Genomic DNA, 70,690 nt, shown 5'->3' with positions numbered 1-70,690 from the left:
TGCTAGGCACCACAGTTTCTCCAAAGCAGCAGCATCTTCTCTGAAGCCATTCTTGTTGTTGAAAACATTTCTGTGCATTTCTTCACAGGAAAGAGTGCTTTAAAGACTCACTGGCAGTTTGCCTGGATTGTTCAAAGAATTACCATACACATACCTGCAGGCAGGTTTCTGTCTAGTTTATTTCTTCACAACAATGATTTCCAAAAGCTTTCATATGAGAATTCTCCCGGGAATCTTACAGAAGCCGGACAGACGTCTCTCGGCTGTGGAGCCAAGCCCTGGGCTGGAAGGGGCCGTCTGTGGACCCGGGAGCACATCTCCTCAGTATCTCGGATCCTGCTTACAGGATCTTTAAAAACCAGGCTGGACGGGACGGCCGTCTGCCACAGGGGACATGCAGGGAGCCCACTGCCTGCTCACGGCTCTCACACACTCACTCCTGGGCCACTCATTGTCTTCTTGCTCCACCAGGGTTATTACTGGGCCTTAGACTGGCACTCCGAGCCACTGCCCCGGTGCCCTTATTTTATTTTATTTGAAATAAGAGAACATGAAAAGGAAGTGGAAGGTAGAAAAGGAGAGGGACACCTGCACTGCCCCGACCAGCAGGGCGGTGAACAGGGGCTAGGAACCCAATGAGACCTGAAATGATAGGGACAAGAGACACGAAGAATGACAGCAAGACAAGTTTCTGATCAAGCTGTAAATTTTTATTGTGAACACAGGCATTATAAGGCTTTGGGGAAGGAGAGGGAATGCTGGAGGAAGGGGGAAGGGAGCAAGCTTCAAAGCGGATTGTTCCTTGCAACAAATGGTGGAAACCAAGCTGTGTGTTGACTCACTTGTGTTGACTCACTTGATTACTGATAAATGGTTTACCTAAGGGGAAATGGCCTGCCCAGGGGGGAATTAACACTTGTCTTGAGGGGTTCCGCTGTCTCAAAGCTTATCATCTATAAAGCAGAGAAATGGCTCCTGGCACTGCACGCCAGCTGCACCTCTTGTGGGGCTTCCCCCATGCTGATGGGACCGGGGGACTCTGGGATGGGGGGACGAGGAGCCCTTGCCGAAAGCCCAGTGGACACAGAGAGGGCGACCACACAGACTGTGGCCCTGTCAGGACCCATCCTTCTGTTCCTCAGCACTGTCAGGACAGTGAGAAAAGCAGCAATGACTGAGTGCCCGCTGTGTGGATGGGGGTACATGTGTGTGGACCAGAGCTGTAGTGCGACCCTGCCTGCTGGGGGTGGGGCGCTTAGGGCTCAGAATCCTCCCTGCAGAGTGAAGGGGGTCCGGTGGTGTGAGTGGACAGGTCTGGGGACCTGATGGGGCTGAGTGACTTTTACCATGGGACAGAGTGTGGGCAGGGGACTGGAGGGTCTGCAGGGCAGTGGATGCTCCCTGGGCCTGTCAGCTGGGCAGGAGGCTGGAGGGTCTGCAGGGCAGTGGGTGTTTTCTGGGCCTGTCAGCATGGGCCTTGTCCCCCATGGCCTGTGCCTGGGGCCATCCCCCTCTCTGTCAGCCTTGCTGGGAGGCCCTCATTGGGAGGCAGGTCCAGGCCCACCTCTGTGACCCTCAGGCAGCCTGACTAGGCCCAAGTGTGATGACACAGTTTACCGGTGACCATGGATGAAAGTCCCAACACAGTACTGACATCAGCCTTGGCAAAGAGTGTGCAGTGGTCTGCGCAGGTGCATGGGGGCTGTGGGCGGATCCAGGCTGTGCTGGGGTACAAAGGAAAGGACAGCCAGTGGGAAGGAACTGGGTCTCTCTGGCTGCTGCTGCTTCTCCTGGTCAGAAGCATCTTGGTGGAGGTGCACCAGGTTACGCCATAGCTGCTTCTCCTGAGAACTGAACACTGTGACTCTGTAGCCGGTAAACCTGTAGACCCCTCTGCAGCCATGAGCAACTTTACCAGAGCTGATAACTGTTTATCTTGTGGGACTAAACTTTGATAACTATACTCAGACTTTATGGACCTAGCGTACGCTTAGCCACTGATGATAATTGCCTATTTTGCCTTTTACCCATTTCACCCTAATAAAACCTTGTACTGTTTAAACCAGTTCCCAGATCCCACTGTGAAAACTCCCACTGTGAAAACTTTCACACACCACAGCAGCCACCAAAAAAAACCTCTTATTAAGTTAAATAACACCCAAGCCCCGTGGGGGCCTCAGGTCTGGACAGAACCTGGCTGAGCTCAGAGCTGGGTGGCCCGTGGGGATGTGCTCACTGGGGCAGCTGGGCCCCGGGGTGCGTCTCCAGGCAAGGCTGCACCTGGATGGGGCTCAGGGTCCAGGAGGGTGCAGGGGTCTCTCATGAGGAAGAGATCCATGAGGATGGATTTACAGGGAAAAGCCAGCAACTCACACAGGTAGCATCTGAGAACCAGGCTCACCTGGGGGGCAGAGAACCAGGCTCACCTGGGGACAGAGAATCAGGTTCACCTGGGGGAGGGAGAACCAGGGTCGCCTGGGGACAGAGAACCAGGGTCACCTGGGGACAGAGAACCAGGCTCACCTGGGGACAGAGAACCAGGGTCACCTGGGGACAGAGAACCAGGGTCACCTGGGGGCAGAGAATCAGGCTCACCTAGGGACAGAGAACCAGGTTCACCTGAGGGCAGAGAACCAGGGTCACCTGGGGACAGAGAATCAGGCTCACCTGGTGGGCAGAGAACCAGGCTCACTTGGGGGAGGGAGAACCAGGCTCACCTGGGGGAGGGAGAGGAGAGGAGAGGAGAGGAGAGGAGAGGAGGGGAGAGGGTAGGAGAGGGGAGGAGAGGGGAGGAGAGGGGAGGAGAGGGGAGCGTGAGGGACTGTGGTCCTTGTGGAGGGAGCAAGGGGCTCAGGAGGCGCCATGAGAGGCATGGGCCGGCACCGGCTTGGTGTCATGTGAGCCCGGGTGGCGTGAGCAGTGTTCTCTGCTGTGTGGTGCCTGAAAGCTGGTCGTGCGGGCCTGAGCAGAGTCCACTCTTGAAGGACTCAGCAGACGCTCAGGGGCCTGGCAGTCGGCTGCAGTGTGACGGATGCAGGGGTCCCAGAGCTCAGGCAGGGCCCCCGAGGAATCACAGAGTGAAACAGACAGGGGTTGGAGAGAAGTGGGAGGAGGAGAGGCCAGGGCCCGGCCCACAAGCCTCTGATGGTGCTTCCCGGCACAGAGAGCAGAACGTTGGTTACTGGAATCAGGCCTCAGCCCGTGTAGACCCGAGGCATCTGCTTGGTGTCCTGTGGCCCTTTGTTTGACTCACCCGCGTAGAAATGACCATGATGACTCGATTCAAGGGAGATATTCCAACCTGCCAAACACTGTGCTCTCTTGCATGGAGATATTTTTCAATGGCCAGTGCTTGAGAAGCGCTGACTTTGGATCCGTACTCTTGTGGGAAAGCGTTTCTTCTCAGGAACAGCGTCACTGACGAGCCATCTACCTTGTGTCTGTGGAGTTTTATTCCAGCACTTGTGCAAGTGATTCAGATACTTGAGGACACAGCCTCTGAGCGCCAGAGCTCCTGTTCACTTTTTTTTTAATTTTTTAAATTCATTTATTGGGGAATTAGTGTTTTACAGTCGACAGTGAATACAATAGTTTGTACATGCATAACATTTCAGTTTTCCACATAATAATAACCCCCACTAGGTCCTCTGTCATCCTTCTTGGACCTGTATTCTCCCCACCCATCCACCCCAGAGTCTTTTACTTTGGTGAAATATGCCAATTCCGGTTCAAATTCTACTTGTTTTTTCTTTTCTGATCTTGTTTTTCAACTTCTGTTTGAGAGTGAGATCATCCCATATTCATCCTTCTGTTTCTGACTTATTTCACTTAACATGAATTTTTCATCCTACTCACTTTATAAAGGGGTTTGAGTTACTGAGAATCAAGAGAAAAATGATTTTTGAAAGGTTATTAGGATCTCACTATAATTATTGTCTGCTCCGTGAGCCATTGCTATAGAACGTCTGGCTTGGGTACAATCATACCTGTGTATTATTTATTTCGGTACTCTCTAAATAGACGTTTAATGCATTTATGTGAAAGTGTAGGAATCATAGCGGTGCATGAGATGGAGATCCTTTCACCTGGATCTTAGCCAGGTTTATGAGGACTCAGAAACCGACCTTTTCATCTCCTTGAGTCACGTCACCGAGCTTCTTGATGGAGACGTGGAGCCTCCAGCCCTCTGTCAGGACCCAGTGCTCCCCAGACCCCGTGTCCAGCTCTTGTAGGGGTGTCCTGCCCCCAGGGGAGGGAGCTTGTCCTAGAGAGAGCCAGAGCCCTGGCCTTGGGCCAGGGTCAGTGCCAGCACCCAGGGCTCTAGCCCGGCAGCCTGGCTCTCCCGGTGGCTGAGGAGGTAGCCACCCCCGCCCCAGGCTCCGTCTCTCAGAACCCTCCTCCCCAGAAGCCCAGGTGCTGGCTCTGTCCATCACCCTTTGTCCCCACTTTTTGTCTGAGCACCCGTTTGTTTGTGGTTCTCCTGCTGTGCTGAGGCAGCCAGAATGTCGTCAGTTGCTGCACCTGCCAGAGCAGACACAGGTGAGACACGGCCAAGCCTGTGGACTCAGCTGGGAGGGAGCCACCTGCTTCCTGCGTCCACGTGGTCTTTGTTCACAACCGCCACATGATTCTACCTTTTTGCAGACTGGCATTTTTACTCAAACACATCTGCACCCAATTTTCTGCTTCAAGTGTGTTTGACATGCGGCACAAATGTAAGGGCTCAGGGACACCTGGGCTCCTGTCCCCCGATCCCCCACAGAGGAGGCAGCGGTGGGGCTGGGCTGAGCGTCCAGCCCGGTCAGCACTGCTGTGGCCAGGGTGTCGCGCTGGGGGCGTCAGTGAGGCATGGCCTCTGCGGACAGGGACAGGGTTTGACCTCTGCTCACATGCCCTGCTCGGGGTCCTCAGCTGGACTCGAGGTGTCTGCAAGGTGGTCCTGACCCCCACACAGAAAGCTGGGATGCCCAGGAGTCAGAGCTGTATGAAGACCCACCTGGTGGCAGTGCTGAAGGGGTGGGCCATGGTTCCTCTCTGTTTTTATTGCCAGCAGGGTTACCACTGGGGTTTGCTGCCGCAGGGCAGGTCTGCCTTCCTGGTGGCACATTTCCTTTCCTAAAATTATTATGTTTTATTTCATGGGATAGAATTGGGGGGTGATAAGGAGAGAGAGAGAGAGAGAATCCTGCAGCCCTGTTCCACAGCTCATGAAGCTTGCCCCATGTGGGGGGAGGCAGGGGCTTGAACCCAAGTCCTTGCATGTGGAAACATGCACACAGCCCCAGGTCCTTGCTTTCTGAGAGAGTGATGGTGAAGAATGGACTCATACTGCAAGCCACATTCAGCAGAGCTCCAAAGGTAAAGCAAACACTAATGATCAGGTGAAAGGTGAACATCAGATGAAGCAGGGTCTGAACAGGAGGGTCTCCCTAGAGCTGGTGGGAGTAGACATCAGAGGTCACAAGAGCCAGTGAGGAGGCTTTTGTAACAGCAGCAGAAACAGCACTTGAAGGAGCCAAGGCCTCCTAGACTCCCTCAGAGAGAGAGCATGCCTGAGGAGGGCTTGACAAAATACTTCTCCGGTTTTTCAAAGTGCTTTAAGCCTAAATTTGGGTGGGCCACAGCTACCCAGAAATACTGTGAGAGAATAGAGAGAGAACTGAGGAGACAGCGTAATGGTTATGCAAGAGACTAATTTTTTTTTTTTAAAAAGGACTGTCTTCCAATAAAACAGCAGCAAAGCAAGGCACAGGGCCAGGAGAGTCCTGCTGCCGGCGAGAAGCCTGCCTTCACCTCACTCAGCTCAGCCTCACCTGGCCCCCAGGCTCCAGTCAGCCCTCACCAACCTCAACCACCAGCTTTCTCTCAGCCCATGGTCTCCCCTAAGGCTGAAGCCTCTTCCCAGCCCACCAGACCCCCTCAGCCCTCAGCATCTCCTCAGCAGTCACCCTACTCTTAGCCATCAGCCTCTCCTCAGCCATCAGCCTCTCCTGAGCAACCAGCCTCCCCTCAGATACCAGCCTTTCTGGGCCCAGAGGCTCCTCTGAGCTCAGAATCGAGCCTCCTGCACATCGGCCATCTGCTGGCGTCTGGGCGGCGGGGAGCAGGGCCCTCGCACACGTCAGCACCCAGATTCCCGCTGGCCGCGCAGCAGGCTGGGTGCTTAGCCGGGCAGAGACCCAGCAGGTCCGTGCGCCCAGGCCTGGGACACAGCACCCTCGCTGCCGGCCGAATGGGCAGAGCAGTTTTGCCTCTGTGATTGTGATTCTGGTCGGCGAGGCTTCGCCCGGGGTGGCTGCTTCAGGGAGAGAGGCCACAGTCCGAGGCGCCCTGCAGGCTGCTGCCCGCCCACCACCCACCACCGCCACCCGCCACCCGCGGCTGCCCTGCTGTCCTCAGGCCTGTGAGACTGTTCCCTCCGGGAACAGTGGGCAAGCCAGGAGGCCTCGGGGCCCGTCCCCTCCCTGGGGTCGCTTGGGCTGCTCCGTGCAGCTGGGGGTCTCGGGGGGCAGGCACAGGGCCCGGGCCTTCTCTCCACTCTGGAGGACGGGAGGCAGCGGTGTGCACAGGGCGCCTGGGACTCTGGGGCCTTTCAGGCGGAGAAGCTCGGGCGGGGCAGCCAGACCAGGAGCGTCCTGACTGGACACTGCCAGGCGCTGTCCTGGGGAGAAGCCGCCGTCACTGCGTGTGCATGTCAAGCTCCCTGTGGGATCTGTGCGACGTGCTGGCCACACGTCCCAGGCCACGACCGGCAGGACTGGGGCACAGGACGCCCGTCTCTGCTGCCTGGAGGAGGTGGGGAGGGGAGGCCCCTCCTGACCTCAGGGTGGGCGTCTGCCCCTCTCTGACCTGCAGGCTGCTCAGAGCCGCTTCTCAGAGCCGCTTAGTCCTTCTCTCTTGGCTGCTGTGTCTGAGCTCACCACTCAGCTTCCTGGGGGTCTCTGGCTGCTGCACTTCTCAGAAGGAATCTGACTTCTAGATGTGGCCAGTCTTATTGTGAATCGGGATCTGGAGACATACTCATCAGTTTTAAAAACCTCACAAAAGGCCATGCCCTTGTAGGGCCCGGGTGAGAATGCACCGGCTGAGTGCACAAGTTACAGCACGCAAGGACCTGGGTTCAAGCCCCCAGCCCCCCCCCCCGAGGGTGAGAGGCTTCACGAGTGGAGGGGGGCTGCCAGTGTCTCTGTGTCTCGCTGTCTTTCTGCCTCACCTCTCACCTTCTCTGTCTCTATCAATAAAGAATAAATGGCGGGTTAAATGCAGGTGGCGCAAAGAGCAAGGACCAAGATAAGGATGCCGGTTTGGACCCCCGGCTCCCCACCTGCAGGAGGGTGGCTTCACAGGCGGTTGTCGGGAAATTGTGAGGATGTGGTTGAGCTTGGCAGGGCTTGACCTGAAGGGCACATCCATCCTGTCAGTCTTTCTCTACTGAGAGGTCGAGCGAGGAGGGACATGCGACCCCCCAAGGTTTGCCTCGTCTTAGCAGACTCCCTGCCTCACAATGCACCCTGCACTCCTGATACTATGGCCTGCTCCCTTATCATCTGCATAATCACTGTTTTGCCTGGAAGGTCTCCTCCCTAATTCCCCGCAGGGTGGTATTAATCCTACCAGTTAAACCCCTAGCAACAGTTGCTATGGAAGTCCCCACCTTTCCCAGCCCCTTTTTACCTTTCTCCACCCCTTTCCTGACCATGTTGGTATTGTCAAGCCACTTCCATTTCCAACTTGCCTCTTCCGTCCAGGAGGCCGATGCTGGTCATTGTGGTTTGAGCCTCATGGCTTAACCAGGTGTGCTACTGCCCGACTCTGGGGTGCTCGGATGAATAAAGATTTGAATGGCTTTGCCGCCACGAGCTTGGTCCCTGTGTCATCTCTCTCTAGCACTGCTAGCCTGACAGGTGGTGAAGCAGGTCTGCAGGTGTCTGTCTTTCTCTTTCTCTCTCTGTCTTCCCCTCCTCTCTCCATTTCTCTCTGTCCTATCCAACAATAATGACATCAATAACAACAACAATAACTACAGCAATAAAACAACAAGGGCAACAAAAGGGGATAAATAAATATTAAAAAGAAGAATAAATAAAATAGTGGGCCAGGTGTTGATGTATCCAGTTAAGCACACACAGCACTAAGCACAAGGACACGTGCTAGGATAGGATTTTGAGCCCCTGGCTCCCCTCCTGCAGGGGAAAGCAGTGAAGCAGGTCTGCAGGTGTCTCTCTGTCCCTCTCCACCTCTCTCTCCCCCTCCTCTCTCAATTTCTCTCTGTCCTGTCCAATAAGAATGGAAAACAAGGCTGCCAGGAGCAGTGGACTCATAGTGCTGACACTGAGCCCCATCGAGAATCCTGAAGGAAATAAAGAAAAAGAATAAAGTATTTTTAAAAGAAACCACATCCTTTTAAGAATAAGCTTGTTGCTAAGCTCTGTGGGTCTCCCTGTAGGGCAGTGGGCCAGGACCAGGGTCTGAAGAGCCAGCCAGCCATGATGGAAGAGGCCCGGGCCAGCAGACTTGCCACACACCACCGGGCAGCTGAGTGGCCGTGCTTTGGCAGCTTTTCCTTTAGAGGTGAATCCTGGAGTTTGAAGTTGGCAGGGGTCCATCAGTAGCAGAAGGGCCTGGCACTCAGCCCTCCGTAAGACCACCAGGACCTGCTCTCCTTCAGTCAAGGCTCTCGAGGGGCCTGTTTCCCAGAGGCCCTGCAGTGGGCCACACCTGTGTGCTGGGCACAGCTGAGTGCCCAGGCTGCCCAGGACCGTGACAATTTTAGCCATCACAGCTGGGTGTTTATGACAGTAAGTGTTTATCAGCAAGGGCAGAGCTTCAACACATACAGACCTTCTCTTCTGTAATTAGGACGTGCAAACCAGTGACCCTTTGACTGCACATAACTGGCAAAGTCATGAACAGTAAAAGCAGGTAGGTTTACCTCAGTGTTTTTGTAGTGTGTGTGTGTGTGTGTGTGTGTGTGTGTGTGTGTGTGTGTGTGTGTTTAAGCTCCATGGAAATGCCAGGGAGACAGGCAGAGAGAGAGGCAGTGTTGCTGGGTGAGAAGCGTATCCTTGCTGGCCTGGATCTCCTGTCTGACCCCAGGACCACCTGCTCAGAGCAGGCCTCTGGTCTCCCTCTCTTCAGTGAAGCTCATTGCCGGGCTAGCGTGGGGCTGCCTCTTCCTGGGTGCGTATTCTCTGGGTTGGAGAGAACTCAACCAGAGCCAGCCTGGGCTGCTACTCACTCAGCGACGCGAGGGAGATGACTCAGGAACAGAGCTCATGGTGGCAAGGCAATACAATATCTTTATTGATCAGAGAGCCAAGACTTTTAAAGGTCAGACCCAGAAGTGTCAAGTCCGAAACAGAAATGGCTAGGAAAGGGGTGGAGAATGGCAAAAGGGGGCTGGGAAGGTAGAAACTTCCTTAGCAACTGTTGTGAGGGTTTTAACTGGTGGGATTAATGTTACCCTGCAGGCAGGGAGGGTCTCAAGGTAGAAAGAAGACAGATCAAAGGGATGGAATGGGTGGGGATCTCTCAGGCAAAACAATGATTATGTAGATAGATCATAGTATCAGGAATTCAGGGTGCAGCAGGGGGAGCTGGCTTCATGTTTTACAGAATGTCAGGCTCCTGCAGACAGAAAAATGCAGGGTGCTTTGTGAGGCTCCTCACAATTTCCTGAGAGCTCATGTCATGAAATCCATAGAATATGTTTTTGAAAGGTAAGGTAATGTTGAGAAAGAGGGGAGGGACAGCAGCATTTCCATGCCACCTGAAGTGCTTCCCTGGGTGATGGGAACTTGCCTGGGGTCCTGCTGCAAGGAGATGGGTACACTCTACCAGCTCAGCTATCTCCCAGCCCTAACACGCTTGATGACGGTCAAATAAATAGTGACGGCAGTGGCGCAGCAGGTTAAGTCTACAAGGGGCCATGCAGACCCGGGTTCAAGTCCCCAGTCCTCACCTGCAGGGGGCAGCTACACAAGTGCTGCAGCTCTTCTCTCTCCCCTTCTCTTTGTCTCTCTGTCTCTATCATAAACAACAACAAAAGGTAATGTAACCTGAAACCACCTTGTCACATGTCAGAAACATGAAATGTTTGTTGAGGTAAATGTGGGTTTACTAATTTTGTTCAATTGGTTTTCTCGAAAAATAAGTTGTCAGCCATACTGAAAAGATGGTGTTAAGAAAGGCTTGGGGGGCAGGCTGGGCGGTGGAGCTCAAGGGCCTGTGCAAGGACCCAGCTTCCAGCCCCGGCTCCCCACCCGGAGGAGGGAAGCTTCACAAGCAGTGGAACAGTCTGCAGGTGTCTCTCTGTTTCCCCTCCTTTCTCAATTTCTGTCTGTTCTACCCAATAAGTGGCCACCAAGAGCAGAGGATTCATCGTGGTGGCACCAAACCCTAGTGATAAATCAGGAGGAGGAGGAAGAGGAAGAGGAGGAAGAGGAGGAGGAGGAAGAGGAGGAGGAGGAAGAGGAGGAGGAGGAGGAAGAGGAGGAGGAGGAGGAAGAGGATGAGGAGGAGGAGGAAGAGGAAGAGGAGGAGGAGGAGGAGGAAGAGGAGGAGGAGGAAGAGGAGGAGAAAGAGGAAGAGGAGCAAGAGGAGGAGGAAGAGGGGGAGGAGGAAGAGGAGGAGGAAGAGGAGGAGAGTAGGGATGAGGAGATGAGGAGGAGGAGGAAGAGGAGGAGCAGGCGGAAGAGGAGGAGGAGGAGAAAAGGGAGGAGGAGATGAGGAGGAGGAAGAGGATGAGGAGGAAGAGGAAGAGGAGGAGGAGGAAGAGAAGGAGGAGAAGAGGAGGAGGAGGAAGAGGAGGAGGAGGAAGAGAAGGAGGAGAAGAGGAGGAGGAGGAAGAGGAGGAGGAGAAGGAGGAGGAAGAAGAGGAGGAGGAGGAGGAGCAGGGGGAAGAGGAGGAAGAGCTTTGTAAGGCTGGCTGGTGTGTCTGGAAATTTCTGAGAAGCATTCTGAAGAACAGAGCTTCAAGGTCCCCACTGTGAAGATGTGGAGGACAGAATGCAGGGGTGAGACAGAAACACAAGGGGTGAACAGAGAAGGGGGTAGGGATGGAAGCAGGAAGGAGAGGGACGGGCCCTTCCCGGGCTGGGTCCTGCTCAGGGTGGGCTTCTTGGAGGTGAGGGGCAGGTCCGTGCCGCTGGCCTGACTCAGGCTCACGGGGCTTGTGGCCTAATCTCCACGACGGGCTGTGTCCCCTTGTGTCCCCTTGTATCCCCTTGTGTTCCCTTTGGGAGCGAGTTCTCAGACTCTTAGTCTGTGGTCACTAGTGTGGAAACAGGTTTTTAAATCTTTTCATTTGTGGTTTGAGAATGATAAACAAGATCGTAAGATTAGAGGGTATGATTCCACACAGTTCCCACCCCCAGAGCTCCGTATCCCACCTCCTCGCAGGCCCCAGAACCTCTCAGATGTGGACGTGGCTGGAAGCCCCAGAACACAGGTGAACAGGGTCAGAGCTCACGCTCTGGAAACACACTGGACTCAAGACCCGCGGACGGTGTGCTTCTGTCTCCACGTTCAGTCTCAGTAAGTTTGCTTCTTCTTTAGTTATCTTTATTTACTGGGTAGAGACAGAAAATCGAGAAGGAGAGAAGGGGAGACGGAGAAGGAGAGAGACCCCTGCGTCACTGCTTCACCACTTACAAAGCTTTCCTGCTGCAGGTGGGCGCCGAGGGCTTGAACCCGCATCCTTGTGCATTGTGACATGTGTGCTCAAATAGCTGCACCACCGTAGGGCCCCGTTTGTTTGTTTTTTTCTTGTTTTTAAGGAATGTACCCTGGGCCACCGAGCAAGTCAGGAATCGAGTCAAAACACAGCCTGAGGCTGGCTTCTGACCCTGTTCACCTGTAACACTGACAGAAGCCAGGACTCCCACCTTCTGCTCCCCATAGAGAATTTGGGTCCAGGCTCCCAGAGGAGCTGCCAGTAACTGAGGTGTGAGCACCCTGAGGTGCTCCCAGGGCCCCTGCCCAGGACAGTGCACCCAGACCCCCACCCCCCACCAGCTGCTCCTCTGCTCAGAGCCTCCGCACTTAACCATGACTGTGCACATCACAGCTAATGGGACCGGCTGTATGGCTTAATGAGAGTCTGGATTCACGCCCAGAATCTGTCAGCGACTGGCGTCTGATCTTTGTCCTGCACCGTGTCACAGCTGCGTGGCCTCCTGGATGCCACCCTGGCCTTGGGGACCGTAACGATGGCCACAGGGTGTGGGACCGTGCCCGCCCTCGTGGACTGCCTTGACACTGAGCCACTGCACCCCAGCCTGGCCGCCCACCCCAGGACCCTGCCTCCTGTGTCCGTCCCCTTTGGGGCTCACTCGTTCCGTGCCCCAGCCAGCGAGCTCAGGAAGGCTGGGGGCCTCAGCTGATTAGAGATGCTGCCCGGCTCCCACTGCAGTTAAAGTGTCCATGAGTCATGGTTCCTTTTTGCTGGGAATCTTCAAAGCGTGAGTCTTACCGATGATGCCGTGGACTCAAGGCACTGGCCAAAATAATCATTGTGATTCATGTCATGTCGCCAGGGAAGAATGATTATTTCCTTTCCCTCTCTGTCTCCAGAATGAGGGCAGGCAGATAAAAACATGTGACTTCTTTGAGAGACTTCTGGTACGACGGGGCAGAAGAACGCTCATCTGACTCTTCACTTGCAGCTCAGCTTGGAATAATAACGGTCCTTCAGGAATTGACAGGGAAGTGGTCCGCTTTGGTCCACACTCACAGGGGAGAGAGCGTGGGAGGGACCACCCCACGCTCCTGTACTTACGCTGATCTACTGGCTTATAACTGGACTAGTTCATTATCTAAAAATCATATAATTAAGACTTTTTCAATATTTTTATTTATTTGTTATTGGATAGAGGCAGAGAGAAACTAAGGGGGGAGAAAGAGGGAGAAAGAGAAGCAGAGAGACACCTGCAGCCCTGCTTCACCACTGATGAAGCTCTCCCCTGCAGGCGGGGACCAGGGGCTCAGACAGTCCACGTGCACTGTACTGTGAGTGCTTAACCAGGTGCACCACCGCCTGGTCACGTATAATTAAGTCCTATAGCAACAAGGGATGATCAAAACTACTCCAGGAAAGGACCAGCTGGAAACACTTCCCCAGACACTGTCAGAGAAGTGGGGACCGGTGTTGGTGCACCCGGCTAAGTGCACAGAGTATTAGGTGCAAGAACTCATGCAAGGAACCGGGTTCGAGCCCCCGCCTACCCACCTGCAGATGTTTCATGAGTAGTGAGGCAGGTCTTTCTCTCTCCTTCTCTATCTTCCCCTTCTCTCTCAATTTCTGGAAAAGAATGGTCACTAGAAGCAGTGGATTCATAGTGCCTACATCAAGCCCCAGAAATAACCCTGGAGGCAAAAAATAAGGAGGCGGAGGATGAAGAGGAGGAGAGAAAGAAGGAGAAGGAGGAGGAGGAGGAGAAGACAATGAAGCAGGGATACAGCCCTGCTTGTAGGCTTTGGGGTGCCTGGGCGGGTTCAGGACTGGGCTCCATCCAGTGCTTACTGGTGCCTGGCAGCTGGGGCCCTCTGGGGACCCTCTCATCGCCTTCAGACGGAGACTCTCACCAAATGGGACCTCTGACTTCAAATCATCAAGTGGTTTGCTGGGGGACTCCATTTTATTTATGTTGTGTGTTTCATTAAAAATACTGGTTTTCGGGATTCTGGTGGTAGTGCAGCAGGTTAAGCGCAGATGCAGATGGCGCAAAGCTCAAGGACCGGCATAAGGTTCCCGGATCAAGCCCCCCGCTCCCCACCTGCAGGGGAGTCGCTTCACAGGCGGTGAAGCAGGTCTGCAGGTGTCTGTCTTTCTCTCCCCCTCTCTGTCTTCCCCTCCTCTCTCCATCTCTCTCTGTCCTATCCAACAATGACATAAGTAGCAATAATAATAACTACAACAATAAAAAAAACGAGGGCAACAAAAGGGAAAGTAAATGAATATTAAAAAAATTTTAAAAGATACTGGTTTTCTCTGCTAGGCCCAACAGTCACCCGTGACTTTCCACACAAGTCATTAGTGCTGATGCCACAGTGAGTCGCTTCAATAAACACATGTGACATTTCCTTCCCGCGGCCCTGCAGTTAGGTGCCGCTTTCTTCACTGACCCTTCATTCTTGCTGCAGTGAACAGTGGCGCTCTGCTTAGCCATTGAAAATGCTAAGTCACAAGGCAAGAACATTCATGAAGTCTTTGTGCATTCTGGCCAGAATAGATCTCAACAGAGTCAAGCTGAATCTGTCTGTGATTCATTTGGGTGACATTCATGGCAGCAAGGATCTCACTGTTTTTTTAACAGATTAACGCAGAACCAGAAGGAAGTCCGTCTTTCCTTTGGCAATCAACAATACCACATCTGCACTCACTTAAACCCTAGCCTTACTGGAATATTATCTTTATTTTATTTTGCTTAATTAGTCAACCCGTCTCTCCTGTTTGGCACCACACTGTTTTAATTACAGTGGTTTCAAGACCTGTTAATGCCAAAGAAATGACTTCGTGTATTAAAATCGCATTTTAATTTCTTTCTTGTTCCCATCCAAATCCAGAGGGTTTGAGGGCCCAGCACCGACCCAGCACTGTCTCTTATGGGAGAAATGGTCCCTCCCATCAACAGAGGCCACAGACCCCTTGGGAAGCGAGGACTCAGGGACCTGGGCTAAGCCGTCTTGCCATCTGTCTCTGCGAGAGCAGACAATAAGCCGCGGGGTGAGATGCGGTGAGACACAGATGCAGACCTAGTTCCTACACACACACACACACACACACACACACACACACTGTGGGCAGCACTGAGGCCCAGGGGCCAGGGCCCGGGGGGGGGCGACTGTTCTTGGCCTCCCCCGACTCTCACCCTGCCCCTCAGCTGTGCCTCGGGAGGTGGGGATGTCAGTCAGCCCTGTGCCGTTTTCTGACACAAGCTCACAGAAACAGTGGCACGATGGTTTCGGCTTCTCTGCTTGTGACAGACAAAGACGACATGGGTCAGAGGAGAACAGCTGGCCTTTGTGGCATTAGGGGTTAGGGTCAAGGTGCCAACAACACCAAGGACTCACTTCAGACAGGGTTGAAGGTGACGAGCTCATTAGGAGAAAGTTAGGGAACCCTCTGGAAAAGATGGGCAGGCACTCTGCTCTCTGCTCTTACAACACACACACAGTGTATAAATCATTTCACAGCAGAGCCATTTAAAGGATTCTGGTGTGGGGGTGGGTGGGGACGCACCTGGTTGAGCGCTCATGTCACAGTGCACAAGGTTCAAGCCCCTGGCCCCCACCTGCAGGGGAAAAGCTCTCTGAATGGTGAAACAGGGCTGCAGGTGTCTGTCTCTCTCCCCTACTGTCCCTCCCTTCTCAATTTCTCTGTCTGTCTCTATCCAATAATACATAAATTAAAAGTTAAAGTAAACTGCTGCTCTTGGGGGCCAGACAGTGGTCCGCTGGGCTAAACACACATGTTGCTATGTGCAAGGACCAGGGTTTGAACCAGAGACAAAGATTACACTGATTCATCACTGCAAAGCTTCTGTTACTTTAACATCATTTTTTCTTCCAGGGTCATCACTGGGACTCAGTGCCAGCACTACGAATCCACTGCTCCTGGTGGCCATTTTCCCTGTTTTATGGGATAGGACAGAGTGAAATTGAGAGATGCTGGGCTTGTGTCGCGGGAGAGACCAGGAACTCCTGGCGGTGTGGTGATACAATTCTTTATTCACATGGAAACACCCCAGAGTCGGGTGTGAGCACAGCGGGTTAGGCCACATGGCCGCCTCCCGCTCTGTGCACCAGTCCTTCTCCAGGTCAGGACGCGGGGGAGGGAGAGAGCGAAACCAGGAGCAGAAGTGGGTTTTAAGGGTAAATCCTCAGATGCCGTCGCCCGCCATGCAGGCGCCCGTCCCGTGTCTCCTGCCGGTGTGGAGGGTGGCTTCTCAGAGGAGGTATCCAAGATGCCGATGGGATGTGCGTGGGTCCATGTACCGACTCACCTCTGAGCGTCCCATGAGTCTCGGCTGTGGGGCCCCTACCTCCAGCCGCAGAGTGCCCTCCACAGGTAGCCAAAATGTTGATTAAGTGAGCAAAATTAAAGCATAAAAATGGGCAGATAATGTTTGAGTGTTTTTAATTATCAGATTAAATTTGTCTCCAACACATTTTCTTAATGGTATGAAATCAAGAAAGTAACCTAACAATTAATCATTTGCTCTTTAAACATAGGCGTTAATCGGAAAAGTAGCAGCTGTGATAGAAGCCCAAGCCTTTTCCTCCTGCTAATGGGAAGCATTTTAATGAGACTCTAGTACACGGCACCGGTGTGGAGGCTGACGGAAGCTCCCGCGTGGCTCCCACGAGCTGGTCCCTCAGGCTGGGCTGCTGTCTGCTCCACGCAGCCTGGGAAGGGGCCTGTGCCCGTGGGGGGCAGGGTAAGCCAAGGCCACAGCAGAGCTGGGACTGCATCAGCGGCCAGGGGAGCCAAGTCGCCGGAAGCCACAGATTCTGTCCGGGGACGGTGTCTGGAGGCCACAGGGCCGGTCTTCACACTGGGGGCTGTGCTGAGTCACGATGCCCTGCTGCATTTGTTAAGGAACGCGGCCCCTTCAAGCTGCCCAGAGCTCAGTCGTCTCCTGCATGTGAGTTTGAAGCCACATCTGCGTCTTACTGACGGGATCTGACAGGCCTGGTCCCCAGTGCTGCCCCTGCACTGCAGCTCCGACGCTGCCCTGGGCGTGCGGGGTCCCCAGCCCCTTTTGCCGTGGGCCTTGCCCCCCCCACGTAGAGTCCCCACCAAGGCCAGTGCTCCTGAAAAGGCAGAAGGAAGCCAACCCCCCTCTCCATGCTCAGCTGAGGGCTTGCTGGGGACCGCTGTGGAATGATCCAGGCTGGCCATCCAGCCAGTTGTCAAGAGCCAAGAGGGAAAGGGACAGGGGGAAGGGTGGAGAGGGAAGGGGGAGGGGAGGGGGAGGGAAAGGGACAGGAGGGAGGGGGAGGGGAGGGGGAGGGGAGGGGTAAAGGAGGGAGAGGGTGAGGGGTGAGGAGGGGGAGGGGAGGAGGAGGGGTTATGGAGGGAAAGGGGGGAGGGTAGGGGAGGGGGAGAGGAGCAGAGCCCCAGCCTGCAGGAGAAGTAGTGGCAGCCACCTGCCCCGGCTGTCACTGCTGGTTTAGACCAGAGGCCCGGTGGCCGCTGGCCCCTGAGTGGCACTGGCACTGGCACTGGCACTGGCACCGGCACTGGCACTGGCACCGGCGTGGGCGACTGTTTGCAAGAGAGCCGGCGGGCACTTGCTTTGAGACAGGAGCTGCTGTGCTCCCCCCTGACTTTCATTTCATTTACTTAATGGCTATTGAGATGCCGTCTCTAAACAAATGATTTCCTTTTCTTTGTCATCTCCAACTCTTTGTTGCTGGTGTTCTGAGCCAGATTAAGTGTTTGACTCTTACGAAAGCATTCAGGGCTTGTGCCGTCCCTGCTCGCTAGAGGCTCAGCGCTGGACTGACAGGCTCAGGCACCACGGGCCTCTGCTCGGAGCCCTGGGAGGCCTGGCGGGCTGGTCCGGCCAAGTCCTTCACGGGCTGGTCTGTGGACGGGCATGGGAGCACCCTCTCACGCGCAGACTCTGGCTATCGGCCACACGGACAGCCACCCCCTCGCACGTCCGACAGACACACGTGGCAGCTGGCGGGGTGAGCTGGGGTCCCCACGAGGCTCCCGGGTGCAGGGAGCTCCAGGAATGTTCCAGAAGACCTGCAGCCATGCCATGGAGCAGACGCCCACTCGCACCCTGGGTCTAGCTGCCCTCCTCTCTCCTGACACGCGTGCCCACCAGGCAGGCCTTGCTCCAGTCTCATTGTCCCGAGCCCTGGGAAGCCTGGGAGGCCGTTCATGCCGGCACGTGGGCCCAGCCCCATGGACGTCAGGGTACCCCCTCCCCGTCCCCACCCGTGGGGCTCGGCGGCCTGGGGAGTCTTGGCTTGGCTGCAGCAGACTCCCCCACCCTGCTGGAGGGACAGGATGCTTCACAGAAACTCTCTGCTTATGAATAGTTACATAAAACTGCGTGTCTCTTAATTAAAAACTTGGTGAGATTTAAGTGCTGAGGCATTCTGGTTCCATAAAATATAAATGAGTTAGTCAGAAGCTCCGTTCATCTGCTCTGCTGTGACTGACCTAGATATTGGAAACCAAAAACGTGTCCTTCCTGGAGCCTCAGCCATGCAGCCTGAGGTGGGGATGTTCCTGTGGCATCTCTGACCGGATGTGACCACGGCCCAGCGGTCAGCAGAGGCTGGTGGTCTCGGGCCAGGGCAGGCGGGCGCCCAGGGCAGCGGTCCAGCCTGGCTGTAGGGATGGCCTGCGGGAAGCACCTCACACTGGGGCAGGGACAGGAGGTGAGGGGGAGGGTGCAGGGCCCGCAGGTGAGGGCCAGACCTGTCCTTCTGTCTGTCCACTCCCAGAGGGTCTGAGGGAGGGAGTGGGGGGTTCCAGCTCTGCCCTGCTGCTCTGGGTCAGTCTTGCCCTCTGGGCTCCATGGAGGGTGTGAGGGGCTTGTGCTGGACAACCCCCCACACACACACACTGTGGTGCGACACACGATGTTTGCGGGCAAGGGTGGAGAGGCCCAGCAGTCAGCGCCTCTGCTGACCTGGTGTGATGTCTGTCAGTTCAGAGAGCGAGCGTGAAGTGCGGCAGGAGTCTGACCAGGAGGGCCGTGGACGGGGGCCAGCAGGCGTGTGCCTCTCTGGGCTCAGCCGCTGTCCACAGACCAGGAGCCAGTGAGCAGAGTAGATTTCCCGCCATTGTATAATCTTTTTATTGCTTCTTAGTGATTTAGCATTGATTTGCAAAATCAGAGGATAACAGGAGTCTAACTTCACACCACCCACCACCCAGCTCTGTGTCCCCATTCCCTCACTGGGAACTGGTGGTTCTCCTGAGGTCACAGGTCTGGGCTGGCTATTGATTCTGTAACTGTCTATATTAATGTGCATATATTTGCCCGTTCTGTGGTTCTCGTCTCCTCCTAAGTCACACCTGCTACTTCCTAGTGTCCTTCCTTTTATTTTTTAAATTTCCTCTTCTCTCTCTGGGTCCTGATGGAGTTGGAGTTCAGAGCCCTCTGGGCATCTTCCCCTGACATTTCTCCTCCTCTGGGAGCAGGGACCCAAATTCTTTATGGGGAGCAGAAGATGAGAGTTCTGGCTTCTGTCATTGCTTCTTCGCTGGACATGGGTGTTGGCAGGTGGACCCACACCCCCAGCCTGTGTCTGTCTGTCCCTAGTGGGGCAGGGCTCTGGGGAGGGGAGGCTCCAGGACACATGGGTGAGGGCGTCTGCCCAGGGAGGTCAGGATGGCGTCATGGCGGCATCTGCAGCGTGGTGGCTGTGGCTGAGTGAGTTTCTAGAGAGATTGTGGTGGTATTGGCTGAGCTTCCAGGTGATTTGGTTGTTTTTTTTCTACTTTATCAGGAGTGTGATCTGAAGTGCCCCCCTCCTCCACAGCCAGCCCCTGGAAGTCCCCACAAGACAATCTTACAGGGTCAGGCGGACTGACATGACCTCGGGTTTTCCACAAGTCAAAGTAAATTTTCTAGAAGACATTCAGCAAAAGCAACACAGAACTCTCCCCCCAAAACTCAGCACGACTCATTCACCCCAGATCCCTGCCAGCTACTAGGACATTTAAAAAAAGAAGAAAGAAGGAACATCCACTTTTCTTATTTCACATTATTCCTGAGACTCCGGCTAATAGGAGCCAAAACACTTGGGCACTGTCATATGTGGAAAGGAGCCCCGACAGTCCAGGAAGTTTCCCCAGTGGAGACTGTTAGGATGAGCTGAAGATGTGAATGGCTCAGCCATTGTCTGTGTTCCCGCGCAAACTCACAGTCTCCCACCAGCAGCCTTGGGAAAGGCTTCGCTCGGGCATCTGGTTTATTCTCGCACTGACCGGCCAGCAGGCTGGGGATGTCCCCTGAGGCAGCGTGGACACGGCCGCCAGCTACGCAGTGGGGCGGGAGTGCGGCTGTGCTCCGGGTTCCTTCCTCCTGGCGGCACCAGCACGGCCGTGACACCTGCTCACTGTCCAGTGTCCGCCTGTCTGTGCCAGGCCCCACCTCACTGAGGGACGTTCCGGGGAAGCTGCGGTGTCTGTCTGGTCACCTCGGGAAGAAATGCTCCCCCTCAGCCGAAGGCCGGTCGGGCAGCAGGGCCGCCTGCTTGGCAGCGCCCTCCCTCGGGACTCAACCCACACGTCGGGCTGAGCCCACCTGCCCAGACCGGCCTCCTCAGTCCTCAGCGGGCGGCGTCCCCAGGGCCAAGCTTCCCGCCCTGTGAGCCGGACTCGTGTGACCCCCCCAAGGCCGACCGCCCCGTCTTTCTCAGGCTCCAGGGAGCTGTTGGGGCACCTCATGTCACTTTGCAGCCTGGCTCCCTCCACTCAGCAGCTGCCCCCTTCCTCTCTCTCTCTCTCATCGGGTAGTCGTTCCTCATTTCTTATTTCACAAGCAGAATCACCTCCAGATCCACCCATTTTGTCCCAAAAGACACAATATTGTCTTTTTGATTGGAGAGTAGTATTCCATAGAATGGAGCCTTGAATTCTGCATTTTGAACATGGAGCCTCTCTCAGCCTTTCCAAAACTATGGGTCTCCTCCCATGGAGGGAACAACACCCCTGAGACTCTGGCCAGGGCCCAGCCTCACACCAGCCACCTTATCCACCCCCCTCCCCTTGGCAGCACTGCAGTATGACCCCTGGCCAGCCCCTGCAGTGTGACCCCAGGCCAGTCCCTGCAGTGTGACCCGAGGCCATACTGTGTGACCCCTGGCCAATCCCTGCACTATGACCCCAGGCCAGCCCCTGTAGTGTGACCCCAGCCCCTGCAGTATGACCCCAGGCCAGGCCCTACTGTGTGGCCCCAGGCCAGTCCCTGCAGTGTGACCCCAGTCCCTGCAGTTCCTGTCAGGCATTAAGCCAGCTCCCCCTGCTGAACCCTGAATTTCTGAAGCTATGATCTATCTACATAATCATTGTTTTGCCTGAGAGATCCCCACCCATTCCATCCCTTTGATCTGTCTTCTTTCTACCTTGAGACCCTCCCTGCCTGCAGGGTAACATTAGTCCCACCAGTTAAAACCCTCACAACAGTTGCTAAGGAAGCTTCTACCTTCCCAGCCCCTTTTGCTTTTCTCCGCCCCTTTCCTAGCCATTTCCTTCCGACTTGCCACTTCCGGTTTTATCCTATAAAAGTGTTGTCTCTCTGATCAGTAAAGACATTGCAGTACCACTCCGCCACAAGTTCAAGACTCTCTCCCACGTCACTGAGTGAGTAGCAGCCCAGGCTGCCTCCGGTCGAATTCTCTACAACCCAGAGAGCACTCGCCCGGGAAAAGGTACCCCCACACTAGCTCAGCAGAGCCCAGCTCCTACAGTGTGACCCCAGGCCCTGCAGTGTGACCCCTAGCTCCTTCAGTGTGACCCCAGCTCCTGCAGTGTGACCCCAGTCCCTGTAGTGTGACCCCAGCTCCTGCAGTGTGATCCCAGCTCCTGCAGTGTGACCCCAGCTCCTACAGTGTAACCCCAGGCCCTGCAGTGTGGCCCCAGGCCCTGCAGTGTGACCCCAGTCCCTGCAGTGTGACCCCAGGCCCTTTAGTGTGACCCCAGGCCCTGCAGTGTGACCCCAGCTCCTACAGTGTGACCCCAGGCCCTGCAGTGTGACCCCAGCTCCTACAGTGTGACCCCAGGCCCTGTAGTGTGACCCCAGCTCCTGCAGTGTGACCCTAGCTCCTACAGTGTGACCCCAGGCCCTGCAGTGTGACCCCAGGCCCTGTAGTGTGACCCCAGTCCCTGCAGTGTGACCCTAGCCCCTTCAGTGTGACCCTAGCTCCTGCAGTGTGACCCCAGCTCCTGCAGTGTGACCCCAGGCCCTGTAGTGTGACCCCAGCTCCTACAGTGTGACCCCAGGCCGTGCAGTGTGAGCCCAGGCCCTGCAGTGTGACCCCAGTCCCTGCAGTGTGACCCCAGCTCCTGCAGTGTGACCCCAGTCCCTGCAGTGTGACCCCAGCTCCTGCAGTGTGACCCCAGGCCCTGCAGTGTGACCCCAGCTCCTGCAGTGTGACCCCTGTCCCTGCAGTGTGACCCCAGCTCCTTCAGTGTGACCCTAGCTCCTTCAGTGTGACCCCAGGCCCTGCAGTGTGACCCCAGGCCCTGCAGTGTGACCCCAGGCCCTGCAGTGTGACCCCAGGCCCTGTAGTGTGACCCCAGTCCCTGCAGTGTGACCCTAGCTCCTGCTGTGTGACACCAGCTCCTGCAGTGTGACCCCAGGCCCTGCAGTGTGACCCCAGCTCCTGCAGTGTGACCCCTGTCCCTGCAGTGTGACCCCAGTTCCTTCAGTGTGACCCTAGCTCCTGCAGTGTGACCCCAGGCCCTGCAGTGTGACCCCAGCTCCTGCAGTGTGACCCCAGGCCGTGCAGTGTGACCCCAGGCCCTGCAGTGTGACCCCAGGCCCTGCTGTGTGACCCCAGGCCCTGCAGTGTGACCCCAGCTCCTGCAGTGTGACCCCAGCTCCTGCAGTGTGACCCTAGCTCCTGCTGTGTGACCCCAGGCCCTGCAGTGTGACCCCAGCTCCTGCAGTGTGACCCCAGCTCCTGCAGTGTGACCCCAGATGAGCTCTTCCTCAGTTCATCTCTGGCGTTGCCCTGGGTCTCTGCTGCCCTGCCTTCCCCGGTGGCCTCCTCTTCCCCGAGTGGCAGCTGTGCTGGGCATGTCCTCACCTCCCTTGTGAGTCAGGAGGGAGGATGCTGGTGACCGGATCAGGCGCCCAGGGATGTCCCTCTGCAGGGGGGTGTTGGTGGGGAAGGGCCAGGGGCAGAGGTGTGCTGAGGCAGGTCCCCGTGGCCCTCGCAGGGCAGTGTGAGAAGCAGGGCTGAGTTCCGAGACTCTGCAGGCACCCTCGGCCCCTGCTTGTGCAGTGAGAGCTCCAGTTGTTTCCAGAGTGCTAAATACATAGGGAGAAGCCTTCTCACTCAGACTCTTGAGAACGCTGTTTGTGCAGGGTCTGGCCTTTAGGCGAGCTGCTTCCTGGTGAGAAAGAGCAGGAGAGGGAGGGGACGTGTCGGGCAGAAGCAGCAGGTCCCCTCCATGAGTTACCATCAGGCACTTGGCCAAAGCCCTACATAAATATGGAAGTTAATTTCATGGGAGTGCTGTGGGAAGGCCCTCCCTCGTCTTTGTTTTTTTTCTCTTATGTCCCCAGACCTGCTCACTGCGCTGCAGCTGCTGTGACCACCCCCCCCCCCCCCGTCACATTGCCCCTTGCCTTCCACAGAGGTGATCACTTCCTGAAGCGCCCCTCCTGCAGACAGGGAAGGGGCTTGAACCTGGGGCCTTGGCATGGTAAGATGCAGCTCTACCAGGTGTGGCACTGCTCAGCCTTGACCATGGGTTCTGGGCAGCTGAAGCTCAGCTGTCACCAGGCTGGCAGCTCTGGGGGCTCAGGCATGAGGATGTGTCCATGTGGGGGCCTTGTGGTGTGGTGTAGACTAGCCAGACCAGACATGTCCACGTGGGGAGTGTGGGGTGCGGGGGTGGTGGTGGTGAGATGAGACGAGACCAAACCAGACCAGAACAGACCAGACCAGACCAGACCAGGACAGACCAGACCAGACCAGGACAGATCAGATCAGATCAGACCAGACCAGACCAGAATAGACCAGAACAGAACAGATCAGACCAGGACAGATCAGATCAGATCAGACCAGACCAGACCAGAATAGACCAGAACAGAACAGATCAGACCAGGACAGATCAGATTAGACCAGACCAGACCAGACCAGAATAGACCAGAACAGAACAGAACAGATCAGAACAGAATAGACCAGACATGTCCACGTAGGGAGTGTGGGGTGCGGGGGTGGTGGTGGTGAGATGAGACGAGACCAAACCAGAACAGATCAGACCAGAACAGACCAGATCAGACCAGACCAGACCAGGACAGATCAGACCAGGACAGATCAGACCAGAATAGACCAGAACAGAACAGACCAGACCAGGACAGACCAGAACAGAACAGAACAGATCAGAACAGAACAGGACAGACATGTCCATGTGGGGAGTGTGGGGTGCAGTGGGGATTAGATGAGATGAGACGAGACCAGACCAGACAAGACCAGACCAGACATGTCCATGTGGGGAGTGTGGGGTGCGGGGGTGGGGGGGGGTTAGATGAGACCTGATCAGACCAAACCAGAATAGACCAGAACAGATCAGACCAGACCAGACATGTTCACATGGGGAGTGTGGGGTGCAGTGGGGGTTAGATGAGATGAGACCAGACCAGACCAGAACAGAGCAGACCAGAACACACCAGAACAGAACAGACCAGCCCAGACATGTCCGCATGGGGAATGTGGGGTGCAGGGGGGCGGGTAGATGAGATGAGACGAGGCAAGACCAAACCAGACCAGAACAGAACAATCAGAACAGACCAGACCAGACCAGACCAGAACACACCAGAACAGAACAGACCAGACCAGACCAGAACACAATACACCAGAACAGAACGGAACACAACACACCAGAACAGAACAGAACACAACACACCGGAACAGAATGGAACACAACACACACACCAGAACAGAACGGAACACAACACACACACCAGAACAGAACGGAACACAACACACACACCAGAACAGAACGGAACACAACACACACACCAGAACAGAACGGAACACAACACACACACCAGAACAGAACGGAACACAACACACCAGAACAGAACGGAACACAACACATCAGAACAGAACGGAACACAACACACACACCAGAACAGAACGGAACACAACACATCAGAACAGAACGGAACACAGCACACCAGAACAGAACAGAACGGAACACAACACACCAGAACAGACAGAACGGAACACAACACACCAGAACAGAACAGAACACAACACACCAGAACAGAACGGAACACAACACACCAGAACAGAACACAACACACCAGAACAGAACGGAACACAACACACCAGAACAGAACGGAACACAACACACACACTAGAACAGAACGGAACACAACACACACACCAGAACAGAACGGAACACAACACACACACCAGAACAGAACGGAACACAACACACCAGAACAGAACGGAACACAACACACCAGAACAGAACACAGCACAACACACCAGAACAGAACACAACACAACACACCAGAACAGACCAGAATAGACCAGACCAGAGAAGACCAAACCAGATCACACATGCCCATGTGGGGAGCACTGGGTGCAGGGAAAGTTAGGAGAGACCAGACCAGACCAGATCAGATCAGACCAAAACAGACGAGACCAGAATAGGCCATATCAGACCAGAATAGACATGCCCATGTGGGGAGCATGGGGTGCAAGGGGCACGCGGTTTAGATGAGACCACAAAAGACCAGATCAGATCGGACCAGACTAGAGCAGACATGCCCATGTGGGGAATGTGGGGTGCAGGGGGGGTTAGACGAGACAAGACCAGACCAAACCAGAAGAGACCAGAACAAAACAGACCAGACCAGACCAGAAAGGCAAGAACAAACCAGACCAGACTAGATCAGGCCAGAACAGAACAGGCCCGATCAGACCAGAACAGGCCAAACCAGTCCAGTCCAGACCAGACCAGACCAGACCAGACCAGACATGCCCATGTGGGCAGTGTCGTTGCGGGGGAAGTTAGATGAGACCAGACCAGACGTGCCCAGGGTGGAATGCAGCATTTTATTGCAAAAGTCCACACACGCGGCAATGGCCTTGAGAAGGTTGTGAGATGCAGGGGACAGCAGGTCCAGGCAGCAGGTACCAGCAGCACCGTCCAGGCAGCCATGATAGCTCTCACCTCCCCACCCATGGTCTCCAGGGCCCCTCTGCCCCTTGCCCGTCAGTGCCATCGGCCCAGGGCCTGCAGTGTGGCTTGGCATGGCCGGGGCTTTCCCAGACGGCCTGCTGACCAAGCCACCTGCACCCCTTAGGTCACCCAGGACAGGCCGGGAGGCTGGGAGCTGATTGCAGGATCCGCCATGGTACAGGATGGCCACAGAGTGCTGGGCTCATCCGTGCGAGCCGTCTCTGGCCTTCCTCCTCCTGGATGTTTGTGCTGTTCTCAGTGCTAGTGGCTGAGCCCCTGATCTGATGGGGGCTGGAGGCTAGTGCCTCTATGCCCGCCTCACAGTCCAGGCCTGGCCAGGGCCGTGGGCACTGCACATCTGGGTCTTTCTGTTTCTATGGTGGGAGTCTAGTGGGTGGGGGTGTGGCCAGAGCACGGGCCCTCCCTGGGCACATCCAGGAGCAGGCAGGTCAGGGGTGCGGCCTGGCTCTGTGGCCGTCATCCCAGGAGGACAGGCAGGGCCGGGCGGCCAGGCCGAGTGTGGCTCCTTCTGGGCTGTCACAGGGCAGCGGCCCCAAGTGCGGGAGGTAGGGAGGGAGGGAGGGGGAGGGAGGGGCCTGTGCCGGGCTGCAGAGCATGCATGCGCCCGGGGGCCGGCTACGAGATATCTACACGCCGCAGGGGCGCCCGCCACGGGTCTGTGCTGGGCCCGTGTCACAGGTAGAGGTAGGACACCCAGTACACGAGGTTGAAGAGGCAGAAGGCGGTGGGGAAGAAGATGCGGGCGTAGGAGTCCATCTTGGCAATGCGGATATGGATGCGGCCGTGGCGCCAGGCGCCGGTGCGGCAGTCCTCGAAGCAGCAGAAGAAGCTCGCGCAGTCCTTGCCGTCCAGACACTCGTAGCCGTACTCCTCGTCGCGCTCCTGCAGGTGGGCGGCGTTGTTCATCTGCACCGTGGCCGAGCGGGGCCGGATGTCGATGGTGGGGGCCTGGGGGGACAGACAGCGTGAGACTCCACGGGCCAGCCCCCGGCGGGCTGCTGCTGCTGGTGGGCAGGCGGGTGGGCGAGCAGCACGAGATGTGGCGGTGGAAGCGGGAGGCTGGGGACATCAAGCTGGGCTCCCTGTGGCCCCGAGCGGCTTCTGGCATGGCCGCCAGGGCGATGGAGCAGAGGGTGCAGAGCCCCAGTGGCGAGGGGGGCTCCTGGGCCATGTCGGTCTGAGGGCAAGGAGGCCCTGAGCTGGGGCGTGTCCCGTACCCTGCCCGGGGCCTGGCCAGGGCACTGCCCACCCCTCTCGCCTGGACGAGTCCCCGGCCCCCGTGGGCGGGGGGCTTCTCCCCGGGGAGCTGATTGGGGTGGGCCTGGTGGCCGGTGGACTCTCTCTGCGCTAAGGCTCAGGTGAACGGGGCACAGAAGTGTCCCCGGCCGAGGGGCACCACGGGCGTCTGCAGGCGGCGTCCCCCAGGCCGGGCCCCAGGGCCCCAGGGCCGCAGCTGTGAGTGCAAAGTCACATGCAGTGAAGCCCATTCCAAGCGTGATACCTTGAAGGGAAACATCCGGAGAAGCTTTGGGGTTGTAGACAGAAAAGAGAGTTGCAGGTTTGAATCAAAAGAAGGGGAAGGGAAAGGAAAGAAAAAGAAAAAAGACAAATAAATCTAAAGTACATTGTGAAAGCACAGTCACTGGGAGGAGCAGACGTCACACACAGCAGGGCCGCTCTGAGCTGGGGGAGGGACCCCGGTGACCACCAGGGAAAACTCCAGCCCAGTTCGCGGCCAGCACGGAGGCCGGCATGGAGGCCCTGGCCAGGCTCACCTGGGAAACGGGGAGCCAGGCATCTCCGCCCAGGCAAGCCTGCAGGGGTACACACAGGCTGGGACGCCGGGAGCCTCGGGAACAGGGTGCAGGGGACACAGGCTGGGACGCTGGGTGAGGGACAGGACGCGGAGGGCAGGGCGGCAGGCACAGGCTGAGAGGACACAGCAGGCAGAGCAGGAGGTCACTGCCGCCGGCTCAGCTGGGGACAGATGGACAGCAGCTGGGACCCCTGTGGGGTGCTGTGTCCAGGTGGGGGTCCGCCTCTGCTGAAGCCTGGGACCCACCTCTGAGCCCTGTCCTCTCCCCCGTGGGCCGGCCAGGGCACTGTCACCCATTTCTCACTATAGACTGTCGGGCGCTCCAAGAAGTCTCAGACCTTAGAGAACATTCTAGAATGGGCACAGCCAGAGGAACAGCAGGCCAGCCCTGGCATGCGGGGACTGAGCAAATGTCCCGTCACCTGGCCTGTGGGGACCCCTTACCTGTGGGGCCAGGCAGACACCCCAGTCACCCGGCCTGTGGGGACCCACTGCCTGTGGGGCCAGGAAGACACCTCCTGTCGCCTGGCCTGTGGGGATCTGTCAAACGTTCCCATCCCCTGTCCCCTGGCCTGCAAGGACCCTGGCCTGTGAGGACCCCCTAATCTCCTAGCCTGCAGGGACCCTGGCCTGTGGGTAACCCAGATTCCTGGCTTGCAAGGACCCTGGCCTGTGAGAACCCCCAGACTCCTGGCCTGCAGGGACCCCCAGACTCCTGGCCTACAGGGACCCCCAGACTCCTGGCCTGTGAGAGCCCCCTAACTCCTGGCCTGGCAGAGACCCCCCGATTCCTGGCCTGCAGGGACCCCCAGACTCCTGGCCTGCAGGGACCCCCAGACTCCTGGCCTGCAGGGACCCCCAGACTCCTGGCCTGCAGGGACCCCCAAACTCCTGGCCTGTAAGGACCCTGTGCTGTGGGATCCCCCCAGACTTCTGGCCAGGCAGGACCCCCCGACTCCTGGCCTGCAGAGACCCCCAGACTCCTGGCCTGCAGGGACCCTGGCCTGTGGGACCCCCAGACTCCTGGCCTGCAGGGACCCCGGCCTGTGGGACCCCCAGACTCCTGGCCTGCAAGGTACCCCAGACTCCTGGCTTGCAAGGTACCCCAGACTCCTGGCCTGCAGGGACCCCCAGACTCCTGGCCTGCAGGGACTCCCAGACTCCTGGCCTGCAGGGACCCCAGCCTGTGGGACCCCCAGACTCCTGGCCTACAGGGACCCCCAGACTCCTGGCCTGCAGAGACCCCCAGACTCCTGGCCTGCAGGGACCCCCAGACTCCTGGCCTGCAGGGACCCCGGCCTGTGGGACCCCCAGACTCCTGGCCTGCAAGGACCCCCAGACTCCTGGCCTGCAAGGTCCCCCCAGACTCCTGGCCTGCAAGGACCCCCAGACTCCTGGCCTGCAGGGACCCCCAGACTCCTGGCCTGCAGGGACCCCGACTCCTGGCCTGCAAGGACCCTGGCCTGTGGGATCCCCCCAGACTTCTGGCCAGGCAGGACCCCCCCGACTCCTGGCCTGCAGAGACCCCCAGACTCCTGGCCTGCAGGGACTCCCAGACTCCTGGCCTGCAGGGACCCTGGCCTGTGGGACCCCCAGACTCCTGGCCTGCAAGGACCCCCAGACTCCTGGCCTGCAGGGACCCCAGCCTGTGGGACCCCCAGACTCCTGGCCTGCAGGGACCCCCAGACTCCTGGCCTGCAGGGACCCCAGCCTGTGGGACCCCCAGACTCCTGGCCTGCAAGGTCCCCCCAGACTCCTGGCCTGCAAGGACCCCCAGACTCCTGGCCTGCAGGGACCCCCAGACTCCTGGCCTGCAGGGACCCCCAGACTCCTGGCCTGCAAGGACCCTGGCCTGTGGGATCCCCCCAGACTTCTGGCCAGGCAGGACCCCCCCGACTCCTGGCCTGCAGAGACCCCCAGACTCCTGGCCTGCAGGGACCCCCAGACTCCTGGCCTGCAGGGACCCTGGCCTGTGGGACCCCCAGACTCCTGGCCTGCAGGGACCCCCAGACTCCTGGCCTGCAGGGACCCCCAGACTCCTGGCCGGGCAGGACCACCAGACTCCTGGCCCACAGGACCCCCCCCCCGGGAGCAGACCCACCGGGTTTTTCCTCTTCTTGTCCTTGTCCTTGCTGGGCTTGCGGTTGCTCACAAAGTAATGTAGTGTGCCGTACTCAACCAGCGCCGAGAACACAAAGATGAAGCACACGGACACGAACAGGTCCATGGCTGTCACGTAGGACACCTTGGGCAGTGATTTGCGGGCGATGGTGCTGAGCGTGGTCATTGTGAGGACCGTGGTGATGCCTGTGGATGGATGGACAGACGGACTTAGCCTGGGCCGGCTCTGGGGCTGGCTCAGCTCACAGCTCGCCTACCCCAGGAGCTTCACAGCTCAGCCACCGGCCCCCACCATGCCCACCCGGGGGGATGTCCCTGCTGGCACAGACACCCTGATGTATTCTATTTACATAAGCTGGAGAAGGGGGTGTCCCAGGGCTCAGGGACAAGCAGACACCTGGCCCTGCTCTGCCTCCCTGCTGGACAGGCACCCCCTTCACACAGGTGACCCTCACCCCCGGCCTCGGGCTGGGCACACGCTCCCCACACACTGGGTGACCCCAAGACACCTGACATGGGGGTGCCCTGAGGCCCACACCCCCAGCATGGTGGCAGAGACCACACTGAGGACATGTCCTCCCTGGTTACTCACGGATGACCTCTGACCCTGGGACTCCTGGAAGGCGGGACCCCCATGCAGGCCAAGCCAACCTGAGAGGATCAGGAACGAGGGCCCAGATCTCAGAGGGGGCTGGGAGCCCTAATATGGTGTTTCAGGCCTGCGAAGGGTCCCAGGTGCCACTGGAAGTGTCCCAGCCCGAGCGGGAGGCAGGCACTGACTGCAGCACCACAAGTCCAGGGCGTAGCACCGAGCCCCCCCAACAGGCTCAGCCCACTGCGCTGCCCACCTGGGATCCAGGACACGCCCTCTGCCCCACCCGGGACCCACTCACCCAGTGAGGTGCGGGCAGGAACAGCGTCCTTGTTGATCCAGAATGACACCCAGGACAGCACCACAATGAGGGTGCAGGGGATGTAGGTCTGGATGGTGAAGTAACCCATCCTCCTGCTCAGGTCAAAGTACACAGTCATCACCACATAGTCACCTGCAAGACACGGTCATCACACAGTCACCTGCAGGACACGGTCATCACCACAGTCACCTGCTGGACACGGTCATCACCACAGTCACCTGCAGGACACGGTCATCACCACAGTCACCTGCAGGACATGGTCATCACCACACAGTCACCTGCAGGACACGGTCATCACCACAGTCACCTGCAGGACATGGTCATCACCACAGTCACCTGCAGGACATGGTCATCACAGTCACCTGCAAGACACGGTCATCACCACAGTCCCCTGCAGGACACGGTCATCATCACAGTCACCTGCAGGACATGGGCATCACCACAGTCACCTGCAGGTCACGGTCATCACCACACAGTCACCTGCAGGACATGGTCATCACACAGTCACCTGCAGGACATGGTCATCACCACAGTCACCTGCATGACACGGTCATCACCACAGTCACCTGCAGGACACAGTCATCACCACAGTCACCTGCAGGACACGGTCATCACCACAGTCACCTGCAGGACACGGTCATCACCACAGTCACCTGCAGGACACGGTCATCACCACAGTCACCTGCAGGACACGGTCATCACCACAGTCACCTGCAGGACACGGTCATCACCACAGTCACCTGCAGGACACGGTCATCACCACAGTCACCTGCAGGACATGGTCATCACCACAGTCACCTGCATGACATGGTCATCACACAGTCACCTGCAGGACATGGTCATCACACAGTCACCTGCAGGACATGGTCATCACCACAGTCACCTGCATGACACGGTCATCACACAGTCACCTGCAGAACACGGTCATCACCACAGTCACCTGCAGGACATGGTCATCACACAGTCACCTGCAGGACATGGTCATCACCACAGTCACCTGCAGGACATGGTCATCACCACAGTCACCTGTAGGACATGGTCATCACACAGTCACCTGCTGGACACAGTCATCACCACAGTCACCTGCAGGACACAGTCATCACCACAGTCACCTGCAGTACACAGTCATCACCACACAGTCACCTGCAGGACACAGTCATCACCATAGTCACCTGCAGGACACGGTCATCACCACACAGTCACCTGCAGGACACAGTCATCACCACAGTCACCTGCAGGACACGGTCATCACCACATAGTCACCTGCAGGACATGGTCATTACCACAGTCACCTGCAGGACACGGTCATCACCACAGTCACCTGCATGACATGGTCATCACACAGTCACCTGCAGGACATGGTCATCACCACAGTCCCCTGCATGACATGGTCATCACACAGTCTCCTGCAGGACACGGTCATCACCACAGTCACCTGCATGACATGGTCATCACACAGTCACCTGCAGGACACAGTCATCACCACAGTCACCTGCAGGACACGGTCATCACCACAGTCACCTGCATGACATGGTCATCACACAGTCACCTGCAGGACACGGTAATCACACAGTCACCTGCAGGACACGGTCATCACCACAGTCACCTGCAGGACACGGTCATCACCACAGTCACCTGCATGACATGGTCATCACCACAGTCACCTGCATGACATGGTCATCACACAGTCACCTGCAGGACACGGTAATCACACAGTCACCTGCAGGACAGTCATCACCACAGTCACCTGCAGGACACGGTAATCACACAGTCACCTGCAGGACACAGTCATCACCACAGTCACCTGCAGGACATAGTCATCACCACAGTCACCTGCAGGATGGGAGCAATGCTCACTTACTTCTAAAGGCCAAAGGCAGCAAGTTGTCCCTGGGGCACAGCTGCAACTGCCTCCTATTTTTGCTCCCAGGCACCCAAGCTCTACTGGCCCCTATTGTCTGGAGAAATGGTGGCGCTGAGGGATCAGGCGCCCACCAAAGACAGAGAGTGGGCTGGGTGACATGCAGTTGACAGCAGGGACCAAGCGTCACAGCCCCCATACAGACTGAGCAGGACATTGATGAGGCTGGCAAAGGGTAGTCACTTCTGCACTCCTCTCTTATAGTGCTCCCCTCACAGGTGTCCCCCTCACAGGTGTCCCCCTCACAGGTGCTCCCCTCATAGGTATCCCCCACACATGTGCTCCCCTCACAGGTGTCCCCCTCACAGGTTCCCCCCACAGGTGCCCCCCTCACAGGTGTTCCCCTCACAAGTGATCTCCTCACAGGTGATGCCCTCACAGGTGCTTCTACCTCACAGCTGCTCCCCTCACAGTTGCTCTCCTCACAGGTGTTCCCCTCACAGGTGTCCCCCTCACAGGTGTTCCCCTCACAGGTGGTCCCCTCTCAGGTGCTCCCCTCATGGGTGTCCCCTCACAGGTGTTTCCACCTCACAGGTGCCCCCTCACAGGTGTTCCCTTCAAAGGTGCGCCCTTCACAGATGCTCCCCCCTCACAGGTCCCCCCTCAGAGGTGCTTCTACCTCACAGATGCTCCCCTCACAGGTGATCCCCTCACAGGTGCCTCCCACACAGATGCTCCCCCCTCACAGGTGCTCCCCCTTCACAGATGTTCCCCTCATAAGTGCTCCCTCCTCACAGGTGCTCCCCTCACAGATGTCCCCTTCATTGGTGCTCCCCTCACAAGTGTTCCCTCACAGGTTCCCCCTTCACAGGTGCTCCCCCCTCAGAAGTGCTTCCCCCTCACAGGTGCTCCCCTCACAGGTTCTCCCCCCTCACGGATGCTCCCCCCTCAAAGGTGCTCCCCACTTCCATTCCAGCAGGTCATCTGTGAGTGCCCTCACCCAGGGGCCTTGCTGGGATGCTCCTTCCCTGCTCCTTGCTGGCTGTGCCCCTTGTCCCGCCCATGGCGAGCCCTAAGGGGGCAGAGAACCATGGGCCCAGAACCCCTGCCTGGGCAGAGCCCCCGAGGGTGAGGGCTGCATCCCAGCACCTTCCCTGTGGATCCCAGCAGATAGCGGCCAGCCTTGGGGTGCTGAGACTTTAAGACATGTGGAGAACGGGTGGCCACCCCAGAGGCCACAGAGCCTGGCTCCCAGCACTGGCACCAAGGCTCTGTCCTCCTACACCCAGTGGGACGCCACCTGCCCAGAGGGATGTCACCTGCCCAGAGGGATGTCACCTACCCAGAGCCACGTTATCTGCCCAGAGGGATGTCACCTGCCTAGAGGGACATCACCTGCCCAGAGGGACGTCACCTGCCCAGAGGGACGTCACCTGCCCAGAGGGACATCACCTGCCCAGAGGGACGTCACCTGCCCAGAGGGACGTCACCTGCCCAGAGGGACATCACCTGCCCAGAGGGACGTCACCTGCCCAGAGGGACGTCACCTGCCCAGAGGGACGTCACCTGCCCAGAGGGACGTCACCTGCCCAGAGGGACGTCACCTGCCCAGAGGGACGTCACCTGCCCAGAGGGACGTCACCTGCCCAGAGGGACGTCACCTGCCCAGAGCCACGTTATTTGCCCAGAGGGATGTCACCTGCCCAGAGGGATGTCACCTGCCCAGAGGGACATCACCTGCCCAGAGGGACGTCACCTGCCCAGAGGGACATCACCTGCCCAGAGGAACATCACCTGCCCAGAGGGACGTCACCTGCCCAGAGGGACGTCACTTGCCCAGAGGGACATCACCTGCCCAGAGGGACATCACCTGCCCAGAGCCACGTTATCTGCCCAGAGGGATGTCACCTGCCCAGAGGGACATCACCTGCCCAGAGGGACATCACCTGCCCAGAGGGACGTCACCTGCCCAGAGGGACGTCACCTGCCCAGAGGGACATCACCTGCCCAGAGGGATGTCACCTGCCCAGAGCCACGTTATCTGCCCAGAGGGACATCACCTGCCCAGAGGGATGTCACCTGCCCAGAGGGACATCACCTGCCCAGAGGGATGTCACCTGCCCAGAGGGATGTCACCTGCCCAGAGGGACGTCACCTGCCCAGAGGGACATCACCTGCCCAGAGGGACGTCACCTGCCCAGAGCCACGTTATCTGCCCAGAGGGACGTCACCTGCCCAGAGGGACATCACCTGCCCAGAGGGACATCACCTGCCCAGAGGGACGTCACCTGCCCAGAGGGACATCACCTGCCCAGAGGGACGTCACCTGCCCAGAGCCACGTTATCTGCCCAGAGGGATGTCACCTGCCCAGAGGGACATCACCTGCCCAGAGGGACATCACCTGCCCAGAGGGACGTCACCTGCCCAGAGGGACGTCACCTGCCCAGAGGGGCGTCACCTGCCCAGAGGGGCGTCACCTGCCCAGAGCCACGTTATCTGCCCAGAGGGATGTCACCTGCCCAGAGAGATGTCACCTGCCCAGAGGGACGTCACCTGCCCAGAGGGACGTCACCTACCCAGAGGGACGTCACCTGCCCAGAGGGACGTCACCTGCCCAGAGGGACATCACCTGCCCAGAGAGACGTCACCTGCCCAGAGGGACGTCACCTGCCCAGAGCCACGTTATCTGCCCAGAGGGATGTCACCTGCCCAGAGGGATGTCACCTGCCCAGAGGGACGTCACCTGCCCAGAGGGACATCACCTGCCCCAGTGGTGAACTCTCCCCACAGGACCCAGGCAACACCCAGCACCCAGCACCCAGAACCCAGAACCCAGGTTGGCCTCTCCCTACAGACCCAACAGGCACCCAGCACCCAGGCGCCCCACAAGGCCGGGACCCAGGCACCTGCCGGCTGGGAGGGCCCCACGGCCACCGTCTCACCTGAGGTGGTCTTCACGACCTCGGTGGTGTTCCTCAGCCCCACGAAGGAAAACTGGTAGAGCCTCCAGGACCGTGTGTCGCCCACCTCCACCGAGCTGCGCTTCCACTGGTACACGATCTCCTCACGCGGGTAGCCGTCTGCCAAGGGCAGGGGTCACACTGGGGACAGGGTGGCCACCATAGCCTGCCTGGGGTGCTGGGTGGCTGTGACATGGTGGGGACCTGAGGGACAGGGTGGGGACCTGAGGGACGGGGTGGAGACCTGAGGGATGGGTGGGGACCTGAGGGATGGGGTGGGGACTTGCGGGACGGGGTGGGGACTTGAGGGACAGGGTTGGTACCTGAGGGACGGGTGGGGACCTGAGGGACGGGGTGGGGACCTAAGGGACGGAGTGGGGACCTGAGGGACGGGGTGGGGACCTGAGGGATGGGTGGGGACCTGAGGGATGGGGTGGGGACCTGAGGGACAGGGTGGGGACCTGAGGGACGGGTGGGGACCTGATGGATGCGTGGGGACCTGAGGGACGGGTGGGGACCTGAGGGACAGAGTGGGGACCTGAGGGATGGGGTGAGGACCTGAGGGATGGGTGGGGACCTGAGGGACAGGGTGGGGACCTGAGGGACGGGTGGGGACCTGAGGGATGGAGTGGGGACCTGAGGGACGGGTGGGGACCTGAGGGATGGGGTGGGGACCTGAGGGACGGGTGGGGACCTGAGGGACAGGTGGGGACCTGAGGGACGGGTGGGGACCTTAGGGATGGAGTGGGGACCTGAGGGATGGGGTGGGGACCTGAGGGATGGAGTGGGGACCTGATGGACGGGGTGGGGACCTGAGGGACTGGGTGGGGACCTGAGGGACGGGTGGGGACCTGAGGGACGGGTGGAGACCTGAGGAACGGGGTGGGGACCTGCGGGACGGGTGGGCATGGGGTGGGGACTCACAGCTGGAGAACTCCAAGGGGCAGGAATGCTCATCCATGGGGAAGTTGTGTAGCTGTAATTGGCACTCAGCGTCGATTGTCAACCTGTGGGAAGACGGTGTCACATAGGACAGGAGCCAGCCACCACTACTGCCCTCCCCTGCCCTCTGCCCACTGCCCCTCCTCCACTGCCCACTGGCCAGTCGCCATTGCCCTCTGCCCACTGCCCTGACCTCCACTGCCCAGGTCTCCACTGCCCTGACCTCCACTGCCCTCTGCCACTGCCCTGACCTCCACTGCCCTGACCTCCACTGCCCTGACCACCACTGCCCTCTGCCACTGCCCTGACCTCCACTGCCCTGACCACCACTGCCCTCTGCCACTGCCCTGACCTCCACTGCCCTGACCTCCACTGCCCTCTGCCACTGCCCTCTGCCACTGCCCTGACCTCCACTGCCCTCTGCCACTGCCCTGACCTCCACTGCCCTCTGTCTTGGCCTCCACTGCCCAGTGCTGAAGCAGGCGGTGCCCTGTCACCCATGCCAGGGACACAGATGGGTCAGGGTGCCACATGGCCCGTAGTATCTCAGATGCCACAGGCTGTCTCCACCACTTGAAGCCTATCCCCACGTCACCTGCCCAGGACACGCTCAGGAGGCCCAGGGTGCAACTGGGCACTGGAGCACAGGACGGTCAGGCCCATGCTCGGGGCCAACTGCCCCTTTCCAGAGCTGAGCAGGGCTCTGGGCTGCCTCACTCTCCGTCATGACAGGTCACTATTCAGCTCACCTGCATGGTGTGTCAACCGTGTCCCACACTGACGGGCTCAGCCCTGGTGCTGGGCTCTTCCCTCACCCCCTCTGTCCTCAAGAAAAAGTCTACTCAGAGGCAGAAAGCTCCAATGACTGAAATGCATAAATAAATCTTGGGTATTGTTCAGCAGCTACATTTGACTTGTTTAATAGAACCAATTACTCCAGGAACCTGAGATCCGTAACTGCTAGCCTGTGAGTGAACGCCGTGTTCCCACCTCAGTTAATTAAAGTTGAATTTTCTGTTTCTCAGTACTGTGGCTGTTGGCTTGCAGACCCCTCACAGCGGAGTATTACATGGCCCTGAGACTGTAGGAAACCAGCTGGCAGTGAACAACTCTCACAGCAAACGGACCGAGCGCCCCACCCCAGGGCGTCAGAGCCTGTCGGTGGGGCCCTGCTGAACACAGACTGCCTGTTCTCGGTCTGGGCTGGGGGGCCTTCCACTATGGGGGTCCCATCTGGAGAAGCTGGGCGTCACTCTAAAACTGTCAAGTGGGTATGGGTTTTTAGCGAGTTGTACCAGAAAGACTTGTAGTCTCACAAACCAGAATCTTCAGCTCAGTGACAGCTGAAGAGCTGGAGAAACAGATTCCCATCAGCAACACTTAGTGACACACCCACAGCAGCCTTGAAATAGTGACGAGGCCCCGCTGTCCCCGTCCGTCAATCTCCCCATCCCCGGCCCCATGCAGTCCCCGTCCGTCCGTCAGTCTCCCCAGTCCATCCGTCCCACCTCACCGCAGGGTGTAGAGCACGCGGCCGTCGTTCCAGATGCGCAGCATGCGGTTGGGGGTGGTGATCCAGTGCGCGTCGGCCTTCTTGGAGTTGCGGAAGAAGGTGTCTGGGATCCATATCTTGCCCACCATGTTGCTGTTCAGCCGCAGCACCTTGACGGTGCTGTTGAACTTGAGCCGCCGGTCGTACCACGTCTGCGCGAAGAAGATGTCAATGGTGTACTCCTGTGGGCAGAGGAGGCCGCATGAGAGCAGGACACCGCGCAGCGGAGCGGGGGCAGCTCTTCCCGTGGGCCATCTGAGAGCCAGAGGAGCAGCCGCCCCGCTGCAGCCCTGGGAAGACAGCTTGGCTGGATGGAGGGATGGCTGGACGGGGCTCAAGCCGGGGAGGGTGCGGCGCTGGTGCCCTGCTACTTTGTGATTTTGTTAGTCAATACTAGACCACTAGTAAAAATGAAGTAAAGTGAATAGCTTGATATACTCACTCTGGTAGAGAGTGAACTCAATCAAATGACACTGACTTCAGCTGACACAGGCTCAAACTGTATTTGATGCTTTATTTCGTCATATGATACAGGGTTCTCAAATACAAGCGAGGTCTTGTCATTGGCGATGTGGTTTTCCAAAATAGTAAGCAAATATTAAACACCTTTTAACAACAGAAAGGCCCATTCACACCGCCTCTGGGGACAGCTCAGCTGGTGGAGCACAGGGCTTTCACGCCTGGGTCCCTTGGTTTGAATCCCAACACCACAGCTTCTCTCTTCTGTGAAACTATCTCACATGCAAATCCCGTCACCCTGGGGACAGAACTCTCCCTTGACTCTGGCAGAAGACCACAGCCCGACAGAAACCCCCACATGCAATGAGGGGCTTCCAGTGTCTTTCCAAGCCACTCATGCTGGGTGCTGCTTTGAGTACCTGGGGCGCTCAGTCACCCACCAGAGCCCAGAAGCACTCCACACCACCCCGCCCCACCAAGTCGTGACAAGACTGCAGACATTTCCAGCCCGTCCAGGTATAAACATGCTAGGCTCAGAACCCTGACAGAGTCGCAGGGCAGGGGCCTCACTGTCCTGCAGCCTGTGGGGCCTCACAGCCCCATCCCCCAGGCAGACAGGCTGGTGTCTCACCCAGGGCCTCATACCCCAGGCAGACAGGCTGGGGTCCCACCCAGGGCCTCATCCCCCAGGCAGACAGGCTGAGGGTCCCACCCAGGGCCCTATCCCCCAGGCAGACAGGCTGGGGTCCCACTGAGGTCCTCATCCCCCAGGCAGACAGGCAGGGGTTCTCACCCAGGGCCCCATCCCCCAGGCAGACAGGCTGAGGGTCCCACCCAGGGTTCCATCCCCCAGGCAGACAGGCTGAGGGTCCCACCCAGGGTTCCATCCCCCAGGCAGACAGGCTGAGGGTCCCACCCAGGGCCAAACTACTCAGGCAGACAGGCTGAGGGTCCCACCCAGGGCTCCATCCCCCAGGCAGACAGGCTGAGGGTCCCACCCAGGGCCCAACTACTTAGGCAGACAGGCTGAGGGTCCCACCCAGGGCCCCATCCCCCAGGCAGACAGGCTGAGGGTCCCACCCAGGGCCCAACTACTCAGGCAGACAGGCTGAGGGTCCCACCCAGGGCCTCATCCCCCAGGCAGACAGGCTGAGGGTCCCACCCAGGGTCCAACTACTCAGGCAGACAGGCTGAGGGTTCCACCCAGGGCCCCATCCCCTAGGCAGACAGGCTGAGGGTCCCACCCAGGGCCTCATCCCCCAGGCAGACAGGCTGAGGGACCCACCCAGGGCCTCATCCCCCAGGCAGACAGGCTGAGGGTCCCACCCAGGGCCCTATCCCCCAGGCAGACAGGCTGGGGGTCCCACCCAGGGCCCAACTACTTAGGTAGACAGGCTGAGGGTCCCACCCAGGGCCTCATCCCCCAGGCAGACAGGCTGGGAGTCCCACCCAGGGCCTCATCCCCCAGGCAGACAGGCTGAGGGTCCCACCCAGGGCCCCAACCCCCAGGCAGACAGGCTGAGGGTCTCACCCAGGGTCCCATCTCCCAGGCAGATAAGCTGAGGGTCCCACCCAGGGCCCCATCCCCCAGGCAGATAAGCTGAGGGTCCCACCCAGGGCCCAACTACTTAGGTAGACAGGCTGAGGGTCCCACCCAGGCCCTCATCCCCCAGGCAGACAGGCTGAGGGTCCCACCCAGGGCCCTATCCCCCAGGCAGACAGGCTGAGGGTCCCACCCAGGGCCCAACTACTTAGGTAGACAGGCTGAGGGTCCCACCCAGGGCCTCATCCCCCAGGCAGACAGGCTGGGAGTCCCACCCAGGGCCCCATCCCCCAGGCAGACAGGCTGAGGGTCCCACCCAGGGTTCCATCTTCCAGGCAGATAAGCTGAGGGTCCCACCCAGGGCCCCATCCCCCAGGCAGACAGGCTGAGGGTCCCACCCAGGGCCCAACTACTTAGGTAGACAAGCTGAGGGTCCCACCCAGGGCCTCATCCCCCAGGCAGACAGGCTGGGAGTCCCACCCAGGGCCCCATCCCCCAGGCAGACAGGCTGAGGGTCCCACCCAGGGCCCTATCCCCCAGGCAGACAGGCTGGGGGTCCCACCCAGGGCCCAACTACTTAGGTAGACAGGCTGAGGGTCCCACCCAGGGCCTCATCCCCCAGGCAGTCAGGCTGGGAGTACCACCCAGGGCCTCATCCCCCAGGCAGACAGGCTGAGGGTCCCACCCAGGGCCCCAACCCCCAGGCAGACAGGCTGAGGGTCTCACCCAGGGTCCCATCTCCCAGGCAGATAAGCTGAGGGTCCCACCCAGGGCCCAACTACTTAGGTAGACAGGCTGAGGGTCCCACCCAGGGCCCAACTACTTAGGTAGACAGGCTGAGGGTCCCACCCAGGGCCCCATCCCCCAGGCAGACAGGCTGGGGGGAGCCCACCCGGGACCCCACCTACAGGCAGTTTGGGCCTCACCCTGGAGAGCAGGGTTTGCTGTGTTATCTGGGTTGTAGTTGCCGTGTCCTCTGAGCAGGACATGAGGCCTGGGACAGCCGTCCTTAAGGAAATCACCTTTTGGGGACAGAAGGGGGCACGAGGGGCTGTTTGCAGGCTATGGGCAGGAGGTGGCGAGAGGGCACAGCCCTGCAGCAGGGGAGGTGGCAGGACTCTCATCAGGTGCCAGCACTCTCACCACAGCAAGGCTCCTCCTGCAGACTGGAGCTCTGGCCCTCCCTGGGGTCACCCGTCACTGCAGGCATTGGGTGCTGGGAGGACTGTCCCATCACACAGAGCTGCAACACTGCACTCTGGACTCTGCTGAGGCCATGAGGCCACGCCAGCCCCGGAGGAAGCCACCTCCCTGCTTTGCCCAGGGCTGCCAGCGAGTTTCCCTGCAGGGGAGACTGTGGAGGACACATGGATGGCAGGGAGGACCCGACCAGAACCAGAGCCCAGTGTGAGGGCTCTGACCAGCCTGGGTGGCCCAGCCATATCCGCTGCACTGTGCTCAGCGCCAGGAGTGACTGACGTCACCTCTGAGTGAGGACAGCAAAGGATGGCTGGGGTTGTGCCTAGGGGCTGGTGGTCACACCCAGGTCCTCGCCCAGAGCCCCACCATCCTCCCATGGCAAGGGCACACTGGCAGGGCAGCTGCCCCAGGACCTGCTGGCTGGGTCATGCCAGAGCCCCTGCCCTGCCCACATCTGGCTGGCTGCACCAGCTCTGGGGACTGACTGAGCTGGTCCATCAGCAAGATGGGATCTAGAGTATGCCACTCGAGCAGCCACTCCTGGTCACGGAGTCAGGTGGGAGCAGCCACTCCTGGTCACGGAGTCAGGCAGGAGTGGCCACGGGCAGGAGCGGCCATGGGCAGGAGCAGCCTCGGGCAGGAGCTGCCATGGGTGGGAGCGGCCACGGGCAGGAGCGGCCACGGGAGGGAGCTGCCATGGGTGGTCATTTCTTGTTTATGTTCTGGCCTGAAAAGGAGTAAGAACCTCTAGGATTCTGTGCTCCTGGGGCGACGGCTCTGAGTCCCAGAATCCACAGCCCTGTTTGCAGGAGCTATGCATCAGTCTTAGGTGCTTACAGCTATGAGGGGCAGCTGAGATCCTCAAGATGTTAGTTGTAAAGTAGAAGCCTGCTGGGATTCAATAGTTAAAAAGCAGGATTGCCTGCAGGAGGGATGTGTGAAGGGCTGGGCTTTGGCAATGGCCCCCGTGGAGTGCAGCCAGGGCTTCTGATCTGACCTGTCTCTGACTCGGGAGAGTGAGCTCAGTACTAGCTCAGTACCAGAGCTTTCAAGTTACCAAGAAGAAAATAAAAATAAAGAGTCGGATCCTGCTTTGAGCAGGATCCGCAAAGCAGCATCTGAGTAAATTTGGAGTAGGGCACCAAAATGAAAACACTGGGTGGAGGGTGAGGGTGGATGGTCAGCTTCCTGGGGGGGTGGTGGTGGACAGTCAGCTTCCTGGGGGGGGGGAGGAGGATAGGATGGGACACGGTCTTTTGGTGGTGGGAATGGTGTTTATGTACAATAATAATAATAATAAAGAGTCAATGTGGTAGTTCAGCTGGGAAGTGGCTTCTCTGCCAGGTGTCTGGTCCAAGCTCATGAGTGGCCCACTGTCCTGGGCAGAGACAGAAGGCTACAGCCTGCCTCTCCCTCCCCCTCCCTCTCTCTGGCTCCCTCTTATCTGAAGAAGTCAGTCCCGGACAGTGAGACCCAGCAAAGCAGTGGCAGTGACACTGTCATAGGCCCCCAGGCCATGAATGTGTCCAGCGGCATGTGGCAGGGCCCAACCTGTGCAGACTCCAGCCCAAGGCCTCTCAAGGCTCAGTCCACCTGTCGCTGCATCTGGGCAGGGTGCTTTCCCTCCGAGAAGCATCTGCCTGGAGGCACGAGTCTCCCCAGAACATCAGTATTTCAGGAAGCAGTAAAGCGCTAAGTTTTATTTTCCAGTAAGCAGTAAATGCTTGCCAAATAAGCAGAGAATGTTCTGTTTTAGAAGTAAAACTCTTTTGCAAAATTAAACGTATGTATGCAGAAATATAGATGCAAAGCATATACCCGCAAAATGAGAGTGGGCATGCCATCAGTTACAGAGGACGCTCAGGGTACTGCCACAGGCAACACTGCAGGTGACACTCAGGGTACTGCCACAGGCAACACTGCAGGTGACGCTTCCACAGATCCTACAAAATCATCTCCTGCTTTGCCCAGGGCTGCCCGGCAAGGAGAAAGAGGACCGATAACCTAAAGGCCCCCGACCCCGGGCGCCTCCTCCCCGTGCCCTGGCTCTTCCCTGGTGAGCTGGCAAGTGGAAACGGAGAAACTCACCATGTTGATGGCGTTCACAGGCCCGATGCTGTTCACGTACATGTCTGTGTGGATCAGCGTGGGCTTGACTGGGAGAGACAGAGAGGTGAGCACAGTACCTACCCCTTGGCGGCCTGACTCTACAAGCATTCACTCTGCTGCGCCAGAGGTGACCCGCTCAAGCTAGAGCCGGGGGCCACACCTGAATGTATAGTTTCAAGGCAGTGTCTCCTCTCAGGTGAGCAGAGGTGACCCGCTCAAGCCAGAGGCGGGGGCCACACCCGAATGTCTAGTTTTTAAGGAAGTGTCTCCTCTCAGGTGAGCAGACGTAAGTCCTCAGCATGGATTAGGTCTGGAACCACGGATGCCTTCAAGATGGTTTAAAAGGGAACAAAGGGGGGCTGAGCAGACAGCAGAATGGTCATGCAGAAGACTTCAGTGCCTGAGGCTCTGGGGTCCCGGGTTCAATCCCCAGTACCACTGTTAGCCAGAGCTGAGCAGGACTTTGGAGAAAAAAATAATAAAAATGATAATAAAGATAAACAGGGCCTGAGAGATAGCACGCTGGTTCTGCAAAAGACTCTCCTGTCTGAGGCTCTGAGGTCCCTGGTTCAGTCCCCAGCAACACCACCAGCCGGACTCTGGTATTTCTCTGTATCTTTCTCTCTCTAGCTCTCTTTCATGAAAAATAAATAGAATTTTTTTTAAAAAGGGGCAAAGTGAAAAACAGTGCTCTGACTATCCCTTGCCACATATCTTGAAATACAGCATTTTCCCTTCAGGTGCCCGAGCCTTGCACAGGTCCCCAGGCTTCAGGAGGGATGTGTGGTCCCCTGTGGGACTGGGCGTGTGGACACTTTGTCCTCTCAGGAGCCTGCTCCTGGTCACAGCCTGTGAGGGGACGAGATGTCCCTCGCCTCGCCACCTATGAGGGACAATGCCACAGCTCCGAGGGGCACAGGACACTGGGTCGGGAGACTCCTGGAGTCTCCGGCTCCTGCCCGCCTGTGTGTTTCTCTGTACAAGCAGACCCTGGCCGCCTGCCCTCAGCCTGGCTCTCACAGCGGGAGAGACCCTGCTGGCCGAGCCCCGAGTGTCTGGTCCCCTCCCGCAAGCGGGGTCAGAGCCCACCCTGTGGCGGGCAGGGGACACACCCCACACTGCTGGGTGCTCTGGGGCTCTGTAGAGGGGACAGGAGTCAGGTGACAGTATGTGCTTCTTTCCCAGGGTCTGCCTGTCTGTCTGTCACAGAGGAGCCCTCACAGGATACCACAGCCTCTGGGGACGCCTTGAAAGCACCGGATTCTAGCTCCCAAGTCTCATTGGACCACTGTGGCTCCATCTGAACTCACCAGTGCCATGTGTACTGAGAGCCGTCAGTGGGTCCCTGCCTGTAGTGAGAGCTGTCAGTGGGTCCCTGTCTGTCCTGAGAGATGTCAGGGGGTCCCCTGCCCATCCTGAGAGCCGTCAGTGGGTCCTCTGCCTGTAGTGAGAGCCGTCAGCGGGTCCCCTGCCTGCAGTGAGAGCCGTCAGTGTGTTCCCTGCCCATCCTGAAAGATGTCAGTGGGTCCCCTGCCCATCCTGAGAGCCGTCAGTGGGTCCCTGTCTGTCCTGAGAGCTGTCAGTGGGTCCCTGCCCATCCTGAGAGCCGTCAGTGGGTCCCTGCCCTTCCCGAGAGCCGTCAATGGGTCCCCTGCCCATCCTGAGAGCCATCAGTGGGTCCCCTGCCTGTCCTGAGAGCTGTCAGTGGGTTCCTGTCTGTCCTGAGAGCCATCAGTGGGTCCCTGTCTGTCCTGAGAGCCATCAGTGGGTCCCTGCTCATTCTGAGAGCCATCAGTGGGTCCCTGTCTGTCCTGAGAGCTGTCAGTGGGTCCCCTGCCCGTCTTGAGAGCTGTCAGTGGGTCCCTGTCTGTCCTGAGAGCTGTCAGTGGGTCCCCTGCTCATCCTGAGAGCCGTCAGTGGGTCCCTGTCTGTCCTGAGAGCTGTCAGTGGGTCCCTGTCTGTCCTGAGAGCCATCAGTGGGTCTCTGTCTCTCCTGAGAGCCGTTAGTGGGTCCCCTGCCCATCCTGAGAGCTGTCAGTGGGTCCCCTGCCCGTCCTGAGAGCCGTCAGTGGGTCCCTGTCTGTCCTGAGAGCCGTCAGTGGGTCCCTGTCTGTCCTGAGAGCCGTCAGTGGGTCCCCTGCCTGTCCTGAGAGCCATCAGTGGGTCCCTCTCTGTCCTGAGAGCAGTCAATAGATCCCTGTCTGTCCTAAGAGCCATCAGTGGGTCCCTGTCTGTCCTGAGAGCTGTCAGTGGGTGCCCTGCCCGTCCTGAGAGCCATCAGTGGGTCCCTGTCTGTCCTGAGAGCTGTCAGTGTGTCCCTGTCTGTCCTGAGAGCTGTCAGTGGGTCCCTGTCTGTCCTGAGAGCCGTCAGTGGGTGCCCTGCCCGTCCTGAGAGCCATCAGTGGGTCCTTGTCTGTCCTGAGAGCTGTCAGTGTGTCCTTGTCTGTCCTGAGAGCCGTCAGTGGGTCCCTGTCTGTCCTGAGAGCTGTCAGTGGGTCCCTGTCTGTCCTGAGAGCCGTCAGTGGGTGCCCTGCCATTTCTGAGAGCCATCAGTGGGTCCCTGTCTGTCCTGAGAGCTGTCAGTGGGTGCCCTGCCATTTCTGAGAGCCGTCAGTGGGTCTAACTGTGCAACCTGCCTGCCCTGCCTCCAGCCGCTGGGGCTCCTGGTGTTGGGCCTGGCATGCCAGAGCAGGGCACCTACCTCCAATGTCTGGCCGCAGCTTGTTGTCGTACCCTTCCAGGAGGTTGTTGAGGATCACGGTGACGTCCCCCTCGGGGACCTTGGGCGTCAGCACCCAGGTTTTGTTAGAGGTGTAATCTTCATAATCGTCATCCGACTTCTGGCTGGAGAGGCTGGGAGTGAAAGGAGGGGTGGGTCAGAAAAGCTGCTGGTGGGAGAGATGTTACCAGCTCACAGTGCCCCAGGCCCTCACTGAGGCAGGCAGCAGGGGCGGCTCAGCCTCTCAGGACTCTGCTCCACCCACCAGGCTTCACAGTCAGCCTGCTCTCCCCAGTCACCACAGATCCGGCCACCAGAGAGCTGTTTTCTTCCCTTTCTGTTTTTTGTTTTGTTTTTCAGTAGGACAGAGAGAAATTGAGAGGGAATGGGGAGGTAGAGAGGGAGATAGGCATCTGCACTTGGGGGGCAGGAGCTCAAACCCAGGACTTTGTGCTTGATAATTGCAATTAACCAGGTTCACCACAGCCCAACCGCTCTTGGGAGCTAACAACCCAGACCTGCTACTTGCAGGAGACCATGTCCTCTCAGGACCCAGGGGCACTGCACCTTCCAGTACTGACAGCATAAGGAACCTGGCTGACAGGATGGTCCCCAGGTAGGCTGTGAGGCCCATGCCTGGCTGTGGGGATGGTCCCCAGGTAGGCTGTGAGGCTCTTCCCTGGCTGTGGGGATGGTCCCCAGGTAGGCTGTGAGGCCCATGCCTGGCTGTGGGGATGGTCCCCAGGTAGGCTGTGAGGCTCTTCCCTGGCTGTGGGGATGGTCCCCAGGTAGGCTATGAGGCTCTTCCCTGGCTGTGGGGATGGTCCCCAGGTAGGCTGTGAGGCCCATGCCTGGCTGTGGGGATGGTCCCCAGGTAGGCTGTGAGGCTCTTCCCTGGCTGTGGGGATGGTCCCCAGGTAGGCTGTGAGGCTCTTCCCTGGCTGTGGGGATGGTCCCCAGGTAGGCTGTGAGGCTCTTCCCTGGCTGTGGGGATGGTCCCCAGGTAGGCTGTAAGGCTCTTCCCTGGCTGTGGGGATGGTCCCCAGGTAGGCTGTGAGGCCCATGCCTGGCTGTGGGGATGGTCCCCAGGTAGGCTGTGAGGCCCATGCCTGGCTGTGGGGATGGTCCCCAGGTAGGCTGTGAGGCTCTTCCCTGGCTGTGGGGATGGTCCCCAGGTAGGCTGTGAGGCTCTTCCCTGGCTGTGGGGATGGTCCCCAGGTAGGCTGTGAGGCTCTTCCCTGGCTGTGGGGATGGTCCCCAGGTAGGCTGTGAGGCTCTTCCCTGGCTGTGGGGATTGTCCCCAGGTAGGCTGTGAGGCTCTTCCCTGGCTGTGGGGATGGTCCCCAGGTAGGCTGTGAGGTCCATCCCTGTCAGGCCCTGGCTGTGGGGAAGCCAGAGTGTCTGAGACTGCACAGGCATCCTCGGGGTGGGTCAGGGCTTGGTCTGCAGCAAGACACCTGCAGGCAGTGCCATGTGACCTCAGATGCCACTGGGGCCTCTGTGGATGCCACCACGCTCACAGAACGGCCAGCATTCCCACCACACCCGACTGCACTGGGCTGAGGCGAGGCTCCCCGGGTGCCTGCAGTGTAGGAGACACCATGGCCACTTTCACTTCGAGCACCAGCCCTCCCACAGCCACAGCTCAGGCTGAGAGGAACTCAGAGCAGATGTCCTCCAGGAAGGAAAATAATGAGCCCTACATTAAAAATAAATGGACTTCTACGTGCTAGAGCTGCCCAGCTGAGGTCTAAATTAATGTCGCTTGTGCAGAATCTGGGACGGCTTCCAGAACCACCGTGGAGGAACCAGAGTCTCTGACTGAGCACGACATGCCGCCTCCTGCTCCCCGGCCTCTGAGGTGAAGACCCCCCTCCTTTGTGGGGTTGGTCATGGGGACCCTGACCACTGGCCATGGGTGAGACCCTGGGCCGTGAGTCCGGGAGGTCATGTGGTGCACCGGAGGCAGTCGGGAGCTGACTGAAGGTGCCAGGCGTGGTAAAGCTGGACGTGTGGCCGCACCACCTGCCCCGGTTACCTGCCTCCATGTGAGCCTTGGACTCAGGGCAGGATCTGTGAGGCAGTGTGGCCAGGTCAGAGCCAGGCCCCACCACACATGCACTGAGGCGGCTCTGGTGCTAGTGTCACTGTCATTCCGTCTTTCTACTTCTGTCTATCTCTTAAAAATGGGAAAAAGGAGTCTGCACAAGTACTGCGTGTGTGTGTGTGTGTGTGTGCGCGCGCGCGCACGCGTACACATGTGCACATGTGTGTCTGGGGGGCTTTGGAAAGCCCAGGCTCCCATGTGGAGTCCTCTGAATCTGATCGTCCATGCTGTAAGGAGACTCCCCCTCTCCATCCAGACGGCTACATGAACAACTTGGATTCTTATGCCGATTACACAGCTGTGACAAGCTCAGTGTGTAACCAGGACAAACGTCCCCACAGCTGTGATGAGCTCAGTTGTAGCCAGGACAAATGTCCCCTTGACATTGGGTGAGTGGCTCGTGAGAGCACAGCTGCCCTCTGCAGAGGTGGCAGCTGCTGTCAGCCCAGGTGTCTGTGCAGCCAGGAGGAACAGCCATGCAGGAGGAGACCCCCCACCCCCAGGGGCCAAGGCCCTGTGGCCGGTGCCTGCACTTTCGTCAAACGCCGTATCTGCCGTCACAAGATGAGACCACAAAGCATCCCGGGGAACCCGTGCAACTTAGACCAACATGTGAAACTGGCCGACCAGAGGAGCCTCTGTGTCTGCTCCTGACTTGGGAGAGAGCGGAGGCGGCTGCGGACACCTGGCAGAGCAGAGCCTGAGTCTGCTGGCGCTCAGCTGTGGACACCGGGGTGGGTGCCCCCTGGTCCAGCTGAGGGCTGCAGGAGACGGCCGTCTATGGGCGTGTGGTCTGGAGAACAGAGCTCCTTGCAAGGCAGCCGACTACGTGCTTCTTCCCTGCAAGATCTCAGTGACCAGGCTGCACACAGCCACAGAGCTAGTGCGCTGGGAGCCCTTCCCCACACCTTAAAATCAGAGCCTGCTGGGCTCTGGCCCTACCAGTGCTGGGGAACATCTGGAGCCTGAGCTTCAGGCCTGAGGTTCTTTCACCAACAGCTATGGACCTCCCTGCCCCTCTACTGGCTCAATCCTGCTGCCTGACACTCAAGACGGACGGGTGGCACTTCCTGAGCTCCTGGCCCACAAGAATGGCCTAAAATCTCCATGACAGCCGTGTCCTGGATAAAGACCTCAAGATAAGGTGTAAAGGATGAAGCATGAAGGTTCCTCAAGACTCAGCTGCCAGTTCGGTGTGAGAGCTCCCCACCGCCTCAACTTCCTGTCCACAGCCCTGGTCAGGTGTCCACCCACTGGAGGGAGGGTCCAGACTCACTGCACAGCCCTGGTCAGGCATCCAGGGCATCTCTCAGGCTCTGTCCCTGCTTCTCTGTCTCCAGAGCCCAGGAGAGGTGAGGTTCTGTCTGCTTCTCCGTCTCCAGAGCCCAGGAGAGGTGAGGTTCTGTCTGCTTCTCTGTCTCCAGAGCCCAGGAGAGGTGAGGTTCTGTCTGCTTCTCTGTCTCCAGAGCCCAGGAGAGGTGAGGTTCTGTCTGCTTCTCCGTCTCCAGAGCCCAGGAGAGGTGAGGTTCTGTCTGCTTCTCCGTCTCCAGAGCCCAGGAGAGGTGAGGTTCTGTCTGCCTCTCCGTCTCCGGAGCCCAGGAGAGGTGAGGTTCTGTCTGCTTCTCCGTCTCCGGAGCGCAGGAGAGGTGAGGTTCTGTCTGCTTCTCCGTCTCCAGAGCGCAGGAGAGGTGAGGTTCTGTCTGCTTCTCCGTCTCCAGAGCCCAGGAGAGGTGAGGTTCTGTCTGCTTCTCCGTCTCCAGAGCCCAGGAGAGGTGAGGTTCTGTCTGCCTCTCCGTCTCCAGAGCCCAGGAGAGGTGAGGATCTGCAAGAGCTGCCTGTCTCACTAGCATCTGACCACAGGTTGTGCATGCTGACCCCCAAATGTCCAACCAACAGGGAACCCAATGAAGCCTGGAGAAAGAAAGTCCTTTTAGGAATCTGCCGAGAGCCTCTTCTGTGACATTCCTCTCCCTCGTTCATCAACGGGACCTGTGAGAAGCCAGGGACAGTCCATCCCCCATGCGGGGACCACTTGCGCCTCAAGGCTTGATACCCAAAGTCTTTGTGGACTGAGGCCTCAGGACCACAGAAACTCCCCACCTCTCTCTCTCTCAGTCGTGTGTGACCAGCTCTCACAGGGTCCTACACCCGCACACATCACAGTCGTGTCTGACCAGCTCTCACAGAGTCCTACACCTGCACAATCACAGTCGTGTCTGACCAGCTCTCACAGTCTTACACCCGCACACATCAGAGTAGCGTCTGACCAGCTCTCACACAGTCCTACACCCGCACACATCACAGTCCTGTCTGACCAGCTCTCACACAGTCCTACACCCGCACACATCACAGTTGTGTCTGACCAGCTCTCACACAGTCCTAACCTGCACACATCACAGTTGTGTCTGACCAGCTCTCACACAGTCCTACACCCGCACACATGACAGTCATGTCTGACCAGCTCTCACACAGTCTTATACCAGCACACATCACAGTCCTGTCTGACCAGCTCTCACACAGTCCAAAGCCCGCACATATCACAGTCGTGTCTGACCAGCTCTCACACAGTCCTAAACCTGTACACATCACAGTCATGTCTTACCAGCTCTCACACAGTCCTACACCCGCACACATCACAGTCATGTCTGACCAGCTCTCACACAGTCCTACACCCGCACATATGACAGTCGTGTCTGACCAGCTCTCACACAGTCCTACACCCACACACATCACAGTCGTGTCTGACCAGCTCTCACACAGTCCTACACCCACACACATCACAGTCGTGTCTGACCAGCTCTCACACAGTCCTACACCTGCACATCACAGTCATGTCTGACCAGCTCTCACACAGTCCTACACCCGCACATATCACAGTCGAGTCTGAACAGATCTCACACAGTCCTACAGCTGCACATCACAGTCGTGTCTGTCCAGCTCTCACACAGTCATACACCTGTACACATCACAGTCGTGTCTGACCAGCTCTCACACAGTCCTACACCTGCACATCACAGCCGTGTCTACCCAGCTCTCACACAGTCCTACACCTGTACACATCACAGTCGTGTCTGGCCAGCTTTCACACAGTCCTACACCTGTACACATCACAGTCGTGTCTGACCAGCTATCACACAGTCCTACACCTGCACATCACAGTCGTGTCTGACCAGCTCTCACACAGTCCTACAACAGCACACATCACAGTCCTGTCTGACCAGCTCTCACATAGTCCTACACCCACACATAAAACAGTTGCGTCTGACCAGCTCTCACACAGTCCTACACCTGTACACATCACAGTCGTGTCTGACCAGATCTCACACAGTCCTACACCCGCACACATCACAGTCGCGTCTGACCAGCTCTCACACAGTCCTACACTCACACACATCACAGTCGCGTCTGACCAGCTCTCACACAGTCCTACACCCACACACATCACAGTCCTGTCTGACCAGCTCTCACACAGTCCTACACCCGCACATATCACAGTCGTGTCTTACCAGCTCTCACACAGTCCTACACCTGCACACATCACAGTCGCATCTGACCAACTCTCACACAGTCCTACACCCGCACACATTACAGTCATTTCTCACCAGCTCTCACACAGTCCTACACCTGCGCACATCACAGTTGTGTCTGACCAGCTCTCACACAGTCCTACACCCGCACACATCACAGTCCTGTTCGACCAACTCTCACACAGTCCTACACCTGCACACAGCACAGTCCTGTTCAACCAACTCTCACACAGTCCTACACCTGTACACATCACAGTCGCATCTGACCAGCTCTCACACAGTCCTACACATGTATACATCACAGTCATGTCTGACCAGCTCTCAAACAGTCCTACACCTGCACATCACAGTCGTGTCTGACCAGCTCTCACAGAGTCCTACACCCGCACACATCACAGTCGTGTCTGACCAGCTCTCACACAGTCCTTCACCTGCACATATCACAGTCATGTCTGATCAGCTCTCACACAGTCCTACACCTGCACATATCACAGTCGTGTCTGACCAGCTCTCACACAGTCCTACACCCGTACACATCACAGTCATGTCTGACCAGCTCTCACACAGTCCTACACCCGCACACATCACAGTCTTGTCTGACCAGCTCTCACACAGTCCTACACCTGTACACATCACAGTCGTGTCTGACCAGCTCTCACACAGTCCTACACCTGTACACATCACAGTCGTGTCTGACCAGCTCTCACACAGTCCTACACCTGCACATCACAGTCGTGTCTGACCAGCTTTCACACAGTCCTACATCTGTACACATCACAGTCGTATCTGACCAGCTCTCACACAGTCCTACACCTGCACATCACAGTCGTGTCTGAACAGCTCTCACATAGTCCTACACCCACACACATCACAGTCCTGTCTGACCAGCTCTCATACAGTCCTACACCTGCACATCACAGTCGTGTCTGACCAGCTCTCACTCAGTCCTACACCTGCACATCACAGTCGTGTCTGACCAGCTCTCACACAGTCCTTCACCTGCACATCACAGTCGTGTCTGACCAACTCTCACACAGTCCTTCACCTGCACATCACAGTCGTGTCTGACCAACTCTCACACAGTCCTTCACCTGCACATCACAGTCATGTCTTACCAGCTCTCACACAGTACTACACCCGCACACATCACAGTCGCGTCTGACCAGCTCTCACACAGTCCTACACCCGCACATATCACAGTCGTGTCTGACCAGCTCTCACACAGTCCTACACCCACACACATCACAGTCGTGTCTGACCAGCTCTCACACAGTCCTACACCCGCACATATCACAGTCGTGTCTGACCAGCTCTCACACAGTCCTACACCTGTACACATCACAGTCGTGTCTGACCAGCTCTCACACAGTCCTACACCTGTACACATCACAGTCGTGTCTGACCAGCTCTCACACAGTCCTACACCTGCACATCACAGTCGTGTCTAACCAGCTTTCACACAGTCCTAAACCTGTACACATCACAGTCGTATCTGACCAGCTCTCACACAGTCCTACACCTGCACATCACAGTCGTGTCTGAACAGCTCTCACATAGTCCTACACCCACACACATCACAGTCCTTTCTGACCAGCTCTCATACAGTCCTACACCTGCACATATCACAGTCGTGTCTGACCAGCTCTCACTCAGTCCTACACCTGCACATCACAGTCGTGTCTGACCAACTCTCACACAGTCCTTCACCTGCACATCACAGTCGTGTCTGACCAACTCTCACACACCTACACCTGTACACATCATAGTCGTGTCTGACCAGCTCTCACACAGTCCTACACCCACACACATCACAGCTTGTCTGACCAGCTCTCACACAGTCCTACACCTGCACATATCACAGTCGTGTCTGACCAGCTCTCACACAGTCCTTCACCTGCACATATCACAGTCATGTCTGATCAGCTCTCACACAGTCCTACACCTGCACATATCACAGTCGTGTCTGACCAGCTCTCACACAGTCCTACACCTGTACACATCACAGTCGTGTCTGACCAGCTCTCACACAGTCCTACACCCGCACACATCACAGTCGTGTCTGACCAGCTCTCACACAGTCCTACACCTGTACACATCACAGTCGTGTCTGACCAGCTCTCACACAGTCCTACACCTGAACACATCACAGTCGTGTCTGACCAGCTCTCACAGTCCTACATCCACACATATCACAGTCTTGTCTGACCAGCTCTCACACAGTCCTACACCTGTACACATCACAGTCGCATCTGTCCAGCTCACACACAGTCCTACACCTGCACATATCACAGTCATGTCTGACCAGCTGTCACACAGTCCTACAGCCAGACAAATTACAGTCATGTCTGACCAGCTCTCACACATTCCTACACCTGCACATCACAGTTGTGTCTGACCAGCTCTCACACAGTCCTACACCTTCACATCACAGTCGTGTCTGACCAGCTCTCACACAGTCCTACAGCCAGACAAATTACAGTCCTGTCTGACCAGCTCTCACACATTCCTACACCTGCACATCACAGTCGTGTCTGACCAGCTCTCACACAGTCCTACAGCCAGACAAATTACAGTCCTGTCTGACCAGCTCTCACACAGTCCTACACCTGCACATCACAGTCGTGTCTGACCAGCTCTCACACAGTCCTACACCCACACACATCACAGTCGTGTCTGACCAGCTCTCACACAGTCCTACACCTGCACATATCACAGTCGTGTCTGACCAGCTCTCACACAGTCCTACACCTGTACACATCACAGTCGTGTCTGACCAGCTCTCACACAGTCCTACACCCGCACACATCACAGTCGTGTCTGACCAGCTCTCACACAGTCCTACACCTGTACACATCACAGTCGTGTCTGACCAGCTCTCACACAGTCCTACACCTGAACACATCACAGTCGTGTCTGACCAGCTCTCACACAGTCCTACATCCACACATATCACAGTCTTGTCTGACCAGCTCTCACACAGTCCTACACCTGTACACATCACAGTCGCATCTGTCCAGCTCTCACACAGTCCTACACCTGCACATATCACAGTCGTGTCTGACCAGCTCTCACACAGTCCTACACCTGTACACATCACAGTCATGTCTGACCAGCTCTCACACAGTCCTACACCTGCACATCACAGTCGTGTCTGACCAGCTTTCACACAGTCCTAATCCTGTACACATCACAGTCGTATCTGACCAGCTCTCACACAGTCCTACACCTGCACATCACAGTCGTGTCTGACCAGCTTTCACACAGTCCTAAACCTGTACACATCACAGTCGTATCTGACCAGCTCTCACTCAGTCCTACACCTGCACATCACAGTCGTGTCTGACCAACTCTCACACAGTCCTTCACCTGCACATCACAGTCGTGTCTGACCAGCTCTCACACACCTACACCTGTACACATCATAGTCGTGTCTGACCAGCTCTCACACAGTCCTACACCCACACATCAGCTTGTCTGACCAGCTCTCACACAGTCCTACACCTGCACATATCACAGTCGTGTCTGACCAGCTCTCACACAGTCCTTCACCTGCACATATCACAGTCGTGTCTGACCAGCTCTCACACAGTCCTTCACCTGCACATATCACAGTCATGTCTGATCAGCTCTCACACAGTCCTACACCTGCACATATCACAGTCGTGTCTGACCAGCTCTCACACAGTCCTACACCTGAACACATCACAGTCGTGTCTGACCAGCTCTCACAGTCCTACATCCACACATATCACAGTCTTGTCTGACCAGCTCTCACACAGTCCTACACCTGTACACATCACAGTCGCATCTGTCCAGCTCACACACAGTCCTACACCTGCACATATCACAGTCATGTCTGACCAGCTGTCACACAGTCCTACAGCCAGACAAATTACAGTCATGTCTGACCAGCTCTCACACATTCCTACACCTGCACATCACAGTTGTGTCTGACCAGCTCTCACACAGTCCTACACCTTCACATCACAGTCGTGTCTGACCAGCTCTCACACAGTCCTACAGCCAGACAAATTACAGTCCTGTCTGACCAGCTCTCACACATTCCTACACCTGCACATCACAGTCGTGTCTGACCAGCTCTCACACAGTCCTACAGCCAGACAAATTACAGTCCTGTCTGACCAGCTCTCACACAGTCCTACACCTGCACATCACAGTCGTGTCTGACCAGCTCTCACACAGTCCTACACCCACACACATCACAGTCGTGTCTGACCAGCTCTCACACAGTCCTACACCTGCACATATCACAGTCGTGTCTGACCAGCTCTCACACAGTCCTACACCTGTACACATCACAGTCGTGTCTGACCAGCTCTCACACAGTCCTACACCCGCACACATCACAGTCGTGTCTGACCAGCTCTCACACAGTCCTACACCTGTACACATCACAGTCGTGTCTGACCAGCTCTCACACAGTCCTACACCTGAACACATCACAGTCGTGTCTGACCAGCTCTCACACAGTCCTACATCCACACATATCACAGTCTTGTCTGACCAGCTCTCACACAGTCCTACACCTGTACACATCACAGTCGCATCTGTCCAGCTCTCACACAGTCCTACACCTGCACATATCACAGTCGTGTCTGACCAGCTGTCACACAGTCCTACAACCAGACAAATTACAGTCATGTCTGACCCGCTCTCACACATTCCTACACCTGAACACATCACAGTCGTGTCTGACCAGCTCTCACACAGTCCTACATCCACACATATCACAGTCTTGTCTGACCAGCTCTCACACAGTCCTACACCTGTACACATCACAGTCGTGTCTGACCAGCTCTCACACAGTCCTACACCTGAACACATCACAGTCGTGTCTGACCAGCTCTCACACAGTCCTACACCTGTACACATCACAGTCGCATCTGTCCAGCTCTCACACAGTCCTACACCTGCACATATCACAGTCGTGTCTGACCAGCTCTCACACAGTCCTACACCCGCACATCACAGTCGTGTCTGACCAGCTGTGTTGGCGGGAGTCACGCTGGCTCCTGGCCTGGCCTCCTGGTCTGCCTCATGTGAGTCCTGGTCACCGCTCCCTGGGTTCTGCTAAGAATGGGGTACACGCTTTGGAAGAGAGTGTATGCACAAGGTGTGCACAACACGCAGCTCAGCGCTGACTGCAGAAGGTACCCACACAGACGACTGGCTGTGCAAGTCCCTGGCAGCGGGCCCGAGAGTCCAGGCCTGCACACAGCTCACGGGGACAGTGGGCTGCCCTGGAAGATGTGCAGCGCAGGCTGGAGTTGGCCCTAGCACACTACAGGATGCTTAGTGCTGTGGTCTCGCTCAGTCTCCCCGCTTCTCTCTCTCTGTCCAGTTAGCCAACTACCTGAGGATGTCTGTCTGTCTGGTTCCTGGTTGAGGGTCGCCACGTCTTTCCTGAGGAGCAGAGCGGCAGCCTGCCTTGAGTCTGCAGAGAGGCTCCTGCCTGCGGTGTGCCTCCTCAAAGTCCAGATCTGAAGCACCTGTGAAGATACTGAGCCCTGTGCTGGGCCAGGGTGGTGTCACCTATCTGGTCCATGGCCTCAGGACTCTGGAGACCACAGGCCGCTCCAGGGAAACCGTGTGCAACCAGCTATGGTGCTCTCACGCCAAAGGCCAGAAGCTGCATTGAGGTGTGGGGGCCTGGTGGTACCAGCCAGAGCTGCCCCAGCCTCAGGGATAGCCATGGATTCTGCCATGGGAGGAGACCGTCTACACGGGAATGTGAGGGCTGTTTCCGTGACCAGTTCTAGATATGAGGGGCGTTTACGTAGCTAATTATTTCCACTTGAACAAGATGCCATGTCTGCAGGGCACTTTGAGGGCCACATTCTGGAGCCTGGTGGCAAGGGTGTTATCTTCTTCAGGTACGTGTGTGTGTCCTAGTGTTTCTGCTACTAAGCATTAACTGTACCCAGGGAATTATTCCTTTCTGGGCAGAGACAGACAGAACAGGTACAGGGAGAGGAAATGCCAGGCTTGCCCACAGAGGTGAATTCCGCTAGGCTGAGAAGTCACATTTGCCCCGCCTGCAGGGTCATCCCCCAGTAAAGGTTAAAACAGTGACATGGCAGTTAAGGGGCAGAAGACCTGCATTAGCTCATCAGGAACCTGAAACGTTTCTATGCAAGCCCAGATAAAAACAGGAAGTCCAGGGACCAGGCACATCTGGTTAAGGGACCACACTACACTGTGCAGGGACCCCAAGAAAGAGAGACACCTGCTGCCCTGCTTCACCACTCTAGAAGCTTTCCCACTGCAGGTTCAAGCCCCTGGTCCCCACCAGCAGGGGTGAAGCTTCATAAGTGCTGAAACAGGGCTGCAGGTGTCTTGCTGTCTCCTTTCCTCTCTATCTCCACCTCCATTCTCAATTTCTCTGTGTCTCTCTCCAGTAATGAAAATAAATTAAGAGCAAAACAGGAAGCTCACTGATGTCTGTGGCTCCATGCTCCTTGCTGACCAGCCAGGCCGGCTGTGTGCAGGGCAGCACAGCACAGGAAGTGAGTCCTACAGCTCTCTGCATCCTGTAGAGTCTTGACTTATTGGGATAGAATTAAAGAGCCTGTTTCAAGGGGCTGGGTGGTGGCACACCTGGTTGAGTGACTATGTTACAATGACCCAGGTTTGAGTCCCCGGTGCCCACCTGCAAGGGAAAAGCTTTGTGTGTAGTAAAGCAGGGCTGCAGGTGTCTCTCTGCCTCTCTCCTTTTATTTTCTTTTTCAAAAAATATTTATTTATTCCCTTTTGTTGCCCTTGTTGTTTTATTGTTGTAGTTATTATTGATGTCGTCATTATTGGACAGGACAGAGAGAAATGGAGAGAGGAGGGGAAGACAGAGAGGGGGAGAGAAAGACAGACACCTGCAGACCTGCTTCACCGCCTGGGAAGTGACTCCCCTGCAGGTGGGGAGCTGGGGGCTCAAACTGGGATCCTTATGCCGGTCCTTGCGCTTTGCGCCACGTGTGCTTAACCCACTGCGCCACCGCCCGACTCCCTCTCTCCTCTTCTATCTTCCCTTCCCTCTCAATTTCTGACTGTTTATAGCCAACAAACAAGCAAAGCTGAGTTTCTAGTAAAGAACCTTCCTAGTATTCTCCCTGGCATATTCATCGCTGCTAAACCTGACCCTTTCACTCAGGCCATGCCTAACCGCAGACAGCTGACAGAATCATGAAGAACCACTTCCTTGTTTACACACTGCTACTACATCAATCATCATATACCCGGTCCCTTTGCTCAGACTTGGAATTTGGAAGATTGAAATACACGGGTCAAAAAAACAAAAAAACGGCCAAACTGTTTATAAGCCTTGCGAGAATGTGGAGGGTCTGCATCCACAGCCCTGCAGCCCTGTGGGCGAGTGTTCGGCTGCCAGTAAACCCGCCCTCACTGAGGCAGACTGGTGAGTATGGCATGCAGAGTGGTGGTCTGCAGGAGTCTCGCCAAAGCCCGGCAGCTGTGCCGTTCCTCTTCCAGGTCCTCTCACGACGGGGCACTGAGGCCATCCCTGGCTGGCACCCGCCCTCATGGGCTGCTAAACACACCCAGTGACTCAGGACACGGTGCCGAGCGGCTGGCAGCAGGCACAGCGCCCGGGGGCCTGGTGTGTCCTCTGGGTGCCTGCTGGGAATGAGCTCCAGGGGCCTCGCCGGCCCTGAGGGCCAGGCCTTGTGGTACACAGTGCAGGGCGTCCCCGGGTTGCTCTTCACGGGGAAGGGCTCAGAGCTATCGCAGGTGGGGGAGTCCTGAGGGCCAGAAAAGACCCTTCACATTTGAGGAGAGAGGCTCCTCCACTTTAGAGACCAGTGGATTCATCAGCAGGATGACTGGAATGGTGAGAATGAAAAAGTCTTTCTTAAAATCTCCCTGCCAGACTATGTTTTGGTCCAGCTCCATGTTAGCTAGGAAACTCAAGCAGAACTGCAGTAGCTGTGGGCCCCTTGGAACAGGCCTAAAATGGACTTTCTGGCTTATTTCCACCCTGAGATTCCTGTCCTCATCTGCTCTATTCCTACTTTATGGTTCTTATTTATTAAACATTTGTCCTGCTTTCTATCTCAACGCCTTTCAGCCACCAAGTTGCAGATGCCGCCATGATGCCATCCTGACCTCCCTGGGCAGACGCCTCACCCACGTGTCCTGGAGCCTCCCCTCCCCAGAGCCCTGCCCCACTAGGGACAGACAGACACAGGCTGGGGGTGTGGATCCACCTGCCGACACCCATGTCCAGCGGAGAAGCAATGACAGAAGCCAGAGCTCCCACCTTCTGCTCCCTGAGGAGGAGAAAAGTTAGGGAGAGATGACAAGAGGGCTCTGGACTCCAACTCCATCAGGACCGAGAGAGAGAGAGAGAGAGAGAGAGAGAGAGAGAGAAGGGAGAGGAAGAGGGAGAGGGAGAGGGAGAGGGAGAGAGAGAGAAGGGAACAGGGAGGGACATTTGGATGTGGTAGTAGGTGTAGGTGTCACATGGAAAGGAAGAGAAGACAGGACCATAGAGGAAAGGACAAACATACACAGATATAGGCAGAGAGCCATGGAAACAATGGTCATCCCACATCTGCAATCTGGGGGAACTGATATAGCTTCCAGTGGAGGGACAGGGGATCCAAACTCTGGTGGTGGGAATGGTGCAGAGCTGTACCCTGCAGTCTTGTAATTTTGTAAATAAATATTAAATCAGTAATAATGTTTTAATTATTCTTCAACTTCCTAGGAAGCTCTGTCACAGAAAGGGCCTGTTCTGCATGACTCCTGGGCACCCCGGCCTTCCTGGCCTTCTGAACTTGTTTCCATGAAGCTTGCTTGACCCTAGCGGCCTCAGGGATGGCATCAGGTGGCACACTGCCCACAGTGCGGACCTCCCACTCCTGGGGCGAGTCAAACCCAGGCCCCAGACCCTAAAATGCTGAAAAGGACATAGCCCAGTGACGTACCAAGTGCCTGGGACAATGGAGAGAGACTCGCCCACAAGAGGAGATTCTAAGCATGCTTGGCCGCAGACAGAAATGCCAGTGGGGCAGAGATAGGAGCAACTGGACTGTCAGCCTCCTTTGTCCTCAGCCACGTGCCCGCTGACAGGGACGCTGGCCACTTGGGGGAAGACAGGCCAGCCCATCTGGTCCAGGATTCAATTGCAGGCCCCATAGGTAACAGTTAAGCGAGAAAGCCCTTCTCTACCTGTAAGCAAGCTCTGGCTCTAAGTTCTGAAAAACTCAGTCACACATTCAGCCAGATATATATATATATATATGCAAATTCCAACACATAAAGTTCTTTGCCAGGATCCTATTAAGACATTGTGACATGAATCACATTCTGAAGGCTGTCTTCTGAGGAAGCTGCAGTCTGTCCCAGAGAGGAAGGGGCAGCAGCACTGGGGGCCAGACCCTGCCCACTTGGGGCACCACCCAGGCTCCCTCCTAAAGGCCACAGCCCTGACCAGGCGCTGCAACCCTTGGGGTTGGCCTCCTGAAGCCTGTGAGGCAACTCCTCAGCTGACCTCCACCAGGCCCACCCCAGGGTACAGGGCCTCCATCCAGGCCCACCCCAGGGTGCAGGGCCTCCATCCAGGCCCACCTCAGGGCGCAGGACCACCACCAGGGCCACCCCAGGGTGCAGAAACCTCCACCAGGCCTGCCCCAGGGTGCAGGGCCTCCATCCAGGCCCACCCCAGGGTGCAGGGCCTCTATCCAGGCCCACCCCAGGGTGCAGAGACCTCCACCAGGCCCACCCCAGGGTGCAGGGCCTCCATCCAGGCCCACCCCAGGGTGCAGAGACCTCCACCAGGCCCACCCCAGGGTGCAGGGGCCTCCACCAGGCCCACCCCAGGGTGCAGGGCCTCCATCCAGGCCCACCCCAGGGTGCAGAGGCCTCCACCAGGCCCACCCCAGGGTGCAAGGACCTCCACCAGGCCCACCCCAGGGCACAGGGGCCGCCACCAGGCCCATCCCAGGGTACAGAGACCTCCACCAGGCCCACCCCAGGGTGCAGGGCCTCCACCAGGCCCACCCCAGGGTGCAGGGCCTCCACCAGGCCTGCCCCAGGGTACAGGGCCTCCATCAGGCCCACCCCAGGGTGCAGGGCCTCCATCCAGGCCCACCCCAGGGTGCAGGGCCACCACCAGGCCCACCCCAGGGTGCAGAGACCTCCACCAGGCCCACCCCAGGGTGCAGGGCCTCCACCAGGCCCACCCCAGGGTGCAGAGACCTCCACCAGGCCCACCCCAGGGTGCAGAGACCTCCACCAGGCCCACCCCAGGGTGCAGGGCCTCCATCCAGGCCCACCCCAGGGTGCAGAGACCTCCACCAGGCCCACCCCAGGGTGCAGGGCCTCCATCCAGGCCCACCCCAGGGCACAGGGGCCTCTGTCCAGGCCCAACCCAGGGTGCAGGGCCTCCATCCAGGCCCACCCCAGGGTGCAGGGGCCTCCACCAGGCCCACCCCAGGGGCAGGGCCTCCATCCAGGCCCACCCCAGGGTGCAGAAACCTCCACCAGGCCCACCCCAGGGTGCAGGGGCCTCTGTCCAGGCCCACCCCAGGGTGCAGGGGCCTCTGTCCAGGCCCACCCCAGGGTGCAGGGGCCTCCACCAGGCCCACCCCAGGGCGCAGGGCCTCCATCCAGGCCTGCCCCAGGGCGCAGAAACCTTCACCAGGCCCACCCCAGGGTGCAGGGGCCTCTGTCCAGGCCCACCCCAGGGTGCAGGGCCACCACCAGGCCTGCCCCAGGGTGCAGGGCCGCGCACACAGTCCGGAGCTGGCACTGGTCCTGGCAGCCGCTCTCCACCCCCCTCCCTGCTGCCCGGCGCTGTCCACGGTGCTGAGCGCCATCCCGGGCCTGGGATGCAGGGCCCACTGCGCCGCACAGCCCGGGCCCCAGGGTGTCCCCGTCCAGGTGTCCAGTCCCAGGGTGCCCCCGCCCAGGATGCCCGCCCCCGGGTGCCCGCCCTCCCAGAGGCGCCTGTCCTGTGGCCCCTCTCTCACCCGGGGCCGAGTGCCAGCAGCAGCAGCAGTGCGCACAAGGCCATGGTGCTCAGGCCGGGGCGCCCGGGGCCCGCGCGCATCCTGGGGGGGGGGGGGGGGGCGGCGGTGCGGTGCGGGGTCGCGGCCCCTGAAGGGCCTGGCGGCGGGCGGCGGGCGGCGAGCGGACACTGCAGCCGAGCAGGTGCAGCCTGACCAGAGCAGCGGGCTGCAGAGTCTGCGTGCGCGGGAGCGGGGCGTGCGCGTGCCCGGGAGCAGAGTGCAGGGGCGTGCGCGGGAGCGGGGCGTGCGCGTGCCCGGGAGCAGAGAGCAGAGAGCAGGGGCGTGCGCGGGAGCGGGGCGTGCGCGTGCACCGGAACAGAGAGCAGAGAGCAGGGGCGTGCGCGGGAGCGGGGCGTGCGCGTGCACGGGAGCAGAGAGCAGGGGCGTGCGCGTGCACTGGACCAAGAGGTGCACTAGAGCAGTGAGCATCAGAGAGGGAGCGTGCACAAGAGCAGCAAGCTTCAGCAGGGACTTGCCTGGGAGCAGGGGCTTGCCATGCACATGAGCAGTGAGCTTCAGAGTGCGGCGTGCGCGTGCACGTGATCAGAGAGCAACAGGGCAGGGTGCGTGCGCGTGCACGTGAGCATTAGAGGGGAACACGTGCACGTGAGCAGTTCTGCATCAGAGCAGGGTGAGCACAGGCACTGGTGTTATGCATCATGCAGGGCGTGTGCGGGCACCTGAGGATGGAGAAGCGCAGGTTGTTGGCATACAGGTGTGCAGGGTTGGAAAGCTCAAGGCTGCCATGGAGAGAGGCAAGTGGACAGGGCAGGGTACAGAGGCGCTGGACCCTGTGGGGACAGAGTACCTTCAGTTCACGCAGGGATCTGCCAGGACAGGGTTGGGAACAGGGCCTGGAGAGAAGAAAACACGTGGGGACAGGGGCTTCAAGAACAGTGACCATAAGGTCAGGGGTGACCTGGGACAGGTCCTGAAGCACTAGGTTACCCTGACAGGTCCAGAAGTACTAGGTGACCCTGGGAAAGGTCCAGAAGTACTAGGTGACCCTGGGACAGGACCAGAAGCACTAGGTGACCCTGGGACAGGTGCAGAAGCACTAGGTGACCCTAAGACATGTCCAGAAGCACTAGTTGACGCTGGGACAGGTCCAGAAGCACTAGGGGACCCTAGGACAAAGACCAGAAGCACTAGGTGAACCTGGGACAGGTCCAAAAGCACTAGGTGACCCTGGGAGAGGACCAGAAGTACTAGGTGACCCTGGGACAAAGACCTGAAGTCCTAGGTGACCCAGGGACAGGTCCTGAAGCACTGGGTGACCCTGGGACAGGTCCAGAACCACTAAGTGATCCTGAGACAGGAACAGAAGCACTAGGTGACCCTGGGACAGGTCCAGAAGTACTAGGTGACCCTCAGACAAAGGCCAGAAGTACTAGGTGACCCTTGGACTGGTCCAGAAGCACTAGGTGACCCTGGGACAGGTCCAGTAGTACTAGGTGACACTGAGACAGGTCCAGAAGTACTAGGTGACCCTCAGACAAAGACCAGAAGTACTAGGTGACCCTGGGACAGGTCCTGAAGCATTAGGTGACCCTGGGACAGGTCCAGTAGTACTAGGTGACACTGAGACAGGTCTAGAAGCGCTAGGTGACCCTGAGACAGGTCCAGAAGTACTAGGTGACCCTGGGACAAAGACCAGAAGTACTAGGTGACCCTGGGACAGGTCCAGAAGTACTAGGTGACCCTGGGACAAGTCCTAAAGTACTAGGTGACCCTGGACAGGACCAGAAGTACTCGGTGACCCTGGGTCAGGTCCAGAAGCAATAGGTGCCCCTAGGACAAAGACCAGAACTACTAGGTGACCCTGGGACAGGTCCAGAAGTACTAGGGGACCCTGGGACAAAGACCAGAAGTACTAGGTGACCCTGGGACAGGTCCAGAAGTACTAGGGGACCCTGGGACAGGTCTTGAAGTACTAGGTGACCCTGGGACAGGTCCAGAAGCACTAGGTGACCCTGGGACAGGTCCAGTAGTACTAGGTGACCCTGGGACAAAGACCTGAAGTCCTAGGTGACCCAGGGACCGGTCCTGAAGCACTAGGTGACCCTGGGACAGGTCCAGAAGCACTAGGTGATCCTGAGACAGGAACAGAAGCACTAGGTGACCCTGGGACAGGTCCAGAAGCACTAGGTGACCCTGGGACAGGTCCAGTAGTAGTAGGTGACACTGAGACAGGTCCAGAAGCACTAGGTGACCCTGAGACAGGTCGAGAAGAACTAGGTGACCCTGGGACAAAGACCAGAAGTACTAGGTGACCCTGGGACAGGACCAGAAGTACTAGGTGACCCTGGGACAGGTCCAGAAGTACTAGGTGACCCTGGGACAAGTCCTGAAGTACTAGGTGACCCTGGACAGGACCAGAAGTACTCGGTGACCCTGGGTCAGGTCCAGAAGTACTAGGGGACCCTGGGTCAAAGACCTGAAGTACTAGGTGACCCTGGGACAGGTCCAGAAGTACTAGGGGACCCTGGGACAGGTCCAGAATTACTCGGTGACCCTGGGACAAGTCCTGAAGTACTAGGTGACCCTGGACAGAGTCAGAAGTACTCAGTGACCCTGGGTCAGGTCCAGAAGCACTAGATGACCCTGGGACGGGTCCAGAAGCACTAGGTGACCCTGTGACAGGTCCAGAAGCACTAGGTGAACCTGGGACTGGTCCAGAAGCACTAGGTGACCCTGGGACAGGTCCAGAAGTACTAGGGGACCCTGGGACAAGTCCTGAAGTAGTAGGTGACCCTGGGAAAGGTTGAAGTACTAGGTGACCCTGGGACAGGTCCAGAAGCACTAGGTGACCCTGGGACAGGTTCAGTAGTACTAGGTGACCCTGAGACAGGTCCAGAAGCAAAAGGTGACCCTGAGACAGGTCCAGAAGTACTAGGTGACCCTGGGACAAAGACCAGAAGTACTAGGTGACCCTCGGACAGGTCCAGAAGCACTAGGTGACCCTGGGACAAAGACCAGAAGTACTAGGTGACCCTGGGACAGGTCCAGAAGTACTATTTGACCCTGGGACAAGTCCTGAAGTACTAGGTGACCCTGGACAGGACCAGAAGTACTCGGTGACCCTGGGACAGGTCCAGAAGCACTAGGTGCCCCTAGGACAAAGACCAGAAGTACTAGGTAGCCCTGGGACAGGTCCATAAGTACTAGGGGACCCTGGGACAAAGACCTGAAGTACTAGGTGACCCTGGGCAGGTCCAGAAGTACTAGGTGACCCTGGACAGGTCCAGAAGTACTCGGTGACCCTGGGACAAGTCCTGAAGTACTAGGTGACCCTGGACAGGACCAGAAGTACTCAGTGACCCTGGGTCAGGTCCAGAAGCACTAGGTGACCCTGGGACAGGTCCAGAAGGACTAGGTGACCCTGGGACAGGTCCAGAAGCACTAGGTGACCCTGGGACAGGTACAGAAGCATTAGGTGACCCTGGCACAGGTCCAGAAGCACTAGGTAACCCTGGAAATGGTCCAGAAGCACTAGGTGACCCTGGGACAAACACCAGAAGTACTAGGTGACCCTGGGACAGGTCCAGAAGGACTAGGTGACCCTGGGACAGGTCCAGAAGCACTAGGTGACCCTGGGACAGGTACAGAAGCATTAGGTGACCCTGGGACAGGTCCAGAAGCACTAGGTGACCCTGGGACAAACACCAGAAGTACTAGGTGACCCTGGGTCAGGTCCAGAAGTACTAGGTGACCCTGGGACAGGTCCAGAAGTACTAGGTGACCCTGGAACAAGTCCTGAAGTACTAGGTGACCCTGGACAGGACCAGAAGTACTAGGTGACCCTGGGTCAGGTCCAGAAGCACTAGATGACCCTGGGACGGGTTCAGAAGCAGTAGGTGACCCTGGGACAGGTCCAGAAGCACTAAGTGACCCTGGGACAGGTCCAGAAGCACTAGGTGACCCTGGGACTGGTCCAGAAGCACTAAGTGACCCTGGGACAGGTCAAGAAGCACTAGGTGACCCTGGGACAAAGACCAGAAGTACTAGGTGACCCTGGGACAGGTCCAGAAGTACTAGGTGACCGTGGAACAAGTCCTGAAGTACTAGATGACCCTGGACAGGACCAGAAGTACTCAGTGACCCTGGGACGGGTCCAGAAGCACTAGATGACCCTGTGACGGGTCCAGAAGCACTAGGTGACCCTGGGACAGGTCCATAAGCACTAGGTGACCCTGGGACAGACCCAGAAGCACCATATATATATATATATATATATATATATATATATATATATATATATATATATATATATAATATCTCCAGGAGCAGCGGATTCATAATGCAGGCACCGAGCCCCAGCAATAATCCTAGAGGAAAAAAAATATATTCTTACTTGCCTAAACACTTTTTTCTTTTCTTTGTCCCCAGAGCCCTGCTGAGCTCTGGATGATGGTGGAGCTAGGAACTGAACATGGGACTCACAGCCTCAGGCAGGAGAATCTTTTGCAAAACCAATATTATGGTTGTTGTTATAATCATTATTATCTATTTCCCCAGCGTCCTGCTGGGTTCTGGCTGCTGGTGGTGCTGGGAACTGAACCTGGGGCCTCAGAGCCCCAGGCAGCACAGTCTTTGGCAGGCCCTGTGCTGTCTGCCCTGTCCTTGAAGCCCATTTCTCACAGAAGCTCCCCTTTGAACTTAATTCCCAGGCCCATGGGCACTCCTGGGCTGTCAGCTCAGTGAGTCATGAGACTCTGCTCACCTGGCCTGGTGGGCGTGGGAAGCAGTACTGCTGCTTGGGAGACTGTACTCAAGAGGAAGGCAGCTGGCACTCACTGTGCAGGGCACATGTGCGCCTCAGAAAAGTGACTCGTGGGCCAGAGAGATAGGCCTGAGTTGGGTCTGTGCCTTGCAATTCACGAGGCCCAGGGCCAATGAGCCCAGGCCCCGCATGGGAGGAGCCATAGCACTGAGGTAAGCTCCACTGCTGTGAAGGTCCTGTCCTTGTCTGCTTAGCCAAGAAAAGGCTGGTGACTAAGGGCATCTGTCAATACCCGTTGCTTTTCTGTTTTAACTACTCCTTAAAATAGCTTTTGCTCTACTGTGCAAGAGGGGTGAATCATGCATGCCAGAAGCCCCAGTTCTGAACAAAAGAAAAGATGGCTGAAGATATGCTGCTATGCTTCTAAATTAGACATGGCTGGGCGTGTGGCCTGGCTCAGAGCAGTGGCTGGAGCCTGATGCTAGTGTGGTCTGCTGGTCTGCCATTTCACAGGTGGATAGTTCAGTCTTCTTGTTCCCTTCAATTAATCACTGTCAAGTTCATTTTGGGAGAACAGTCTTCAGTATAAGATCATACCTGAAAATGTCTGCGGAAACATCTGACAGAAACGCATCTCTGCACAGAGATCAGTGTTGGTCTGCTTCTAGTTCTGCTTCTGGGATCTCTTCCGTTACATTGCCTGACGTTGTAGTCTATTTACATGGTCATTCTGTTACATTGGTTTGGTCTCACTCCCCCTGCCTCCGGGAAATTGTGGTTTAGTCCTTGCCTTTTCACACTTCTTCCTTCTCCCCACCCCCATCCTACATACTTCCTTGGTTCCTGACTCTTCCACAGGGGGAGAGAGAGGAAAGGTAGAGAAGGAGAAGATTGTGATTAGAGAGAGCTTACTTAGATTGTGCTGTGTTCCATGTCAATAAAGAAGTACTGCTCTCCACTCAGCCATGAGTCCCTGGTCATCTGTCTCCCGCCCACAAAGCTAGCCCGGCATACTGGCGCCCTGAACTTTGACAGATCAGCCTAGCCCAGGGACAAGAGCTGGCTTCCCCGAGGGCCCAGGGAGGACAGCTGGCCAGTTCTCAGATCCAGGTGTATAACAGCTGGCCGGTCCTTGGGCCCAGGGTCACAAGATGGCTGGTCCTCAGGCCCAAGAATGTGAGCTGGTCAGTCCTCGGGTCCTGGGATTTGAGCTGGCTGGTCCTCGGGCCCAGGGACACAAGGTGGCCAGGCCTCAGATCCAGGGACATGAGATGGTTGGTCCTCAGATCCTGGGACACAAGCTGGCTGGTCCTCAGGCACAGGGATGCAGGCTCGGTGATCCTTGGGCCCAGGGGCATGAGCTAGCTGGTCTTTGGGCTCTGCAGCATGATGTGAGCTGGCTGGTCCTCAGATCCTGGGACATGAGATGGCTGGTCCTCAGATCCTGGGACACGAGATGGATGGTCCTCAGGCCCAGGGTGGGAAGGGTCAGTGCCCCCACCCTGAACACAACCTCTATTTGCACAGGAGACCAGGAGGACCATGGCCACAGCCCTTGTCTCTGCTTTTTCTGAAGAGGATGTCACACTGGAGGCTACTTCCTACTGCTCCAGCCCAGGCTTCAAGGGTGACTTGCCCCTGTGGGTCCTGGCACCGTCTCTACTGGCAGTGCCCAGTCACAGGCCGCAGGGACCTTGGTGGGGCTGGCTGGGCTCTGAGCCCCTGAGCGGTGCATTCCCAACCCCCATCCTCTTCCCTGCAGCTTCTCTTTAGTCTCCAAAATCTTGATTATATCCAGGCAATTACCCAGCTGGCAACCATTTTATCTTGATTAATTTTTTTCCTTACCATTGTTGGGTCTTCATGGCTCTGGGCCAGCATTTTCAAGTAAGGGGAACAGCAGAATGGTTCTGCAAAAGAATTCATGCCTGAGGCACCAAAGATCCAGGTTTAATCCCCAGCACCACCATCAGCCATAGCTGAGTAGGGCTCTGGGGAAAATAATCATAGTAATAATAATAATAGTGCTGGGAAGACAGCATAGTGGTTCTGCCAAATACTTTTCAGCCTGAGGCTCTGAGGCCCCAAGTTCAATCCCCAGCACCACCAGTAGCCATTGCTCAGCAGGGCCTGGGGAAAAAAAAGAGACAGCACAAGAGAAGGAAAGACTTCCCTGGTGCTGAGGGGTGCAGGCTCAGGCCTGGGTCACACAGGGGAGGAAGGAGCCATATGTCCAGGTGAGCTATATTGCCAGCCCTCCCTTGATCACCGCGATGCCCTGACACGATCACCAGGGAGCCTGACAGGGTCATCTCCTCTGGACCTGCGTTCAGACTTCAAGGAAGCTGGGCAGGAGGATGAGAATAGGTCGACGCAATCTCCCCCTGTTATTGCTACAAATAATTATACTGTCACAATTGATTAATAGAGCTTTGGCAGTGCCTGGTGGGAATGGAGAGTCAGAAGCACCCCCTCTCCCTTACACAGGGGCATATTTGAAGGTTACATTATGAAAGTGGGGAAGGTGGGTCAACATAGACGGACAAAACAAGTCATGTTATGACCTGCCCCTCAAAGAAAGAATGCAGAGATTGAGGCTTCCCTGGTACAAGTTGATGTAGTGAAACGAAGAAAGATTAATAGTTAAACTGTACCAGACCTAGATGAGCAGTGGTCCACGATTAGGCAAAGATCCATGTGCCCCCCATAGAAGATTAATGATAGAAATACCCCTCCACAAAAGTCAAAAACAATTCTGGGTATGACCTCCCCTGAGAACAGGATGATGCTAAGCATTGTACCATTCTTTACAGAAATAGGGGAGTGACATATGGCTTGCCAAAGCCACAAGACTATAATGCTTATTGCTACTTCCTTATGAGCTAGTTCCTTAGGCAGCCTGAATGTAACCTGAAAAAAGTATAAAAGCTAATGCAGTTTCATTATTAAAATGAGTCCAGATTCACCCTCCAATAGAGTGTGGTGTCTATCTGTTCTCCCTCGCGCCGACTCCTGACCCACTGGGGAGGTTGCCTTCGAGACCCCTGACCCTCCTGCTGCTCACCCACTGTGGTGGTCCGCAGCAGATCACCATGGAAACAGTGCTGTGGAGTCCATATTCATGGGCATGGAGGGGTCACTGTGAGCCGTGCTGTGGAGTCCATATT

General features: G+C 57.4%; 1 protein-coding gene across 3 annotated transcripts; it reads right to left on the bottom strand.

The window, feature by feature from the left end:
* Positions 1-25,863: 25,863 nt before the first annotated feature.
* Positions 25,864-62,846, bottom strand: GABRG2 (gamma-aminobutyric acid type A receptor subunit gamma2). Of its 3 annotated transcripts, XM_060197049.1 has the most exons (10): positions 62,762-62,845; positions 46,104-46,255; positions 43,382-43,449; positions 38,053-38,273; positions 36,522-36,604; positions 35,580-35,717; positions 30,755-30,907; positions 29,842-30,047; positions 27,426-27,449; positions 25,864-26,872 (listed from the first exon to the last, which is right to left on the bottom strand). In XM_060197049.1, exons 1-10 carry the CDS (start codon positions 62,839-62,841, stop codon positions 26,597-26,599), a joined length of 1,401 nt encoding a protein of 466 aa, XP_060053032.1. In that variant the 5' UTR covers positions 62,842-62,845; the 3' UTR covers positions 25,864-26,596. The 3 variants fall into 3 exon arrangements, with proteins under 3 accessions (XP_060053032.1, XP_060053033.1, XP_060053034.1); XM_060197050.1 differs by lacking the exon at positions 27,426-27,449; XM_060197051.1 differs by lacking the exons at positions 25,864-26,872; positions 27,426-27,449; positions 29,842-30,047; positions 30,755-30,907 and adding an exon at positions 31,815-32,038 and having other exon boundaries at positions 62,762-62,846.
* Between the last annotated feature and the right edge of the window lie 7,844 nt (positions 62,847-70,690).

Source organism: Erinaceus europaeus, chromosome 9, assembly GCF_950295315.1.
Source record: "Erinaceus europaeus chromosome 9, mEriEur2.1, whole genome shotgun sequence".
In the NCBI taxonomy this organism is placed as follows: domain Eukaryota; kingdom Metazoa; phylum Chordata; class Mammalia; order Eulipotyphla; family Erinaceidae; genus Erinaceus; species Erinaceus europaeus.
Note: the sequence above shows the minus strand (reverse complement) of the source record. Positions and strands in the feature narration are given on the sequence as shown.

Excerpts from the sequence above, each read along its gene's own strand:
- GABRG2 (XM_060197049.1), bottom strand. The coding sequence starts at position 62,841 with ATGCGCGCGGGCCCCGGGCGCCCCGGCCTGAGCACCATGGCCTTGTGC. Across the intron at positions 46,256-62,761 it reads CTGCTGGCACTCGGCCCCGG|CCTCTCCAGCCAGAAGTCGG; the intron begins GTGAGAGAGGGG and ends TTTCACTCCCAG. Across the intron at positions 43,450-46,103 it reads GCTGCGGCCAGACATTGGAG|TCAAGCCCACGCTGATCCAC; the intron begins GTAGGTGCCCTG and ends TGTCTCTCCCAG.